The sequence below is a fragment of the Papio anubis genome, chromosome 12 (assembly GCF_008728515.1).
Source record: "Papio anubis isolate 15944 chromosome 12, Panubis1.0, whole genome shotgun sequence".
In the NCBI taxonomy this organism is placed as follows: domain Eukaryota; kingdom Metazoa; phylum Chordata; class Mammalia; order Primates; family Cercopithecidae; genus Papio; species Papio anubis.
In genome coordinates, this window is record NC_044987.1 from 114,448,476 (window position 1) to 114,514,333 (window position 65,858).

The 65,858-nt window shown below is 53.3% G+C and overlaps 6 protein-coding genes across 18 annotated transcripts; 3 read left to right on the forward strand and 3 right to left on the reverse strand.

Annotated features, from left to right (window-relative positions):
• Positions 1 to 589: 589 nt before the first annotated feature.
• SNX15 (sorting nexin 15) lies at positions 590 to 14,427 on the forward strand. Of its 4 annotated transcripts, none has more exons than XR_002516904.2 (8): positions 590 to 1,143; positions 6,103 to 6,138; positions 6,367 to 6,487; positions 9,102 to 9,217; positions 9,314 to 9,461; positions 9,772 to 9,915; positions 11,350 to 11,773; positions 12,313 to 12,422. XR_002516904.2 is itself a non-coding variant. In NM_001169007.1 (8 exons), exons 1-8 carry the CDS (start codon positions 1,045 to 1,047, stop codon positions 13,644 to 13,646), a joined length of 1,029 nt encoding a protein of 342 aa, NP_001162478.1. The 4 variants fall into 4 exon arrangements, 2 of the variants coding, with proteins under 2 accessions (NP_001162478.1, XP_009183900.1); XR_002516905.2 differs by having other exon boundaries at positions 11,350 to 11,741; NM_001169007.1 differs by lacking the exon at positions 11,350 to 11,773 and adding an exon at positions 13,540 to 13,646 and having other exon boundaries at positions 1,045 to 1,143; positions 12,313 to 12,570.
• Positions 14,428 to 14,549: 122 nt separating this feature from the next.
• Positions 14,550 to 18,975, forward strand: SAC3D1 (SAC3 domain containing 1). Of its 2 annotated transcripts, XM_009185671.4 has the most exons (3): positions 14,550 to 14,960; positions 15,134 to 15,713; positions 18,372 to 18,975. In XM_009185671.4, exons 1-3 carry the CDS (start codon positions 14,865 to 14,867, stop codon positions 18,872 to 18,874), a joined length of 1,179 nt encoding a protein of 392 aa, XP_009183935.1. In that variant the 5' UTR covers positions 14,550 to 14,864; the 3' UTR covers positions 18,875 to 18,975. The 2 variants fall into 2 exon arrangements, with proteins under 2 accessions (XP_009183935.1, XP_031509537.1); XM_031653677.1 differs by lacking the exon at positions 14,550 to 14,960 and having other exon boundaries at positions 15,120 to 15,775.
• NAALADL1 (N-acetylated alpha-linked acidic dipeptidase like 1) lies at positions 18,970 to 30,671 on the reverse strand. Its single transcript, XM_009185672.4, has 18 exons — positions 30,452 to 30,671; positions 30,193 to 30,365; positions 29,981 to 30,102; positions 29,477 to 29,599; positions 26,756 to 27,039; positions 26,550 to 26,654; positions 25,819 to 25,904; positions 25,551 to 25,670; positions 22,847 to 22,932; positions 22,699 to 22,762; positions 22,528 to 22,595; positions 22,188 to 22,279; positions 22,016 to 22,106; positions 20,696 to 20,777; positions 20,440 to 20,613; positions 20,279 to 20,366; positions 20,076 to 20,168; positions 18,970 to 19,721 (listed from the first exon to the last, which is right to left on the reverse strand). Exons 1-18 carry the CDS (start codon positions 30,649 to 30,651, stop codon positions 19,535 to 19,537), a joined length of 2,238 nt encoding a protein of 745 aa, XP_009183936.1. The 5' UTR covers positions 30,652 to 30,671; the 3' UTR covers positions 18,970 to 19,534.
• Positions 30,672 to 37,095: 6,424 nt separating this feature from the next.
• Positions 37,096 to 56,665, reverse strand: CDCA5 (cell division cycle associated 5). 4 transcript variants are annotated; one of them, XM_009185673.4, is made up of 12 exons: positions 56,447 to 56,620; positions 56,144 to 56,238; positions 56,000 to 56,065; positions 55,879 to 55,914; positions 51,883 to 52,317; positions 51,296 to 51,717; positions 39,374 to 39,487; positions 38,914 to 39,005; positions 38,544 to 38,642; positions 37,609 to 37,675; positions 37,348 to 37,475; positions 37,096 to 37,269 (listed from the first exon to the last, which is right to left on the reverse strand). In XM_009185673.4, the coding sequence occupies exons 6-12, from the start codon at positions 51,638 to 51,640 to the stop codon at positions 37,122 to 37,124; spliced, it is 993 nt and encodes a 330-aa protein (XP_009183937.2). In that variant the 5' UTR covers positions 51,641 to 51,717; positions 51,883 to 52,317; positions 55,879 to 55,914; positions 56,000 to 56,065; positions 56,144 to 56,238; positions 56,447 to 56,620; the 3' UTR covers positions 37,096 to 37,121. The 4 variants fall into 4 exon arrangements, with proteins under 4 accessions (XP_009183937.2, XP_003909643.2, XP_009183938.2 ...); XM_003909594.5 differs by lacking the exon at positions 51,296 to 51,717 and having other exon boundaries at positions 56,447 to 56,665; XM_009185674.4 differs by lacking the exons at positions 51,296 to 51,717; positions 51,883 to 52,317.
• On the forward strand, positions 56,666 to 60,900 carry ZFPL1 (zinc finger protein like 1). Of its 3 annotated transcripts, none has more exons than XM_031653678.1 (8): positions 56,666 to 56,890; positions 57,202 to 57,311; positions 57,622 to 57,733; positions 58,914 to 59,107; positions 59,216 to 59,288; positions 59,424 to 59,570; positions 59,819 to 59,936; positions 60,428 to 60,900. In XM_031653678.1, exons 2-8 carry the CDS (start codon positions 57,210 to 57,212, stop codon positions 60,612 to 60,614), a joined length of 933 nt encoding a protein of 310 aa, XP_031509538.1. In that variant the 5' UTR covers positions 56,666 to 56,890; positions 57,202 to 57,209; the 3' UTR covers positions 60,615 to 60,900. The 3 variants fall into 3 exon arrangements, with proteins under 3 accessions (XP_031509538.1, XP_031509540.1, XP_031509539.1); XM_031653680.1 differs by having other exon boundaries at positions 56,717 to 56,890; positions 57,622 to 57,821; XM_031653679.1 differs by having other exon boundaries at positions 56,733 to 56,890; positions 57,189 to 57,311.
• Positions 60,872 to 62,547, reverse strand: TMEM262 (transmembrane protein 262). 4 transcript variants are annotated; one of them, XM_009185679.4, is made up of 5 exons: positions 62,140 to 62,547; positions 61,955 to 62,030; positions 61,358 to 61,488; positions 61,151 to 61,262; positions 60,872 to 61,031 (listed from the first exon to the last, which is right to left on the reverse strand). In XM_009185679.4, exons 1-5 carry the CDS (start codon positions 62,140 to 62,142, stop codon positions 60,955 to 60,957), a joined length of 399 nt encoding a protein of 132 aa, XP_009183943.1. In that variant the 5' UTR covers positions 62,143 to 62,547; the 3' UTR covers positions 60,872 to 60,954. The 4 variants fall into 4 exon arrangements, with proteins under 4 accessions (XP_009183943.1, XP_017803773.1, XP_009183944.1 ...); XM_017948284.3 differs by adding an exon at positions 61,808 to 61,865 and having other exon boundaries at positions 61,955 to 62,547; XM_009185680.4 differs by having other exon boundaries at positions 61,151 to 61,250; positions 62,140 to 62,546.
• Between the last annotated feature and the right edge of the window lie 3,311 nt (positions 62,548 to 65,858).

Below are 65,858 nucleotides of genomic sequence, written 5' to 3' on the forward strand. Positions count from 1 at the left end.
CTTGTAAATCAGATAGCCAGTAGTGGTGGACTTGCCCAAATCAGATGACGATGTTGAGCTGAGTCTTTTCCTTCCCCTGCACCCTTTCTTTTGAGATGGAGTCTCACTCTGTTGCTCAGGCTGGAGTGCAGTGGTGCGATTGCAGATCACCGCAGCCTCAACTTCCTGAGCTAAAGCCATCGGCCAGTTCCACCTCTGGAGTAGCTGGAATTACAGGTGTGCGCCACCACGCCCAGCTAATTTTTGTATTTTTAGTAGAAATGGGGTTTCACCATGTTGGACAGGCAGGTCTTGAACTCCTGACCTCAAGTGATCCACCTGCCTCCACCGCCCAAAATGCTGGGATTACAGGTGTGAGCCACGGCGCCAAACCCCAATTTTGGCTTTGATTTAATGGTGATTTTCACGACACCTGTGTTCTGGCAGCAAGTCCATTGCAAGAAAGCTCCACTGACCTACATAGATTCTATTATAAACATCTCCGTTCTACAGATGAGAAACTGAGGCTGAGTAGTTATGGGAAACTCCTACAGCTAGTAAGAGTCGTGACTCAGAGCCCATGACACCATCCTGCTTCTCCAGCGTTCTTTGCTTCCTCTACTTTCCAGAAAACATGAATTAGGGAATCCTGACAGGGAAATAATTTGACGTTGTCCTGCACATACTGGGCACAATAGGAGTTGGGTGGATGAATGAAAGCAGGGATTTGGGAAGCAGGGGAGAAGTCCTTTGGAGGACTGTGACAAGGGTTTACGCTTGGATAGGGTGGGCTTGATCACCCGGCAGAAATGAGACGAGTGATCACAACCTCCCCGACCAATCTTTCCAATGACTTGGGTTTACGCTTCACCACAGAGAAGGAACTTTTCAGACGCTCCCTTGGCCGCGCAGCCGGGATCGGAACAGCGCTGTCACTTGCGATAAAATCCCTGGGCCGGAGGAAGAAGGGCGCAGGCCCAGGCGAGGCGGCGGCGGTCGGAGGCCGGGCCGGAGGGGTGGGGACAGCGAGGGACGGAGTCCGGCGCTCCGCTCCAGCTCGGTTTCATGTCCCGCCAGGCGAAGGATGACTTCCTGCGGCACTACACAGTGTCGGACCCCAGGACGCACCCCAAGGGCTACACCGAGTACAAAGTAACCGCGCAGGTGAGGTGGGACTCAGCGCGTACTTTACCCTTTTAACTAGAGGGGCGCCGAGTTTTACCTTAAGGAAAGGCGCTGCAGCCACCACTCCCTTTTCAGACGACAGAAATGGGTTTCCCCTTTAAGCGGCGGTTGCAGTACAAGGGTTCGTTTACTTCTTTAACCATCAGCGGGGCGGGGCCCTGAGTGGGCGCTGTCTTTTTTTAAAAGGGCGTGGATGGCCGTTCCCGGACAAGCAAGGCGTGTATGCCCACGCCCGGCGTGTAGTGTCTGGGCATCAGACTGTGAATTTCTGTAAATTAACATGAAAACTGGTTTAACCCAATTATTAGTACTCCAATCTCGTAGAGTAAGTTTTGTTTATTGGTTTGATCTTACATAAAATCTCTTTAACGAGTTTAACCGTTTTTAATTTTTCAGAAAATAATACTGGTCAATGGTTGAAAAAAATTCATGCAGTTCGGAAGGACTTAAGGAGTAAGTCGCCATATCAAGGTCACAGCAGGTAGATAGGCTACAGTTGATATATGAAGCGATAGCAACATCATAAGCACAATTTATAGAGAGACATGGAGGAAACCATGAAAGTAATTAAAAATAGTAAAACAGGACACCTGTAGAATGATATACAAGAACGGGTAACAAGAAGGTCCCCAGGGAGAAGAACTGTGTCACTGGGGACAGAAGTTGGGGAAGACTTTTTACTGTAAGTTTTTTGTACTTTTAGAATTTTCAACTAGGCGACTATTAAGCTGGTGCATTAGTTAACTATAAAAGCAAAGCAGGCACGTAAGGACACTTATAAAGTGTCTAAGTGCAGAATCTTAGCTATTTAAAATATGCTTTCCCCAAATCGTTTGTCTTTTCCATGCCTAAAAATAAATGCAAATAAGGCCGGGCTCAGTGGCTCATGCGTGTAAATCCCAGCACTTTGGGAGGCTGAGGGAGCAGATTGCTTGAGCTCAGGAGTTCAAGATGAGCCTGGGCAACACAGTGAGACCCCAGCTCAATATTAAAATGCACACACACACATACACACACACCCCTTTTAAAAAATGCAAATAAAAACGTTGTCCCTGGGAAGATAGACTGGAGGTGGGGTTGGGGTAGGAAGGATGTGGCAAGGAACTGTAACCTTTTATTATAAGTCTTCCCAGTGGCTTTTTTGTGTTGTTGTTTGTTTGTTTATTTTTTTGAGATGGAGTCTGCACTGTCGCCCAGGCTGGAGTGCAGTGGCACGATCTCGGCTCACTGCAAGCTCCGCTTCCTGGGTTCACACCATTCTCCTGCCTCAGTCTCCCCAGTAGCTGGGACTACAGGCGCCCACCACCGTGCCCAGCTAATATTTGTATTTTCTGGTAGAGATGGGGTTTCACCTTGTTAGCCAGGCTAGTCTGGAACTCCTGACCTCAAGTAATCCACCGGCCTCACCCTCCCAAAGTGCTGGGATTACAGGTGTGAGCCACCACACCCGGCCTCCCATTGGCTTTTTAAACCAAGCAACATGCATTACTTTGATATATTTTTGTACATATTATATATACAATGTATTATATATAATAAATATATAAAATGTAAAGCACATTCTCTCACTCTCTCTCCCTCTGTCTCTCTCTCTCTCTCTCTATGTATATATGTGTGTGTGTATATTTTTTGAGACAGAGTCTTGCTCTGTTGCCCAGGCTGAAGTACAGTGGTACTGTCTCAGCTCACTGCAGCCTCCACCTCCTGGGTTCATGCAGTTCTCCTGCTTCAGCCTCCTGAGTAGCTGGGATTATAGGCGTGTGCCATCACACCCGGCTACTTTTTGTGTTTTTAGTAGAGACGGGATTTCACTGTGTTGGCCAGGTTGGTCTCCAACTCCTGACCTCAAGTGATCCTCCCACCTCGGTCTCCCCAAGTGCTGGAATTACAGGCATGAGCCACCTCACCTGGCCTATATTTTTATTTTATTTTATTTTATTTTATTTTATTTTATTTTATTTGCGACAGAGTCTTGCTCTGTCACTTGGGCTGGTGTGCAGTGGCACGATTCGCGTCTTACTGCAGCCTCAAGTTCCTGGATTCAATCCGTCCTCCTGCCTCAGCCTCCTGAGTAGCTAGGACTGCAGGCATGTGCCACCATGCCTAGCTTAATTTTTTTTTTTTTTTTTTTTTTTTTTGTGAGACTGAGTCTGGCTCTGTCGCCCAGGCTGGAGTGCGGTGGCCGGATCTCAGCTCACTGCAAGCTCCGCCTCGCGGGTTCACGCCATTCTCCTGCCTCAGCCTCCCGAGTAGCTGGGACCACAGGCGCCCGCCACTTCGCCCGGCTAGTTTTTTTTTTGTATTTTTTAGTAGAGACGGGGTTTCACCTTGTTAGCCAGGATGGTCTCGATCTCCTGACCTCGTGATCCGCCCGTCTCGGCCTCCCAAAGTGCTGGGATTACAGGCTTGAGCCACCGCGCCCGGCCGCTTAATTTTAAATTTTTTTGTAGAGACACAGTTTTGCCATGTTGCCCAGGCTGGTCTCAAACTCCTGGCCTCAAGCAATCCTCTCATTTTGGCCTTCCAAAGTGTTAGGATTACAGGCCCCACCGTACCTAGCTTCCTGTGGCACTACACAGTGTCAGACCCTAGGTCCGACTGGCTAACACGGTGAAACCCCGTCTCTACTAAAAATACAAAAAAAAAAAAAATTATAGAATTTTTTTTTTTTTTTTTTTTTTTAGATAGAGTCTCGCTGTGTTGCCAGGCTGGAGTTGAGTGGCGTGATCTCAGCTCACTGCAACGTCTGCCTCCTGTATTCAAGTGATTCTCCTGCCTCAGCCTCCTGAGTAGTTGGGACTACAGGTGCCTGCCACCACGCCTGGCTAATTTTTGTATTTTTAGTAGAGACAGGATTTCACCATGTTGGCCAGGCTGGTCTTGAACTCCTGACCTCAAGTGATTCACCCACCTCGGCCTCCCAAAGTGCTGGGATTACAGGCATGAGCCGCCACACCTGACCACTCAATGGTTTTTAAATAGTTTCTTTTACCAGAATATTTTAGGCAAGTCTCTGTTGTCAAAAGCCAAGTCCAGGCCGGGCGCGGTGGCTCAAGCCTGTAATCCCAGCACTTTGGGAGGCCGAGACGGGCGGATCACGAGGTCAGGAGATCGAGACCATCCTGGCTAACACAGTGAAACCCCGTCTCTACTAAAAATACAAAAACTTAGCCGGGCGAGGTGGCGGGCGCCTGTAGTCCCAGCTACTCGGGAGGCTGAGGCAGGAGAATGGCGTAAACCCGGGAGGCGGAGCTTGCAGTGAGCTGAGATCCGGCCACTGCACTCCAGCCTGGGTGACAGAGCGAGACTCCGTCTCAAAAAAAAAAAAAAAAAAAAAAAAAAAAGCCAAGTCCAAGGTTTTAGTTCCAGCAATCTTTCTTACCTAGTGTGTGATCTTCTATGGCCACACCTCTCAAAGCCTCCATTTCCTTATCTCTTAAATGGGCATGTTAATTATGTCTGCCTCAGTGGGATCTAGGATAAGGAATAGATGTTTTTATTTATTTATTTAGTGTGTAAGAGACAGGGTTTCACTCTCTGCAGTCTGGAGTGCAGTGGTATGATCTCAGCTCATTGCAACCTCTGCTTCCCATGCTCAAGTGATCCTCCCACCTCAGCCTTCCAAGTAGCTGGGACTACAGGTGTGCCACATCACCACACCCAGCTTATTTTGTGTATTTTTTGCCGCTATTGGGTGTCACTATGTTGCCCAGGCTGGTCTCAAACTCCTGGACTCAAGTGATCTGCCCACCTGGGTCCCCTAAAGTGCTGGCATTACAGGCTTGAGCCACCGTGCCTGGCATAGGAGATGTTATTAAACTGTCAAGTACCCTAAACCATAGGGCATTATTTTAAAATTATTATGAACATAACATGATGAAAACTGAATCTTGTTTTTGCTTCAGACCCAAGTCTGCCCTTCCAGGGACCTCAGCTCCAGCGATGGTTTCTTCTGTGTCCAGGGCGCTGAAGCACAGGACCTTCTCCCTCAGGGAAGGAGGTTCCTGAGGCAGAACCTCCCTTCTTTGGAGACTTGGGGTTCTTTGGTTTCAGAAGGAGATGCAGGGCCATCGCCTGTTCAAGGAACTGGGATAAAAATTGTGCTGATGGCCGGGCGTGGTGGCTCAGCCTGTAATCCCAGCACTTTGGGAGGCCGAGACGGGCGGATCACGAGGTCAGGAGATCGAGACCATCCTGGCTAACACGGTGAAACCCCGTCTCTACTAAAAAAAATACAAAAAACTAGCCGGGCGAGGTGGTGGGCGCCTGTAGTCCCAGCTACTCGGGAGGCTGAGGCAGGAGAATGGCGTAAACCCGGGAGGCGGAGCTTGCAGTGAGCTGAGATCCGGCCACTGCACTCCAGCCTGGGCGACAGAGCGAGACTCCGTCTCAAAAAAAAAAATTGTGCTGATGGCCGGGTGCTCACGCCTGTAAGCGTGAGGCCGAGGTGGGCGGATCACTTGAGGTCACGAGTCCAGACCAGCTTGGCCAACATGGTGAAACCCCATCTCTACTAAAAATACAAACATTAGCAGGCGTGGTGGTGCATGTCTGTAATCCCGGCTTCTTGGGAGGCTGAGGCAGGAGAATCACTTGAACCTTGAAGGCAGAGGTGGTAGTGAGCTGAGAGTGCACCACTGCACTTTAGCCTGGGCGACAGAGCAAGACTCCATCTCAAAAAAAAAAAGTTGGGCTGAGGTTGGAGCAGTCCAGACGGGCCTTTAGAGGTCCTTCTATTTGACAGATGGAGAAACTGAGGTACATAGTAGGAAAAGTTTCTAAAATTATACGGAAAGGCTTAAAGCCAGGATGCCTTGATGCCAGAGGCCAAAGGCCATTGCCCCATGAGGGGGACTAGGAGGCACCTGGGGCAAACGGAGTGAGAGGGTGTCAGATGGCGGTCTCTGGTCTCAACCAGCTCTTGCCTTTCTTTCTCAGTTCATCTCAAAGAAGGACCCAGAGGATGTCAAAGAGGTGAGGCTCCTGGGAGGAAGAGGGCCCATTCTGCAGTTCCAGATCTGGAAACTGTCAAGGGGCAGCTGGTAACTCTGCTTGGACACCGGCCCTCCTTCCTCCCTGTCCCTGGGCGAGGGGCTGCTGCAGCTGCATCCTGATCCTCACCCACCCTGGGGGCAGGCTGGGCACCGGGGGCGGCTGCCTCCCACCATTGCCGGTTCTGGGCAAGTCTCATGTCCCTCGTAGGTGGTGGTCTGGAAGCGGTACAGCGACTTCCGCAAGCTGCATGGAGACCTGGCCTACACCCACCGCAACCTCTTCCGCCGCCTTGAGGAGTTCCCTGCGTTCCCCCGGGCCCAGGTGTTCGGTGAGTGTTAGATCGGGGCACTCAGGCCAAAGATGAAGGGAGCGTTGGACAAAAGGGGACCTCTGCCAGTGGGGGCTGGATAGAGAGGGCCTGAAACTCTGGGCAGAGACATGTTTGGAAGGGCTTTTAGAGATGACCTCATTTGACAGATGGGGGAACTGAGGCTCAGAGCAGCCTAACACTTACTGTGTATTGCACCTTTTAACATTCCTGTTGGGGGCCGGGCGCGGTGGCTCAAGCCTGTAATCCCAGCACTTTGGGAGGCCGAGACGGGCGGATCACGAGGTCAGGAGTTCAAGACCATCCTGGCTAACACGGTGAAACCCCGTCTCTACTAAAAAATACAAAAAACTAGCCGGGCGAGGTGGCGGGCGCCTGTAGTCCCGGCTACTCGGGAGGCTGAGGCAGGAGAATGGCGTAAAAACCCGGGAGGCGGAGCTTGCAGTGAGCTGAGATCCGGCCACTGCACTCCACCCTGGGCGACACAGCGGGACTCCGTCTCAAAAAAAAAAAAAAAAAACATTCCTGTTGGGCCGGGCGTGGTGGCTCACACCTGTAATCCTAGCACTTTGGGAGGCCGGGGTGAAACTCCATCTCAAAAAAAAAACAACAAAAATCCCGTCTTTATTAGCTCTATTTTATTTTCCTTTTTTTTCAATTTTTTTGTTGTTGTTGACAGCCTCACTTTGTCACCCAGGCTGGAGTGTAGTGGTGTTATCTTGGCTCACTGCAACCTCTGCCTTCCAGGTTCAAAGGATTCTCCTGCATCAGTCTCCTGAGTAGCTGGGATTACAGGTGCACACCACCATACCTGGCTAATTTTTGTATTCTTAGTAGAGACAGAGTTTCATCACATTGGCCAGGCTGGTCTTGAACTCCTGACCTCAGCTGCTCTGCCCGCCTTGGCCTCCCAAAGTGCTGGGATTACACGCCTGAGATACTGCACCCAGCCTCTCTCAATACTTACTATATTGATTACATGTTGCAGTGAGAATATTTGGGATATATTGGGTTAAATAAAATATTAAAATTAACTTGTGGCTGGGCGTGATGGCTCACACCTGTAATCCCAGCACTTTGGGAGGCTGAGGCAAATGAATCACGAGATCAGGAGTTCGAGACCAGCCTGGCCAACTTGGTGAAACCCTGTCTCTACTAAAAATACAAAAAATTAGCTGGGTGTAGTGGCGGGCGCTTATAAACTCAGCTACTCAGGAGGCTGAGGCAGGAGAATCGCTTGAACCTGGGAGGCCGAGATTGTGTCATTGCAGTCTAGCCCGGGCGACAGAGTGAGACTCCGTCTCAAAAAAAAAAAAAAAAAAGTTGTTTCTTTTTTCCTTTTATTTAACGTAGCTGCTAGAAAATGTAAAATTGCATATGTAGCTCATATCTGTATTAGACAGTGCTGAATAGTTGCTTGCGTCTGCGTACTCACGTGAGGTGTTCTTTGTTGTTGCTGGTTTTTGTTTTTGTTTTTTGAGACAGAGTCTTACTCTGTCGCCCAGGCTGGAGTCCTGTGGCATGATATCAGCTCACTGCAAACTCTGCCCTCCCAGGTTTGAGTGATTCTCCTGCCTCAGCCTCCCACGTAGCCAAGTAGCCTCCCAAGTAGTGTGCGCCACCACACCTAATTTTTTTACTTTTAGTAGAGACGGGGTTTCACCATGTTGGCCAGGCTGGTCTTGAACTCCTAACCTCAAGTGATCCACCTGCCTTGGCCTCCCAAAATGCTGGGATTATAGGTGTGAGCCACCACGCCAGGCCAAGATGTTCTTTTGTTCTTTTGAAGCAAGGTGAAGGATTGCTGTTGTCAGGTTATGCCAGGCCAGTGGGGAAGTACCACAGAATGGCCACACAGTAACTGGACCAGAGTTAGCCTGCACTGCATAATACCTAGGACAGAGCAGTGAAACTGTGACTCGCACCTGTGATCTCAGCACTTTGGGAAGCCAAGGCAAGGTAATCACTTGAGCTCAGGAGTTCAAGACCAGCCTGGGCAACATGGTAAAACCCCATCTCTACAAAAAATACAAAAATTAGCCAGGCATGGTGGTGTGCACCTATAGTCCCAGCTACTTGGGAGGCTGAGGCAGGAGGGCGGCTTGATCCCAGGTGGCAGAGGTTACAGTGAGCTGAGATTGTGCCACTGCACACCAGCCTAGATAACAGAGCCAGGCCTTGTCTCAAAAAACAAATGGGGGCTACTTGCTGTGTGACCTTGGGCAAGTCAGTTTCCCTCTCTGAGCCTTACTTTTCTCCTCATCAGATCAAAGCCATCAGAAATATTTTTGTTTCTTGTTAACTACCTAGATCCCCCTGTGTAGGATGTGATATTCACAAGGGCAGAGACTTGTTCCTCCCCTGTTCACCTTCTGAGTCTAGCATATAGTAGGTGCTCAGTAAACATCTGGCAAATGAATGAATAAGGAAATTGATCCGTCCTGGAAGCCCCTCCCTCACCCCAGGAGGAGCCAGAGAAGATTGCTGGGAGAAGGGGTAGGAGGGCAGTGAGTTGCTCAGAGCATCTCAGGCAGGACCAGGAAAAGTGGCCTTGGGGCAGAAGCCCCTATAAGTCACCACCACTCTCCCCTGTTCCTTGTCCTGGGGGCTGTAGGCCGATTTGAAGCCTCAGTGATCGAGGAGCGGCGAAAGGGGGCAGAGGACCTGCTTCGCTTCACCGTGCACATACCTGCGCTCAACAACAGCCCCCAGCTCAAGGAGTTCTTCAGGGTATGTGCACCTTCCACCTTACCAGAACTTGGGCCACTTACCCACCCGCCAGATTGCACCCCATGACTCCCCATGGCTGATCTTTCTGTCCTGCAGGGTGGGGAGGTGACTCGACCCTCGGAGATGTCCAGGGACCTGCACATCCTGCCACCCCCTCTGATCCCCACCCCGCCCCCTGATGACCCCCGGCTACCCCAGCCGCTCCCTGCAGAAAGGAGGGGCCTTGAGGAATTGGAGGTGCCAGGTACATCAGGGTGGGAGGAGGGAACCAAGGCTGGAGGGTACAGAGTGGGGAGGGGGCCACACTCACTCCTCAGTGGTCTTAGTGAGAAATGGGCATGTGTCCAGGTCTATCACTGACTGGCTGAGGAACTTTGGGCAGGTCCTTTTCCTTCTCTGCACTACAGTTTCTTAATCTGTAAAATGGGCATAAACCCTAATAACGGGCTTGTCTATGCCCATGGTTGCTGCAAGGGTTTAGAGAGAGAGTAATTCCATTTTGAAAGCTGAGAAATAAATGCGGGTATTCATGACCCCAATTATCCCTTCCTCAGTGGACCCCCCACCATCCAGCCCTGCCCAGGAGGCCCTGGATCTTCTCTTTAACTGTGAGAGCACCGAGGAAGCGTCTGGTTCCCCTGCCCGAGGCCCCCTCACCGAGGCTGAGCTGGCCCTCTTCGACCCCTTCTCCAAAGAAGGTAATGAGCTGGGTCAGCCGGGAAGGAGCCAGGGCAGGACATCCTTAGGACAGGGAGGAGGGCAGAGCCCCACTAGCCTGCTCAGTGCCTGCGCAGATCTGGGAAAGACGTCCCCTCAGTAGTGCTGCCCTGTGGACCAAGAGCAGCTTCAGTGAGAATTAGCAGCCCTGTGCCGGGGCGCGTGGTGTGGTGTGCTGGATGCACCTGTGCAACAAGTAGCCATGAGGAAGGAAAGGAGGCACTTCCCACGTTGGGGCCATGTCACTGAGAAGGCTTTGGAAAGAGCCGGGCCACGCTGCTCTGGGACATTTTAGTTCCTTCGCTGTAAGCTCGTGGTGGGATTTCCTGGCTGGCCAGGGTCTGGCTGCAGATCCTGAAGGCAAGAAGCCTGCTGGTCAATGGAAGTGAGTTCTGAGCTCAAAGAGCAGCTGCAAAGGGAAACCCCTCTGGGGGCCTGGAGCCACTGGCATTTGGGGATGCCGGAGATGGAAGGGCCCCCTGATGGAGGTTAGGGTCCTGGGCACCTTCTTGCTGTGAGATCCTGGGACTCGACAGTCCCAAGCTCTGAGGCACTGGAGTTTTTCATTCTAAAATTCGCCAAGGCCTGGCACATTGGCTCACACCTGTAATCTCAACACTTTGGGAGGCTGAGGCAGGGAGATCCCAGGAATTCAAGACCAGCCTGGACAATATAGCGAGAGCCCATGTCTGTTATTCTTTTTTTTTTTTTTTTCTGAGACAGAGTCTCACTCTGTTGTCCATTCTGGAGTGCAGTGGCGCAATCTCTGCTCACTGCAACCTCCCGGGTTCAAGCGATTCTCCGGCCTCAGCTTCCCGAGTAGCTGGGACTACAGGCACACGCCACGGTGCCTGGCTAATTTTGTATTTTTAGTTGAGATGAGATTTCTTCATGTTGGTCAGACTGGTCTCAAAACTCCTGACCCTCAAGTGATCCACCCTCCTCGGCCTCCCAGAGTGCTGAGATTACAGGTATGAGCCAAAGTGCCCTGCCTCTCACTTTTCTCGTTCTGCTTCCTCCTGTTCCTGCTACTGCCTCTCCAGGGTTGGGGAGTGGGAAGAAGGAATGGGAGGGAAAGGCAGTGTTGGTGTCACAGGGCTGTTGTGTCTGGCCTCTGGGTGGCAGGCATCCAAGTGCTCTGTCCTTGTGCCAGCTGAGCGCCTGCCTGGGCAGGAGCTTTTCTATTTTCTCTTTTTTTTTTTCCTTTCTTTTTTTTCTTTTTCTTTTTCTTTTTCTTTTTTTTTGAGATAGGGTCTAGCTCTGTCACCAGGCTAGAGGGCAGTGGTGTGATCGTGGCTCATTGCAGCCTCTACCTCCTAGGCCCAAGCGATCCCCCCACCTCCGCCTCCCGAATAGCTGGGACAGAACCACAGGCATGCACCATCACGCCCAGCTAAGTTTTTGATTTTTTCTAGAGACAAGCTCTCACTATGTTGCCCAGGCTGGTCTCAAGCTCCTGCACTCAAGTAGTCCTCCCACCTCGGCCTCCTGAAGCGCTGGATTATAGGCATGAGCAACTGTCCAACCAGGATCTTTTCAAGACCCTTCACAGGCAGCTCCAGTGAGACTCACTCAGCCCATGGGGAGAGTCCCCAGAGCCTGGAGCTGCAAGGCTTCAGAAAACCCCTGAGATTCTCGAAGTCTCCTATTCTAAGATTATTCCAAGGCTTGGAGCATTTCTACCCTCAGCCTGGTGTCGTTGGCCTAGCATCCTTCAGGGAAACTTTCTGGAGGGGATTTTTGGATTTCTAGGTCAACTGGAGTCAAGAGGGAAATAGGACCAGTGACCCAGAGCTCACAAACTAAAGTGAGTGTGTACCTAATGAAATAATTAGGAAGGTAAGGCTGTGTTTTTTTTGTTGTTGTTGTTGTTTCTTTTTTTTTTTGAGATGGAGTCTCACTCTGCCGCCCAGGCTGGAGTACAGTGACGCGATCTCAGCTCACTGCAAGCTCCGCCTCCCGGGTTCACGCCATTCTCCTGCCTCAGCCTCCTGAGTAGCTGGGATCACAGGTGCCCGCCACCACGCCCGGCTAATTTTTGTATTTTTAGTAGAGACGGGGTTTCACCATGTTAGTCAGGATGGTCTCGATTCCTGACCTCGTGATCCGCCCACCTTGGCCTCCCAAAATACTGGGATTACAGGCGTGAGCCACCGCACCCGGGGGTAAGGCTGTTTTTACAGAAGCACATGAACCCTATCTATCAAATACATCATGGCCAGTTTTTGATCCACAGACGACTTCTGGATTGCTCTGGCATTGGTCCCCTCTACTGGGGACAGGCTGATACCCTGATGAACAAAAGAGGTCTTGGGTTGGGCAGAGGGCCTGAGAAAGGAAGGGCTAGTCTGGTCTGAGTCCTCCCTTTCTAATTGCAGAAGGCGCAGCCCCCAGCCCCACCCATGTGGCTGAGCTGGCAACGATGGAGATGGAGTCGGCAAGGCTGGACCAGGAACCCTGGGAGCCAGGAGGGCAGGAGGAGGAAGAGGACGGGGAAGGAGGGCCCACCCCTGCCTATCTAAGCCAGGCCACAGATCTCATCACCCGGGCCCTGCGGGATGAGAAGGCAGGCGCTTATGCTGCCGCGCTCCAGGGCTACCGAGATGGTGTACATGTCTTGCTTCAGGGAGTCCCCAGTGAGTAGGGACTGAGGGTGGAGGGTCAGGCCTGGGTCCCAGGTGGGGCAGTGATGAAGGGAGCAAAAAGCAAGCAATTCACAGAGCAGGAGCCCTTTTGATCCTCACTGACCAGCTGTGTAACCTGGGCAGATTTTTGTTTCTGTCTTTGTTGTTTGTTTGTTTGTTTGTTTTGAGACAGAGTCTTGCTCTGTCGCCCAGGCTGGAGTACAGTGGCACAATCTTGGCTCACTGCAAACTCCGCCTCCCGGGTTCACGCCATTCTCCTGCCTCAGCCTCCCGTGTAGCTGGGACTACAGGTGCCCGCCACTGCACCCGGCTAATTTTTTGTATTTTTAGTAGAGACGGGGTTTCACCGTGTTAGCCAGGATGGTCTCGATCTCCTGACCTCGTGATCCTCCCGTCTCGGCCTCCCAAAGTGCTGGGATTACACGCGTGAGCCACTGCGCCCAGCTTGTTTGTTTGTTTTAACACCTCTTGTGGCCTCAGTTTTCTTTTTTTTTTTTTCTTTCTTTCTTTTTTTTTTTTGAGAGTCTTGCTCTTGTCACAAGCTGGAGTGCAGTGGCACAATCTCGGCTCACTGCAACCTCCGCCTCCCAGGTTCAAGAGATTCTCCTGCCTCAGCCTCCTGAGTAGCTGGGATTACAGATGCCCACCACCATGCCTGGCTAATTTTTGAATTTTTAGTAGAGACGGGGTTTTGTGATGTTGGCCAGGCTGGTCTCGAACTCCTGATCTCAAGTAATCTGCCTGCCTCGGCCTCCCAAAGTGCTGGGATTACAGCCGTGAGCCACTGCACCCGGCATGGCCTCAGTTTTCTTGTTTGTAGAATGGGAAGAATGGACGCTGGGCCCCAGAGAAGAGGGAAAAGCACATGGTGATACTCTGTGAATTGTAAAGGACCAGACCAAGGGTTCCGACTAGACCAGTGGTGCCCAGGTGCCTCAGCTGAGCAGTCTCTCTCCACAGGTGACCCGTTGCCTGCCCGCCAGGAAGGTGTGAAGAAGAAGGCAGCTGAGTACCTGAAGCGGGCAGAGGAGATCCTGCACCTGCACCTGTCTCAACTCCCACCCTAACAGGGAGTGGGCCCTTCCCTGGGACTCTCGCTCCTGCACTGCCAGCCCCTTCTCCTCTCCCCAGGGCCTAGCCCCACCTCCTGGTCTTGTAATCGCAGGGGCCATTTCTGTAGGTAACTGGACCAAGCATGAGAAAAATAATGAATTCTCAGTTCCCTGATTACACTTGCCACCTTGGAATCAAGGACTCACACTTCTGACCCTGCCTGTCTTTTTGTGTTTTTCTTGAGATGGAGTCTCACTCAGTCTCCCAGGCTGGAGTGCAGTGGTGTGATCGCGGCTCACTGCAGCCTCCGCCTCCCAGGTTCAAACGATTCTCCTGTCTCAGTCTCCCTAGTAGCTGGGATTACAGGCACATGCCACCATATCCAGCTAATATTTTGTATTTTTAGCAGGGACGGGGTTACACCATGTTGGCCAGGCTGGTCTCAAACTCCTGACCTCAAGTGATCCACCTGCCTCAGCCTCCCAAAGTGCTGAGATTACAGGCATGAGTCACTATGCCCGGCCCCTGCCTGTCTGTCTTGATGTGTGAGCAGCAGCTGTGGTCATTAAACCATTAGTTTACCCCTCTAGAAGTGGGGTTTGCAAACTCCCACCTGCAGCCAAATCTGGCCCACCCCCTTTTTAATGTAAGGCCTGTGAGCTAGTGGTTTTTACATTTTTTTAATGATTAAAAAAATCAAAATAATATTCTGTGACAGAAAGATGAAATTTATATGTAACAGGTGAAAATTATATGAAATTTAAGAGTCTATAAATAAAATTTGTTGGAACACAACCAGGCTAATTCATTCAGTATTGTGATGGCTGCGTTCGCGCTACACCGGCTGTTGAACAGTTGCAGAGTTGAGTCTTTGCCGCCTGCAAATCCCAAAACATTTACAACCTGGCCCTTTGCAGAAAACATTTGCTGAGCCCTGAGCTAGAAAATAGCACAGTCTCCAGGGAAATAGAGAATGACAAGACGATGAAGCCGGTCTATTGGGTGGAAGGGACGAAGGAGAGGAACCCAAAGCAGGGGTACCTGTCTCCGAGGCCCCAAAGTCAAATCCTGATTGCTCAGCGGGCTGGAAGGCGTGGCCTCAGTCCCGCCCTGCCCCTCCTCGCCACAAAGCGGTTGGTGGCGGCAGGGACTACACCGGTGTATCATGGGAGCGGCCCAGGCTACCCGTTAAAAACACTAAGGGGAGCGCGCAAAGCTGAACCTGGCGCTCGATGGGGGCCGTTAGCCGCCCCAGAGCGCGCGGAGCCGCAGAGGCGTCGCTGGACTACAACGCAGTGCATCTTGGGAGGCCAACTCCACAGCACCGGGTGAGAGGACAGAGGCGGCCCGATGGGCGGCCCGGAGGCCGGGGATCATGGCGGGCAGGCGGGCCCAGCCAGGTTCAGCCCCGCCCCACTGCTCCCTACCCCCAGCCGGCCTCGCTTGCCTTCCCGCAGCACCGCTGTCCCCGGGATGCTGAGCGCCCACCGTCTCCCCGCAGCCCCTCATGCTCGGCTACGAGCTGCCCGTGGGCACCTGCCCGGACATGTGCCCGGCCGCCGAGCGCGCCCAGCGCGAAAGGGAGCGCCGCCTACACCGCTTGGAAGTGGTGCAGGGGTGCCGCCAGGACCCGCCCCGCGCCGATCCGCAGCGCGCGGTGAAGGAGTACAGCCGACCCGCCGCCGGCAAGCCCCGGCCCCCACCCAGCCAGTTGCGTCCGCCCTCCGTGCTGCTGGCCACGGTACGCTACCTGGCCGGTGAGGTGGCGGAAAGCGCCGACGCTGCCCGCGCCGAGGTGGCCAGCTTCGTGGCAGACCGCTTGCGAGCTGTGCGCCTGGACCTGGCCCTGCAGGGCGCGGGCGACGCCGAGGCAGCGGTGGTGCTGGAGGCGGCGCTGGCCACGCTGCTGGCCGTGGTGGCGCGGCTCGGGCCCGACGCGGCGCGGGGACCTGCGGACCCGGTGCTGCTGCAGGCCCAGGTGCAAGAGGGCTTCGGCTCGCTGCGGCGCTGCTACGCGCGAGGCGCGGGACCACACCCCCGCCAGCCAGCCTTCCAGGGCCTCTTTCTGCTCTATAACCTGGGTGAGTCGGGGTCCTGGCGGCTGGGCAGAGCGTGGGGACAGGAGCCCACCATGACAGTGGAGGTAGGGAAAAGAAAGATTAGCTTTAACATCTCACCATTAGGCGCCTCCCAGGACAGCACAAGATCCACCAATCCCCGACATGGGACCTCGGGCCCATCTCGGGGTCTTAGTTGTCTCAGGAATAAAAGTGGAGGGGCAAGGGTGGAACGGGAGAGTTGGCCTAAACAGTGATTTTAAAACTTTTTTTTGTTTTTTTTTTTTTGAGTCTGACTGTCGCCTAGGTTGGAGTGCAGTGGCTCCATCTCGGCTCACTGCAACCTCCACCTCCCTGGTTCAAGGGATTCTCCTGCCTCAGCCTCCTGAGTAACTGGGATCAGAGGCGTGCCACCACACCTGACTAATTTTTTTTTTTTTTTTTTTTTTGAGACGGAGTCTCGCTCTGCTGCCCAGGCTGGAGTGCAGTGGCCGGATCTCAGCTCACTGCAAGCTCCACCTCCCGGGTTTACGCCATTCTCCTGCCTCAGCCTCCCGAGTAGCTGGGACTACAGGCGCCCGCCAACCTGCCCGGCTAGTTTTTTGTATTTTTTTAGTAGAGACGGGGTTTCACCGTGTTAGCCAGGATGGTCTCGATCTCCCGACCTCGTGATCCGCCCGTCTCGGGATTACAGGCTTGAGCCACCGCGCCCGGCCCGACTAATTTTTGTATTTAGTAGAGAGGGGGGTGTTTCACCATGTTGGTCAGGCTGGTCTTGAACTTCTGACCTCGTGATCCGCCCACCTTGGCCTCACGAAGTGCTAGGATTGCAGGTGTGAGCCACCGCGCCCGGCAGATTTTCAAACTTTTTTTAACCTCCCCGCCCAGTCAGGGTTACAAAGCAAACAAGAACACATATGCCCACGAATATACCTGAGACAGAAGTTTAAGGCATTAGAGATACTTTCTATGGGTGATGCATTCTAATAAACTCTATTATTTGTTACTTTGTTTTTGAGACAGAGTCTAGCTGTCTAGAGACAGACTCTAGGCTGGAGTGCAGTGGCATGATCTTGGCTCACTGCAACCTCTGCCTCCCAGGTTCAGGCTATTCACCTGCATCAGCCTCCTGAAGAGCTGGGACTACAGGTGTGCGCCACCACGCCTGGCTAATTTTTGGATTTTTAGTAGAGACAGGCCAACACCATGTTGGCCATGCTGGTCTCGAACTCCTGACCTCCAATGATCCGCTCACCTCTGCCTCCCAAAGTGCTGGGATTACAGGCGTGAGCCACTGCACATGGCCTGTTTTCTTATTTGTAGAATGTGTTTTTTGAGACAGGGTCTTACTCTGTTGCCCAGGCTGAAGTACAGTGGCTTGATCATAGTTCACTGCAGCCTCAACCTCCTGGGCTCAAGGGATCCTCCTGCCTCAGCCTTCTGAGTAGCTGGGACCACAGATGTGTGCAATCACACCTGGCTAACTTAAAACAAATTTTTTTTGTAGAGATGGGGTCTCGCATGTTGCCACTTGAATTCCTGGGCTCAAGTGATCCTCCTGCCCCACCCTCCCAAGTAGCTGGGTGCCTGCCATCATGCCCAGTTAATTGTTTATTTTTGTCCACACTGCTCTTGCGAAGAAGGCATAGTAATTATCCCTGCTCTAGTGGGGGAAGAAATCGAAGCCCTGGGTGGTGAGGTGACTTGCCTGTTGACTCAGCACTGGTTAACAGTAGCAGAGGTATGACCCTGATTTTCTTTTAATTTTTAAAAATTTATGTTTTATGTAGGGATTGGAGTCTTGCCATGTTGACCAAGCTGGTTTCAAACTCCTGGGCTAAAGTGATTCTACCGCTTTGGCCTCCCAAAGTGCTGGGATTACAGGCATGAGCCACTGTGCCCAAACAAGCTCTGTTCTGGCTGGGCTGTCTCTACTAAAAATGCAGAAACTAGCTGGTTGTGGTGGCGCATGCCTGTAATCCCAGCTACTCAGGAGGCTGATGCAGGAGAATCACTTGAACCTGGGAGGTGGTGGAGGTTGCAGTGAGCTGGGAGGCACTATACTGCAGCCTGGATGACAAAGCAAATCTGTCTCAAAAAAAAAAGGCCCTGTCCTATACAATTTTAACAAAATGCTGTTGACTTCACAACCTACTAATTGGTCAGAAGCCCTAGTTTACAAATGAGGCCCAAAGTTCCAGTGTCTGAGACTCTTCTGGAAGGGAAGCAGGGGCAGAGTCTCCTGAAGGAAGGGGCCTTCCCAGGTGTTCAAGGGAAGGTGGGGCAGAGTTGGCTCCCAAAACCATGGGTGCAGGGAAGCCAGGGTAGTGGGAAATCCAAGTCAGAAAACTTGGACTGGGGTCAGGCTCAACTACATACCCACCCTAGGACACTCTCAGGCGAATCATTAAATTATCTGGGCCCGCTTCCCAAATCCGGAAACCCTGCCCACTTCAGTGCTGTAAGGATCTGGACTGCAGGAAGTCAAGAGCCTGAGGCAATTCATTCAAATATGGGTCAGGGAAGGAGCCAAAGGCTGGCCCTTAGAGGGGAAAGGGAAGTTGGGCTAGGCCTAGAGAAGGGGCGTGGTCGAGAAGAGAGGAAGGACAAGGTGTTGGGAGGGGAGATGGGCCTGATCCTGTAAGGACCAGGCGTCCTCATTCTGGCTTCCCGCTCTCACAGGCTCGGTGGAAGCCCTGCGTGAGGTTCTACAGCTGCCCGCTGCCCTGCGCACCTGCCCGCCCCTCCGCAAGGCCTTAGCGGTAGATGCTGCCTTCCGAGAGGGCAATGCTGCCCGCCTGTTCCGCCTGCTCCAGACCCTGCCCTACCTGGCAAGTTGCGCTGTGCAGTGCCATGTGGGCCATGCCCGCCGGGAAGCCCTGGCCCGCCTCGCTCGTGCCTTTAGCACCCCCAAGGGCCAGACCTTGCCTCTGGGCTTCATGGTCAACCTCCTGGCCCTGGATGGACTCAGGGAGGCACGGGACCTGTGCCAGGCCCATGGGCTGCCCTTGGACGGAGAGGAGAGAGTCGTGTTCCTGAGGGGTCGCTATGTGGAGGAAGGGCTACCGCCTGCCGGTACGTGCAAGGTGTTAGTGGAGAGCAAACTTCGAGGACGTACCCTGGAGGAGGTGGTCATGGCAGAGGAGGAAGATGAGGGTGCGGACAGACCTGGGTCCCCAGCCTGAGGAGGGAGCGTGAGCCTCCCAGAGCCCCAGGACTGGGCCAGAGCACTTAGGTTTCTTTTTCTATGGTTCCCAGATAATAAAAGGAACTTGTTTTGTTGGTACCAGTCACTAGATGTGATTTATTTGAGGGGCTGTTGTAGGGAGTTAGGATACACAGCATGTAGGGAGAGGAACGCAGACTAGGCAAGGCCTAAGGCACCCCATGCCTCACTTTCGCCACTGGTCTTTGGCCTTGATGATCTGAGTTGGCATCTGAAGTTGGCATTATGCATCCCATCTTCACCTACCCACCACCAAGAGCAGCTGGTGGTTTTGCCATCCCATCCCTGTCCCCTGCTGCCCACCCTCTGCCACCTAAGCACCAGGATGAGGGTGAGTTGCATTAGGGATTGCCACTCCCCTCACAGACCTCAAGCTATTGCCTGAGAAGCTTGAGAGGGTCCTGTGGTAGTGCCCCCTCCTGGCACCAGGGAAGACCAGGACATCTCAGGAAAGCAGGCAGGAGAGGGTTGGGGTAAAGGGAGGGCCTAAGAAAGAGGGCTGGGGTCAGAGGTCAGCCACAGGCAGAAGGAAGAGGGCTGGGGTCAGAGGTCAGCCACAGGCAGACGGAAGAGGGCTGGGGTCAGAGGTCAGCCACAGGCAGAAGGAAGAGGGCTGGGGTCAGAGGTCCGCCACAGGCCTCAGGGTGGCTGCCGCACCCTCCAGGGCTGTCACCACAATGCTGAGCTGTCTCTGCACCTCAGCCCAAGCTTCAGATCCAGAGGCTGTGTCCCTGGCCCTGGAGCAGGCATTGGATAGGCCCGGGAATGTGGCTACGGAGCCTGTGCGAGTTGCCCAGAGCACATGGCTGACAGGAGAAATGGGACAGGATCAGGGTCAGTCAGCGGCCAGGAAAGAGAAACCTGGACCTAGAACTGGCTTAGCTCCTGTACGCAGCTAGGCAGAAGAGCACCCCTCTCCACCTGTCTCTGAAGGCCGGGGGCTCTTACAGCAGTGGCGGTTGGGGGAGGAAATGTAGGTTCCAGCCCTAGCTCCCAGAGGGACCCTGAAGCAACTTCCCTCCCTGAGCCTCACATTCCCACCTTCTTCAGGGGCTGGGTTGCGCTCTAAAGGGCAGAGAAGCGGAGCACCTCATCTCAGGTCGGGGGCCATTGCCCGGCCCCACCTGGCGGCACCTCCCAGGACTCTGGGACAGACTCACCTGTAGTAGCGTTCCTCTGGGAAGGCTCGAGGGTTCAGAAAGGTCCGTTCCAAGAGCATCAACTGGTCATTGAGCATCCGGACCTGCAGGGGACTGGTGGAGGCAGGACCTGCCGGTCACCCTGGAGCCAGCAGCCCAGCTACCAGCCTGGTATCCTGCCCTGGATGCTGCTCTCCCAACCCCTGCCCGCTGCCCTTGCTCACTCGGGGCTGTCCTTCTGCAGCGCTGATATGCGTTGGCCCAAGGCTGCAGCTGCTGCCTCAAATTTCTCCACTGCAGTCACCAGAGGCCCTGTGAGGAACAAGCAGTGGCTTAGTCCTGGGGGTGCAGGGCTCCCCATGCCTCAGGGTCAGGCTGTGCATACCCAGGCTGATGCTGTGCTGCTCCAGCAGGGCCCCGAGGTCTTGCTGGGCTGCCTGCAGGAAGCTGCGGAGTGTCTCACTGTAGTCACTGACTTTGAGGGGCAGGAAGAAGCTGTCACTGAGCCGGAGAATAATACTCCCCGCTGTCCGGGCCACAGCCTGATGGCTGCTGAAGCCTGCGGCAAGGTCACAAGGCCAGGACTCAGTCTTCAGCCTCTCCTGTCCTGTTCTCAGGATGCCCTTTGTCTCCCTCCTCACCTGGGTCCAAAAACTTGTCCACATAGTCAAAGGTGTCAAAGGCTGTGTGGTAGGTGGGGTAGATCCTGGCTGAAGTCTTGCTCTGGGGGAACAAAGCCCAGAGGTGACAGGCTTGGGATGGGAAGGGGGAGAAGGTGTACCTCCAGTGAGCTACAAAATGTGGGCATATCTCCATTGAATCTTGGCCATGTCTGTGAGGTGGGTTCTAGAACTCCCACAGAAAAGGAAACGGAGGCTCAGAGAGGTTAACCTGCTGACATCACACAGCTAATTAGTGGAAGAGCTGGGTCTGGTGCCAGTTTCCAGTTTCACAGGAAGGAGAAGAACCTGGGGCTTTGGAGTCAGAGAGATTCAAATCCCAGCTCTGCTACGGAGAATTGCTGTGGCTGTGAGGTAGAGAACGTACTTTTTGGAGCATCAAACAGGGAGGTGCCAGCTGGGCACTCTGCAACCCTTGCTTTACCTTCATGCCAACGCTCACACCAATGATCTGAGTTAATCAATGCTGAGATTAACCTTTTTCCCCGTTACATTTTAAGATCTTTGGGCCGGGCGCGGTGGCTCAAGCCTGTAATCCCAGCACTTTGGGAGGCCGAGACGGGCGGATCACGAGGTCAGGAGATCGAGACCATCCTGGCTAACACGGTGAAACCCCGTCTCTACTAAAAAATACAAAAAACTAGCCGGGCGAGGTGGCGGGCGCCTGTAGTCCCAGCTACACGGGAGGCTGAGGCAGGAGAATGGCGTGAACCCGGGAGGCGGAGCTTGCAGTGAGCTGAGATCCGGCCACTGCACTCCAGCCTGGGCGGCAGAGCGAGACTCCGTCTCAAAAAAAAAAAAAAAAAAAAAGATCTTTGGAAACAGAATGCTTCTTACAGGCAATGTCATCTTAAAACTGGTTGGAAGCGGTGGGTTTTTTGCGGTGGGTTTTTTTCCCTTCCTGAATCACATCTTATAATCAGTAGTATCTTACATTTGATAAAATAACAGATGAGCATAAAGAGGTGCTTGAAAAGGTTAAACTTGGCAGAGCCCTGGCACCAAGGCTCACACCTGTAATCCCAGCACTTTAGGAGGCTGAGGTGGGAGGATGGTCTGAGCTTAGGAGTTCAAGACCAGCCTGGCAACAAAGCAAGACTCCGTCTATATAAAACGCGCGCACGCGTGGGGGGGTGTGTGTGTGTGTGTATTTTTAAGAAACTTGGCAGAGGTAGCAGTGAGTAAACGAGCAGGGTTCAGTCTGGGCGAGAACAGCTCCAAAGAGAGGAGGGGGCGCATGCAGCAAGGTACCGAGGCAGGGACGGAGGGGCGCCTGCTCACCCGGTCATAGGTGTAGGCGATGTCCATGGAGGAGATGCCCAGGAAGTGAATGAAGGGTGCATAGTCGCTGCCAGCACCCAGAGAACCCAAGCTGCGGGAAGGAAGGGGGCCAGGATAAAGAGCGCTGGGCCGGACCGCCTCGCTCCGGGCCCCCTTCTATCCCTGGGCTCACCTGGGGACCAGGCCGTACACTGGGCTGCTGCGATTGAAGTACCGGATCCAGTTGTCGTAGATGCTCAGGTCGCCAGGGCCTGGTGAGCGGATCTGGCCGGAAGGAGAATTTAGTCTCGGTGCGGGGCCCTCCCCAGCCCCAACAACAGGGCGGGTCCTCCACCGTCTCCTGCCCACCCACAGTCCAGTCCTTCTTAAAAAGCTCGCCCCAGCCTCAGTCTGGCCCCAGCAGATCTGGAGAGTACCACTCCCCAGTCCCGCCCACCCATGCAGCACACGGCCAGCCCACCGCACTGCCCCGCCCCCGCCAGTTCAGCCCCGCCCGGCCCGCCCCCTTCCACCTCTTTGGTTGCAGAGAAGACGACACTCTGGACAGGGGGCGTCCCCTGCACCCTAAGGGTAGCGTTGGCTGTGGGAGGAGGGGAGAAAGACTATTTGGGCCCCAGCCCCTTCTTTTACCCACCCCGTCGTCAGGCCGTCCCCTCCCCTTTCCCTCCCCGCCACCTCCATACCAAACACCGCGATGTCCACATTGATGTAGGCCACAGTGCGCTCCTGCAGCTTGTTGAAAAACTCCTGCGGGTGCCAGGGGCGACGTCAGCCCGGCGCTGTTCTGCCTCGGGAACCCCTTTTGATCCCCTACCCTGTAGGGACACTCACTTCTGTGAATTCCGTGGAGCCAATGAGCCCGAACTCCTCAGCCCCCCAGCTGGCAAACACGATTGATCTGCGAGGCCGCCAGGTGCCTGGGAATGGAGGACAGAGGGTTGGAGGACAGGGTCCTCCTGATCCTAGGGTGCCTTAGGAGAAAGGCTGAGGACGTGAGGAGGAGGGGAGAGCTGGAAAAGGCGGGGCAGCTGGTGACAGGAGGTCCTGGCACTCTGCAGCCAGGTCTTCCAGGAGGCTCCCGCACCAAACACTGAACACAACTCCAAGCCTCCTGAAGGGTCGGGTGGGCCCTTCTACCAGAATGCTCGCTGCCCCTCTCTCTGTGGGCATGATCTGGGAAGACTTCTGACCTGCCACCCTCAACCCCGCCTCCAGGCCAAACTCCATAGCCATCTTCACTTGGTGATAACACATGAACATTTCCTGTTAGGGCGTTAACCACATTGAACCAATCCCTACAACAATGCCTTGAGGGAGATACTATTATTATTTCCATTCACAGTTGAAGAAACAGAGAAGCTAAATGACTTTCCAGGGTCCCAAGGCTGGTAGGCAGCAGAGCCAGTTTCAAATCCAGATATTTGGCTCCACACTGTGGGTATAGGGACTGGAGGTGGAAGCCAGGCTGCAGGATGCTCCGCCTCCCGGGTTCAGGCAGAAGAATTGCTTGAGCCTGGGAGGTAGAGGTTGCAGTGAGCTGAGATTGTGCCACGGCATCCAGCCTGGGTGACCTAGTGTCACTCTATGGCCCAGGCTGGAGTGCAGTGGTGCAATCTCGGCTCACTGCAGCCGCAACTTCCTGGGGTCTAGCGATCCTCTCACCTTAACCTCCCAAGTAGCTGGGACCACAGGCACACACCACCGCACCTGGCTGATTACTGTATTTTTGGTAGAGATGGGGTTTCTCCATGTTGCCCAGGCCAGTCTTGAACTCCTGAGCTCAAGCGATCCACCCATTTCACCTCCCAAAGTGCTGGGATTACAGGTATAAGCCACCACAACCAGCAAATGAATTTTTCAGTGTGATGTGATCACATGCTTGCAATTACACATTTTTACACTTTTTTTCTGCCAAAAATATATAATCTAAATTAAATGAGACAAATCCAAATTGAGGGTTATTTGACAAAATAATAGGACAATAATCGCAGAATCATGAAACACAAAGAACAGCTAAACAATTATTATAGCCGGGCGCGGTGGCTCACGCCTGTAATCCCAGCACTTTGGGAGGCTGAGGCGGGCGGATCACAAGGTCAGGAGATCGAGACCACGGTGAAACCCTGTCTCTACTAAAAATACAAAAAATTAGCCAGGCGCAGTGGCGGGCGCCTGTAGTCCCAGCTACTCAGGAGGCTGAGGCAGGAGAATGGCGTGAACCCGGGAGGCGGAGCTTGCAGTGAGCCGAGATCGCGCTACTGCACTCCAGCCTGGGCGACAGAGCGAGACTCTGTCTCAAAAAAAAAAAAAAAAAAATTATTATAGATTAAAGGAAACTAGTGACCAGATCACTAGTGTGATCCTGGATTGGAGCTTGGGCCAAAAAATTATTTTGCTATCAAGGTCATTATCACATCCCAACACTTTGGGAGGCTGAGGCGACGAGGATCACTTAAGCCCAAGAGTTCGAGACCAGCCTGAGTAACACAGCAAGACCTTGTCTCTACAAAAAGTAAAAAATTATCAGAGCTTGGTGGCACACACATGTAGTCCCAGCTAATCAGGAGGCTGAGGCAGGAGGATCGCTTGAGCCCAGGAGGTCAAGGGTGCAGTGAGCTGTGATTGTACCACTCCACTCCAGGCTGGGCAACAGAGTGAGACCCTGTCTCAAAAAATTTTTTTTCTTTTTTTCTTTTCTTTTTTTGAGACAGAGTTTCACTCTCATCAACTAGGTTGGAGTACAGTGGCGCAATCAGCTCACTGCAACCTCTGCCCCCCAGGTTCAAGTGATTCTCCTGCCTCAGCCTCCCGAGTAGCTGGGATTACAGCCACCACCACGCCCGGCTAATTTTTGTATTTTCAGTAGAGATGGGGTTTTACTGTGTTGGCCAGGCTGGTGTCGAACTCCTGATCTCAGGTGATCCACCCGCTCCGGCCTTCCAAAGTGTTGGGATTACAGGCATAAGCCACCATGCCCAGCCTTCACCAGCTTCCCACAACCCTTGGACTGAACTCCAAACTCCCAGCCTGGCCTGGCCCTGCCTGCTCTGTCACCTCACCCAGCCCTGCCCACCTCCTTTCCAGCTGCCACCTCCTTGCCCTCCTCCCCTTCCCTGAAGCACTGAAACATTGAAGTGCTGCCTCCACTGAGAGACTTGTCCCAACCTGGCCTGGCACATCAAAGGCACATGAGATACTAAGAGACATCAGAGTTAGCAATCGGCTGCCATCCCTGACCCAGCTGAACTAAAGCTCCCAGAGGGCAGAGCCTGGGCGCTGCCTGCTTCACAGCAGCATCGGGCCTCGCTCCTTCCAGGCACACCGGAGGCACTTGGAAGCTGCACACGAATCAACCCACAGTCTGTTCCCTGTACCGCACTGGGCTGCTGCAGGCCAAGGCTGGTGTCATGCATTTCTGCCCCCAGGGCCCTCAGGCATGGCACAGGGAGCACTGCAGTGTGAGGGAGAGGAGGTGGAACAGGAAGGGGACCTCTGGGGGCGAAGGTCCCTGGTCCAGGGGAGGGGGCCGCCTCACCCTTCTTCAGCAGGGTCCCCAGGACGCGGGAGAGCTCCAGGAGGACGGCAGTGCCACTGCTGGGGTCCACAGCCCCATGCACCCAGCTGTCTCGGTGGTTCCCATATAGCACATAGCGATCTGACCAGAGGAAAAGGGGCAGAGAACCAGAGGAGAGGGAGAGGTGGGCACGGGGAGCTGGGCTGGGTGGTGACACAGTAGCAGTGGCACCCAGAGCACCCAGAGCACATCAGGGGCCTGGGAAACAGTCAGCAAGAGGAGGGCTCACCAGGCTCCACAGCCCCGCGGATGATGCCCAGGACGTTGGAAGAGTTCCTCAGCTCCAGGCGGTTGTAGACGCTCACATTCACCTGGCTGGGGAGGGTGAAGGGTGTGAGGAGACTCTTGGCCTTGCCCACTGCCCCCAATCCAATGCAGGAGACACCGAGGCCCGGAGCCAGAAAGTGACGTGGCAAGGTCATTGGCCCAGAAGTACCAAGAGAGGCAGCAAGGCTGGAGCCAGGCGCTCCTGCTCACTCACTGGGGAGTTGCTTATTGGGTGCTCAGTCCCTGACTAGGCTCTGGGCAATGACTGCGACAGATGCGGACCTGGTGCTCATGAGGCCTCCCTCTCCCGAGTGAGACAGACCACGAGGACAGGAACAGCTGGGTGAAGGGGCCTGGGAGGAGAGGGCACCTGGAGGCCAGGGGGTGCTGCAGGGAGGGAGGCTGGTGCATGTCAGGAGTGGCAGTGGCCCTGATTTGGGAAGGAGCTTGGCATCTTCAAGAGAGGGAGTCGTGGGGTGCAGACCTCGAGATGAGGTGGGAGGGGCAGGGGAATCCCGGGGCTTCCCCAAAGACAAGACAGATATTTTGGGGTCAGGAGAGGGTCTGAGAGAGAGAAGAAAGGGAAAAAGGTCAGGCTTTGAAGTGGAAAGAGGGAACATAATCACGAGGGAAGGGGAGAGGCAAGTTGGGGGAGAGGGCAACTGAGGGAGAACTGGTCTGGCTGCATCTCACCTGTCTGCTGAGAAGTTTCCATCAGGCCGGAAGCCGGGACCCAGCATGTAGGGGCAGCCCAGTGCTCCCTGCCAGGTGGCTGGGGCCAAAGTTCCGTTGAGGTTACTGGGGAGGAGGAAGAGACCCCTCAGGGTAAATGTGAGTGTGGGGCTTGAAGTCTGGAGGCCCCTGGGGGCTGGGCAGGACATCCCAGGGAACAAACTCACCAGAGCAGGTCTCTTGCATCCTGGAAGCCAATGGGCTGTGTAGGAATTGGGGGAAATCCAGAGACATTGGCAAGGTCCAGGCGGAAGGAAGAGGGGATGGCTGGAAGGTAGGGAGTCAGAGGGTCCCCAAAATACTTGTAGTAGGAGCCTCGCTCCACTCCTGAGGGTGGCAGGTACCAGGAGTAGGGAAAGGTTTCGTTGGGCAAGCTCAGCCCATCATTGATGTCGGCAGGGTCTGTGTACACCAGCACCCCGGCCACCCCGTGCTTGGCAGCATTCACAGCCTGCAGCGGGCAGAGGAGGCTGTGTGTAAGGGAGGGACTGGACCGGATGTGTCCTGTTCCTCTTCCTCCTTCCTCAACTATGGAAGCCAGGATAGACCAATCTTCCCATAGGCAAGATGATGTTTGCACAAGTCATTTATGGCAGTGCCTCTTGCAACAGCAAAGGTCATTTCAGCACAGCCAAGTCAGTGCCTATCAGTGGAGTCTGGCTGAATAACGGGGACATCCTACAGTGGAATACCATGAAGCTGCATAAAATAACATGGTTGTGTACTCGCGTCCACAGCAACGTTATCCTCAGCGGCCAAGAGGAGGAAATAGCCCAAGTGTCTATCAACAGATGAATGGCTAAACCAAATGTGGGCTGTAACATACAGTGAAGGCCAGGTGTGGTGGCTCATGCCTGTAATCCCAACACTTTGGGAGGCCGAGGCAGGCAGGTCACCTGAGATCAAGACCGGCCTGGCGAACATGGTGAAACCTTGTCTCTACTAAAAATACAAAAATTAGCCAGGTGTGGCTACACCTGTAGTCCCAGCTACTTGGGAGGCTGAGGCATGAGAATCGCCTGAACCAAGGAGGCAGAGGTTGCAGTGAGCTGAGATCATGCCACTGCATTCCAGCCTGGGTGATAGAGCAAGACACTGTCTCAAAAAAACTCCAAAAAACAAAAAACAAACAAACAAAAATAATGGAATATTATTCAGCCTAAAAAGAAATAAAGTTATGATACGTCAATGAGTCTTGAAGATGTTATATTAAGTGAAATAAGCCAGACACAAAAAGACAAGTATCTTATACTTTCACTTATGTGAAGTCCCTAGAATAGGCAAATTCATAGAGACAGAAAGTAGAATTGAGGTTACAGAAGATAGAATAGGGGCTGGGGCAGGGACCTGGGGAGTTATTGTTAAATAAAGTATCTGTTCGAAATGATGAAAAGGTTCTGGAAATGGGTAGTGGTGATGGTTAATAATCTGTGTATTTCTACACTACTTGTTCCCTTTTCTTTTTCTTTTCCTTTTTTCCCTTTCTTTTCTTCCTTCCTTTCCACCTTCCTTCTTTCTTTCTCTTTTCCCAGCTCTTATTATAGACACTTTTTTTTTTTTGAGATGAAGTCCTGCTCTTGTCCCCCAGGCTGGAGTGCAATGGGTACGGTCTCGGCTCACCGCAACCTCTGCCTCCTGGGTTCAAGCAATTCTCCTGCCTCAGCCTCCTGAGTAGCTGGGATTACAGGCGCCCACCACCATGACCGGCTAATTTTTGTATTTTTAGTAGAGACGGGGTTTCACCATGTTGGCCAGGCTGGTCTCGAACTCCTGACCTCAGGTAATGAGCCTGCCTTGGCCTCCCAAAGTTCTGGGATTACAGGCGTAAGCCACCGTGCCCGACCCACTTTTTTAAAAATTGTGGTAAAATACACATAACATAAACTTAGCATGTGGAGTGTGCAGTTCAGTGGCATGAAGTACCTCCATATTGTTCAATCATCACCACCATTCATCTCTAGAACTCTTTTCATCTGACAAATCCGAAACTTTGTCCCCATTACATACCAACTCTCCCTTCCCCTCTTTCATTCTACTTTTTTTATATTAATTTTTTTTTTTTTTTTTTTTTTTTTTCTAGAGATGGAGTCTCGCTCTGTCACCCAGGCTGGAGTGAGGTGGTGCAATCTTGGCTCACTGCAACCTCCACCTCCTGAGTTCAAGCAATTCTCCTGCCTCAGCCTCCTGAGCAGCTAGGACTACAGGTGCATGCTGCCGTGCCTAGCTAATTTTTTTTTTTTTTTTTTTTGATCAGAGTCTCGCTGTCTCCCAGGCTGGAGAGTGCCGTGGTGCAGTCTCAGCTCACTACCATCTCTGGCTCCCGGGTTCAAGCAGTTCATCTGCCTGAGCCTCCCCAGTAGCTGGAATTGCAGGCATGCACCACCACGCGTGGCTAATTTTGCCTTTTTAGTAGAAATGGAGTTTCGCCATGTTGGCCAGGCTGGTCTTGATCTCCTGACCTCAGGTGATCTGCCCACCTTGGCCTCCCAAAGGGCTGGGATTACAGGCGTAAGCCACTGCGCCCGGCCCCTAGTCAGAATTTTTGATGGAAAAGAAATGGCAGGGACAAGGAGACGGCCAACAGGAGGGACTTAAGCTGAATATTCAGAACTACTTCACAGGAGGACTTAGACTTCGGGAATACCAAACCTGAAAATTGTACTCAGCCCCTTTATTTCCTATAGCTCAGAGAGGGTCAGGTAGGCATCCGAGGCCACACAGCCCCTTGGTGGGACAACCTGAAAACACCTCACCTTTCCTGCCCCACCCCAGGGCTTGGGTCCCCACTCAACACTGCCCCTTCTCCTTCCCTTTCCCCTCACTTCCTCCAGTCCACTGCCCGGCCCCTTCCTCACCCAGGCCTCGTGCACTGGGGGGCTGCCACTCACCTTGGCCCCACGCCCTACACCCCCATAGCGAGTCAGGGCGATGGTGCCTTCGAGTTTGATGCCTTGAGTCTGTAGCTCCTTAAAGTCTTCTTCCGTGCCGCGGTTGGCATAGACGAGGAGGCCCTAGTCCCAAGAGGGGGTGATCCTTAGAGCTGGGCCCAGCGAAGGGCGGGTGGGGAAGGGATGGGGGAAGGCTGGATGGCAGGAGGGAGAATTTAGACTCTGTTCCTCCACCTCACCCAGAGCCCGTAAGCTACCCAAGGACAGTCACCCCTGGTTTCCTCCATGTCTGGGTGCCCTGTAACAGGCCTGGCCTTAAGCAGAGCCACTAGTGTTTGTTGAATGACTGATGGAGGAAAGGAGCAGCGATGGAGTGTCCAGGTGAGTAAATTCGGGAGGGGGCGCTGTGCCCCAGTTGAGGCATGTTCCCTGGGTCAGGGTGGGGAGAACCTTAGGTGGAAACAAGGGAGCTGGGCCAGGGCAGTAGGGGGGTTCCGGGCCCACCTGTGGGGTTCCAGAAGGAGCATAGGCGGCATAGGGTTGTACCACATCTGGCCCCCCTTGCTCCCCGGTCACATTCTCCTCGGTCCGGTGGCAGGAGTGGATGATGTCCCCGGTGGGGCCCACTGTTGGAGGGGGTGGCAGTGTCATGGCTGGGCCCAGCAGCTCCCCCCCACCAACCCTCTGGGCATTCCCAAGGCTGGGCAGGACCTCACCAATGTCCACGACGTTGGGCTGCTCCTGGCTAGGGAAGGACAGCAGCACCTCGTACGTGAAGGCCTCGGCCGAGTCCAGGCCTGACTCTGGGTCCTTCCAGCGCTGTAGCAGCAGCTGCACCAGATCCTCATCCCGAGGGCTGGAGGCCAGGTGTGGCTCCCTGGAGAGTTCTCTGCAGGGTGGGCAGAGGGAGAGGCAGGACCAGCATCAGGGAGGGGGCCTCTGGCAAATGGAGGAGCAGACGGCCCTGCCTCTCACCTGAGGTTCTCCCGGATCCTGTGGGCATCCAGCTGCCCCATGACGGTCTCCAGGATCTCCAGGTCCAGGTCCTGGGGGGCTGAGACGCTGGGGGCAGGTGAGTTGGCTTTTTTGGGAATGGCAAAGTGGCCCAGGATGATCCCCAGCCCCAAGAGGGCAGCAGCCCCCAGCCCCAGCCCCAGCACCTTCGTCCACTGCATCCTGCAGACTCTTGGCCAGCTGGTGTGGGACTGGTCTATAGGTTATTCCCTATAGTGGGGGTGTCGGGCCTGGTTAACCATTACCCCATGGGTGGCACTGCCCTTTGACCCCCAGCTGGCAGGGAGAGTGAGGGAACATCCCGCAGTGAGAGCCAGGAGCCATCCACATCCACCACATTCTGCATCATTTACCTGGAATGGCCCTCCAAGGGCAACAAGGTCGCCCAGGGACACAGGCCCAGAGGGAAGGGTCTCATCCGGGGTATCCCAGGAAAACAGAGGCCAAGCCAGGGCTGGAACTCAGAGCTCCTGTGTTCACAGCAGGGCCGTGCCCACTGGCCACCCTCACTGCCTCTGCCTCCCTCCAAGGCGGCTAATCTGCAGCACACCCAGCCCTGCCTGCCTGAGCAGATTTTGAGTTGAGATCCCCTCTTTGCTGGACGTAAGCTGTGTGACCTTGGGCAATTCACTCAGCTTCTCTACGCCTGTTTTCTTTTCTTTCTTTTTTTTTTTTTTTAGACTGCGTCTTGCACTGTCACCCAGGCTGGAGTGCAATGGCGTGATCTCGGTTCACTACAACCTCTGCCTCCCAGGTTCAAGCAATTCTCCTGCCTCAGCCTCCCAAGTAGCCGGGATTACAGGTGCCCACCACCATGCCCGGCTAATTTTTTGTATTTTTAGTAGAGATGGGGTTTCACTATGTTGGCCAAGCTGGTTCTCGAACTGCTGACCTTGTGATCTGCCCACTTCGGCCTCCCAAAGTGTTGGGATTACAGGCGTGAGCCACTACGCTTGGCTGCTCCTGTTTTCTTAGCTGCACAGTGGGAATAATAAAACCTGCTTCACAACCCTCTGGTGTCATTTTTTTTTTCTTCTTCGTCTTTTTTTTTTTTTTTTTTTTTGGTCAGGGTCTCACTCTGTTGCCCAGGCTGGAGTCTAGTGGTGCGATCTCAGCTCACTGTAACCTCCACCTCCTGGGCTCAAGAGATTCTCCCACGTCAGCCTCCCAAGTAGCTGGGATTATGGTATGCATCACCATGCCTGGCTATTTTTTGTATTTTTACAAAAAGGAGTGAGCCACCGCACTCAGTTATGGTTTGTCATTTTCGTTAAACAAGATGGCATCTGTAGAAATAGCTAGTGCAGGCTGGGCGTGGTGGCTCAAGCCTGTAATCCCAGCACTTTGGGAGGCCGAGACAGGCGGATCACGAGGTCAGAAGATCGAGACCATCCTGGCTAACATGGTGAAACCCCGTCTCTACTAAAAATACAAAAAACTAGCCGGGCGAGGTGGTGGGCGCCTGTAGTCCCAGCTACTCGGGAGGCTGAGGCAGGAGAATGGCGTAAACCCAGGAGGCGGAGCTTGCAGTGAGCTGAGATCGCGCCACTGCACTCCAGCCTGGGCGACAGAGCGAGACTCCGTCTCAAAAAAAAAGAAAAAAGAAAAAAGAAATAGCTAGTGCAGTGTCTGACATGTAGTGGGAGCTCATTAATTTTAACTACTCATCCCTTATCTGACCATCAAAAACAGAAGGCCTAGAGCTAAAGGAAGGAGGAGGACCCAGAAGAATTCCCCGCATCTATCCTGAAGGGAGCCCAGCAATGCGAGGAGTGGGAGTCCTGGGAAGGGAGGCTGTCCCAGAGGACGCAGCAGGGGAAGCCCATGCCTCCCTGGTGAGGTGATTTCCTCTTCTATTCCCTGGCTCTGCCTGGACTCCGTCATCCACCCTCCTATTTATGCATCCACCTATCCCTCCATTCACTTATTCATTCCTTCCCTTGTACATGCAAGCACTGATCATTCTGCACTGTGCTAGAGCCATGCAAGGCCATGGGGAAGCAAAGTCCAGCAGGCGAGGCAGACAGGCTTCGGGTTCAGCCATGTGGAAAGTGCCCTGTAGAGGGAGGACCACCATGCTCCCAGTGAGAGAGCGAGGGGTTCTGTCTAGGAGGGAACATCTGTGGGGGTCCTCTAAGGCTGAGAAGGTGTTCCAGCATGTGCAAGGGCTGAGAGGGAAGTGACACTTCAAGTACGCCATACACATAGTGAGCCTCTCTTCCAGACCTCACGGAGAGCCAGGCGGGGCTGCGGGGGTCCCTAGGGACTTGAGCTGGGACTTCTCCCACCCTCCCATGGCCTCTCCTGCCTTAACTCTGCCTCGCAGTTTGCAGCCCATGGATGGGCTCAAAGATGCCTGCAGAGCTTGGGGGCTGGGTCAGGGCAGTGTGTGTGTGTGCGTGTGTGTGTGTGTGAGATTTCACAGACCCCTCTCAGAGCAGCCTCCTTCCTGCTCACAACCCCATTTTGTGGACACCACCATCTGTTGTGCTGCTGGTGAGGAGGGTCAGCATGAGAGGACTAGGGGTGTCTGGGAGGGGATGTGGTGTGATCAGTGACTTCAGGGAGGTGCACCAGGAAGCCACAGTTCTTGGCAAGGTGATTATCGATGCCCAGAATATGACCTTGGATCTTATCAGAAACCCATCAGTGCAGGGAGCATACACCTTCCTTATGAAGACACAGGACAGTGACCACCAGGTGGGGAGTGGGACGCCAAGGTCAGCTGATAAGTTGAGGGACTGAGGCAGCAGCCACATGGTCCTACCCCACCCACTCCTGGAAGGATTTAACCCCTCGATCATGTGAAGTCACAAACAGGACGCCTGGACAGTGTGTGACATCTGAGTGATGACTCCTGGGAATGTGGTTTGTGTCGGAGAGTGTGCAAACAGCTGTGTGTGTGACACCCAAGAGATTCACTCAGGCTGTTGGAATCCACTGGTGTCTACATGGCTGTAGGCACCAGACATTAACTTGGTCAATTTTCCTTCCTCCATCTTTGCTGGGTGGGTAGTATGGCCCCTCCCAGAACATTCTGGACTGTGGGAGTTCCTGGAAATCACTTAAGGTAGTTAGAGCACATGAACACCTTTCATTTTCCTGCCTTATTCTCCCAATGGCTCTGGCTCCAAGGGGTCTTCAATCCTCCAGGACCAGCAATGCACTGCTGCTGGCTCCCTCCCCACTCTCCACCTGCCCCACACGCTCGCCTCCGTCGCACTCTCCTTCACCTCCCACGTGTACTCACCTTGCCCAGTTTGAGGCCCTGGAAGCCCTCTCAACCCCCAATCCTCTCTGCTTTGGTCACATCCACTGCGAAAACCCCATTCTGGTTACATCTGACTCACTCTCTGCTTCCTCTGCGCCTGCACCCTTGCCCCTGGATGTGCCTGCAGAGTCATGTGGCCTCCCGGACGCCATATTGTGAGGACACTCAAGCAGCCCTGTGGACAGGCCTCATGGTGAGGCGCTAAAGCCTCCTGCCAACACTCAGCACTAACTTGCCAGCCCTGTGAATAAGCCACGTTGGAAATGGTTCTTCCAGCACCAGTCAAGCTGTCAGAATACAGCAGCCCCTGCTGCCAGAGTCTTGACTGCAGCCTCACGAGAGTCCTTCAGCCAGTACCACCCAACAAAGCCACTTTCAAATTCTTAACCTGTGGACACTGTGTGAGATAATACATGTTTATGGTTTTAGGCTGCTAGGTTTTGGAGTAATTCGTAACAGCAAAATAGAGAACTAATACAAATGACCAAATATAGACCAGAAACCCACAAGTAAATGTCTCCAGTCTAACCTATCCCCTGAACTCTTGTATTTTCAGCTGCCTAATATTTTTTTTTTTTTTTTTTTTTTAGACAGAGTTTTGCTTTTGTTGCCCAGGCTGGAGTGCAATGGCGCAATCTCGGCTCACCACAACCTCTACCTCCCAGGTTCAAGTGATTCTCCTGCCTCAGCCTCCTGAGTAGCTGGGATTACAGGCATACGCCACCACGCCCAGCTAATTTTGTGTTTTTAGTAGAGTTTTTAGCTTCTCCATGTTGGTCAGGCTAGTCTCAAACTCCCAACCTCAGGTGATCTGCCCACCTCAGCCTCCCCAAGTGCTGGGATTACAGGCGTGAGCCACCATGCCCAGCCTGCAGTAGCCTCTTAACTGGCCTCTCTGATTGTATTCTTGTCTCCTCCAGTTTTTTCCTCTACATAGCAGTCAGACTCAGCTTTGTGAAACCCAGGTTGGCCATGTCACGACTGTGCTCACAGCCCTCCAAGTCTCCCTTCACACTCAGAGTGACAGTCATGACAGTGACCATAGAGCCCTTCATGTCTCAGACCTGGTCCCCTCCCTGTCCTCCTCACTCACGGCTCCTGCAGCTCTGGCCTGCTGCTGTCCCCTGAGCCTACCAGGCATGCTCCTGACTCAGTGCCTTTGTGTTGGCAGCTCCGGCTCCCTAGAACCCTGCTCCCCAGTTGTCCACAGGCTCCTTCCCTCAGGTCCTTTGTGTCTTTGCTCAAATGTCACTTCTCAATGAGATCTTCCCTGACCGCTCTATTTAAAATTGCATTCCTGACCGGGTGCAGTGGCTCATACCTATAATCCCAACACTTTGGGAGGCTGAGGCAGGAAGATTGCTTGAGTCCAGGAGTTCAAGACCAGCCTGGGCAACATAGTGAGAATCCATGTTTAAAAATACATAAATAGGCCGGGCGCGGTGGCTCAAGCCTGTAATCCCAGCACTTTGGGAGGCCGAGACGGGTGGATCACGTGATCCCGGGAGGCGGAGCTTGCAGTGAGCCTAGATCACGCCACTGCACTCCAGCCTGGGAGCACAGCGAGACTCCGTCTCAAAAAAAAAATAAAAAAATAAAAAAAAAATAAAAATACATAAATAGGCTGGGCGCAGTGGCTCACGCCTGTAATCTCAGCACTTTGGGAGGCCGAGGCAGGCGGATCATGAGGTCAGGAGATCGAGACCATCCTGGCTAACACAGTGAAACCCCATCTTTACTAAAAATACAAAAAAAAGTAGCCGGGCGTGGTGGTGGGCGCCTGTAGTCCCAGCTACTCGGGAGGCTGAGGCAGGAGAATGGCGCGAACCCGGGAGGTGGAGCTTGCAGTGAGCCGAGGTTGCACCACTGCACTCCAGCCTGGGCGACAGAGCAAGACTCAGTCTGGAAAAAAAAAAAAAAAAAAGAAGAAAAGAGATGTTAGCTCAGCTCAACTCAGCCTGAGGCTGGGGCAGAATTAAATGGTCACTAATCAAGCGCTTCATCAGTTACTTTGCCCAGGCCTGATCCCTAGGAGTCTGGTGTAAGTCAAACCAGGCCTGGGGAGGAGCCACAAACCTGAATTTCCATCCTCTTGGCTGTGGTCTCCCTACGGTGAACATAAGGCAAAATGATCATCCTTAGCCCCTTCTGTGTCACACGAGGATTAACGAAGGGATTCTGCTTGATCTTTCACCATCGATTAGGCCTAGATGCTGTAAAATTAGAGGTTACTTTACAGAAAACTGATTAAGATGCAAATGATTTCTGCCCAGTGAATAATACAAGCCTTAGGGTTATGAGACCTTTTATTTTACTTTAAATTTTTAAATTCTTTTTTTTGAGACAGTGTCTCACTCTGTCGTCCAGGCTGGAGTGCAGTGGTGCCATCTTGGTACGCTGAAACCTCAGCCTCCCAGGTTCAAGTGATTCTCGTGCCTCAGCCTCCCAAGTAGCTGGGATTACAGGCATGCGCCACCACACCTGGCTACTTTTTATATTTTTAGTAGAGACCGGGTTTTTCCATGTTGGCCACTCTGGTCGCAAACTCCTGACCTCAGGTGATCTGCCCACCCCGGGCTCCCAACGTGCTGGGATTACAGGCGTGAGCCACTGTGCCCAGCCCAGGTTATGGGATTTTAAAAATAAATGCCCTATAGAATATTAACCAATTTTGTATGTAATTTAGCAATCTTCTATCATTATCCCTTCCTTTCTCCGCCTTGACTATATATGTGTCAGATTTTTGTATTCTTTTCTGCAACCCCATTGGTGGAGGAGGGTTGGGGGCTCCCAGAAGGCCCTGGGCCACAGGGCTCCTGGGTTGGGGGTGAAACTAAAAATCGATACGTATCTCCAATCCTGAGGGGTGTAGGATGCAGGCCCTTGGGGAGTTGCCACCACCTCTCTCTGCCCCCCAACCCCATGACTTATGAAGGGGAAGGGTCTTTTCCAAGGTCACCAGATGGTTAGTGGCTTTTCCCCTATCCCTCCCCCACCCACACCCCAGTATCCTTCTGCACTTTGGAGTTACAGCAGGTACCCGGATCATCTGGGGAGGAACTGCGGCCCCTTTCCAGCCCCACCCCAGTGCTTATCTTGGGAACATCGCCCTTGAGCTGTCATCTCAAGGCTGACAACAACCAGGTCTGGAACCTTCTGTAAGGGGCGGGGGGAGGGCAGGGCCATGTCGGGGAGGGGTAGATCCAGGATGGGTGAACTGAGGGAGTGGGGGTGATGTCAGAGGGTGGCTGAGGGGCTGAGCTCAGTGTGGACATGGTGACCTCCTGCTCCCCACCTGAGCCCGGGGCCCACAGACACTTGGCGGAGCTGAAGCTCAGCTTCTAAGTTTATTTCCGGGATCTAGGGAGAAGCTGGCTGATGGAGTGGCCTCCCGAGGAGGTGTCCGACCTCTGACCTGGGGCCCAGCCAGGCCTGACCCTGGTCTCTGTGGCTGTGGGGCAGGTCAGGCAGCATGAAGAGGAGACCTGCCTTCCGGGGGTTTGGGTCACTGCAGGCAGAGACAGCTAGAGTGAGCAGTGTGGGGCAACCGCCTCTTCCCTCCCCGCCGCCACGGCTGCCCGCACACCTGAGCAGAGCCACCTCCAGCAGGGCCTGGGTTTCCTCCTGCAGGGCCTTCACTTCATCCTGGATGGCCTGGGCCTCCTCCTGGATGGCCTGGGCTCCCTCCCTCAGGCTCTTATACAACAAGGTGGGCTGGACAAAGGGTTGCAGGGCCCGAGGTGGGTAGCCCGCTGTGCAGGCCAACCCGAGGCCCCTCTAGGAGAGCTGGGCTGGGAGGCAGGGAGAAGGCAAGACAAAGAAAGGGGGTCCTGGCTCAGGGTCTCACCAGGTTTTGCAGCTTCTCCCCCAGGGCCAGGTTGTGCACTTGGGTGGTGTTCAGTGACTCCCGAAGCCTAGGGTTGAAAAACAGACCCCTCCCACCTCAGCCCCTAGGCTTTTGTTCCAGGCAGCACCCCTCCCCCCACCTCCTGCATCAACCACCTGGTCCTACAGCCACCTGGAACCAGTGTTTCACTAAGAGCCCAGTCTTCCTGTCCCAGCAAAACCACAGGTGGGACGAGAATTGTTCTCCCTGAGTGACTGGTAGCAGGGGACCCAGAGAAAAACTAAGTATGACCACCTGGGACAGTGTTTCACTAAAACCCAGTCTTCTGTCCCCTTAAAACCTGGAGTGGGGCCGGGTATTCTCCTGAGTGACCCAGCAGGGGACCCAGAGAGAAAACTAAGTATGCTTTTTGCCTTCCTTTGCAAGAGCAGGGCAGGCTGCTTCTGGGTGAGCTAGAAACCCTCTGAGGCTCCCCTTGGAAGGGGTGGGTGGTAGAGGGCTAGCCGCTCCTTTGGGCTGTAGGCAGGGTTGCCACAGGATTCTCTGTGGCTCCAGGCCAGTGACAGGATCAATGCTGGAACAAGCCTGCCGAGGTGTATGAATGGGAGGGCTGATCACTCAGGTCTATGGCCTGGACATGCAATGTCTGCACTTCCGCCTCAGGACCTCTGCTGACAGATGGGGCTCTGACCCCAGCATTACCCGAGAGGGGTGAGCGGCCATGGGATTGTGCAGGCCCCAGCTCCAGAGCCCGACATCTGGGGAACAAGCCCCTCCCCGAGACTGAACGCTCCTCAAGTTCTTGGACAATTAAAGGTGGGGGTTCCTGAATGCCCGCTCACCAGGCATGTGGGCCCTGACCTGAAAGCCAGACCTGGCCTCGGTTGGGGGCAGCCCTGTCACCCTACCTGCCCCCATCTGCCCGCCCAGCTCACCTCATGCAGTCATTCTGCAACCGCCTGATCTCCTTTGAGGTCCGCTGGGGGCCCCAGTCTTCCTGATCTAGGAACCGGTACTCCTGGACCTCCGAGTCCCTGGAGCAAGTGGGCAGTGAAGGTCAGGCCAGAGGGTCTAGGGGATGAGGGAGGTGGGTGGGCAGTGTGGGGGTGCCCAGCCACAGGCCCAGGTTCCAGCAGGCCTCTTTGGGCCTCCTCTCTGCACGGGCCAGGGCTGAGTCCTGGCCCAGGTTTGAATGTTTCTGGGTATGGGGTGGGGAGAAACACCATCCGCCTCCCCCAGTTTTGCGCATGCCTGCATGCTCCTGCACGTGCACACACACTCTCTCTCTCTCTCATGCAGCCTTACGATTCAGGGTCTTTGGGCTCAGTGGGCTCAGACGTGTTCAGGAGCGTAAACAGGAACGTGACGGTGGGTTCCAGTTGTTCTGAGGAAGGTGGCTTTGTAGAGAAGGTGCCAAGGTGACTGGAGAGGGTCGAGGCTGCTCACCCAACAGCCCGGGTCCTCCCACGCCCCCCATCCTTGCCATCTCCCTGCCTTTCAGGGGCCCCATCTTCTGTATCCCCCACCCTGTAGAGAAAGTGTGGTAGGAGGTGTGAATGGGACCTGTCCAGGAGGCCCTCCAGCGCTGAACTCCCCTGCACCCATTCCTCAGCCCTGAACCCAGGAGCTGGGCCTGGACGCCCTGACAGCTGGAGGTTGGGTGTGACGACGGAGGTTCAGGCCTCCATTCAGACACAGGAAGAATTTCTCCAGCTGTCCTGCCTTCCCTGCCCGCCGCCTTGGGAGGCGCTGGGGTTTCCGTCACCTCCGAGTTCCGCTCCTCGGAAGCCTGAGTGTCCTTGGGTTCCTGCTCCTCAACAGGCTGTGCCACTCGCTCGTTGGCCAGCTTAGAGTGGGCTTTTTGTCTGCTCCTAAGAGACTGAGAGAGACAGAAGCCTGCTAGTCACCCACACCTCCCATCCCCCCACGCCATTTCTAGCCTGGTCTGGTTTTAGTGGGGCAGCTTCCAGCCTGGGGAGCGTCTATCACCAGCTTTATCCAGCATGCCAGACCCCCCTCAAAGTGAAAGTTGCCAGATTTAGCAAATACAATACAGGCTACCCAGTGAAATCTGAATTTCAGCTGAAAATGGAGACTTTTTCAGTATCTGTCTCACATAATGTTTGGGATATACTTAACACTAAAACACGATTCACTGTTCATTTGAAACTCAAATTTAACTAGGTGTCCTGTATTTTATCTGTCAGTCCTACCAAACTACATGCTAAAAATATTTTGAGGCTGAGTGCAGTGGCTCACGCCTGTAATCCCAGCACTTTCAGAGGCCAAGGCAGGAGGATCGCTTGAGCCCAGGAGTTAGAGACCAACCTGGGCAACATAGCAAGACCCCATCTCTACAAACAATTAAAAAATTGGCTGGGCATGGTGGTGTGTGCCTGTAGCCTCAGCTACTTGGGAGGCTGAGGTGGGAGAATCACTTGAGCCTGGGAGGTCGAGGCTACACTCAGGTGTGTTTGCATCACTGCACTCCAGCCTGGGCTTCAGAGCGAGACTCTCAGAAAAAAAAAAAAAAAGGCTGAAGTTAATAGAATTGTGGCTATTCTTTACCCTGGTATTTTTCAGAATCCTGTGCATCTACTGGCCAAGTAACCACAGACATGGTCCATCTTCACACTGAGTCCACCTGCACCTCTAGATCCCCATGGACTTGCGGCAGGGGGCTTGTGGCTGCCCCTGTTATACTGTTATATTGTACCTTTCTAGGCAGCCTAAAATTACACAATTCCTGACCATGTGATATAAACCGACAGCTCTGCAGAGGGCCCCGTAACCCTGGAAAGTCCCTGAGCTCCAGCGTGGTATGGCTGCTGAAGAATAGGCAACTCTGTCACCAGGGGAACCTGGCTGCGTATAACAAGATCCACAGAATGATGGAGAGTCGTGCCTCTGAGAACCTCACTTTGGAAACGGCTTAAAGAAACAACTCCAAATAAAAGTAATTCACACGGACGACCACAGTAGCTGATTTACACCATGAAGAAAAACTGGAAGGGGCCTAAAAGGCCCAAATATAAGAAGTGGTAAGGAAACAAAGACTTCTTCACATGGTAGGACACAATTCACTCATGTGCTTACTGGTCTCCTGTAAACATTGCCTGTGGCATAGGCCTTGGGAACACATAGATGGACACAACCTGGTTCTGCCCAGGAGAAGTTCTAGAGGATGAGGGAGGCCCCAGGTTTGCAGCTGACAGTGCGGGGGGATTAGCCACACAGAGGTCTGTACAGAGAGCCCTGGCTGCAAGAGGAAGGAGCCATGCACTCTGCTTCGGAGCTCCAGAAAGACTGCACACAGGATGTGCCGCCTGGCCTCAAACAAGGATGCAGGGGAAAGCAGAAGAGGGAATGGTGTAAGCAAGAGCGGTGGGGTCCTGCAAAGGGCCCATGGCAGGGCCTGGGCTATAGCCCACAGGGGACGAGGAGGCATGGGGATCTTTGTGTGTCTGTCTATGTGGGCTATTTGGCATAGTTCAGAGGATAGGTGGAAGGAGTAGACACTGGGGGCAGGATGCCAAGGGCCTTGGAAATGAAGAAGAGAGACAAGCCACTAACTGCTGCATGTGACAAGTGTCTAAACTATGTTAATCCTGGAGAAGGTGTGCATGAGACCCTGTCACATCACAAAAGTGGATCTTACGGTGGTATGAGCTGTGTACCAGTGTACCCACATAGGGTTGCCAAATAAAACACAGAATGCCAGGTTAAATTGAGATCTCATTGAGACCATCCTGGCTAACACGGTGAAACCCGTCTCTATAAAAAATACAAAAAAACTAGCTGGGCAAGTTGGCGGGCGCCTGTAGTCCCAGCTACTTGGGAGGCTGAGGTAGGAGAACGGCGTGAACCCGAGAGGCGGAGCTTGCAGTGAGCTGAGATCCGGCCACTGCACTCCAGCCCGGGCGACAGAGCGAGACTCTAAAAAAATAAAAATAAGGCCGGGCGCGGTGGCTCAAGCCTGTAATCCCAGCACTTTAGGAGGCGGCCGGTGGATCCCGAGGTCAGGAGATCGAGACCATCCTGGCTAACATGGGTGAAACCCCGTCTCTACTAAAAATACAAAAAACTAGCCGAGGCGTGGTGGCGAGGCGACTGTAGTCCCAGCTACTCGGGGCTGAGGCAGAATGGCGTGAACTGGAGGCGGGCTTACGGTGAGCGGGGGCCAGCACTGCACTCAGCCTGGGTGACACAGTAGCGAGGACTCAGATCTCAAAAAAATAAATAAATAAAAAATAAAAATAAAAAATAAAAAAATAAAAATAAAAATAAAATAAATTTGATCTCAGATAGTAGGTGAATTTTTGAGACTTTATTATTTATTTTGAGACAGAGGTCTCCTCTATGTAGGTTGGAGTGCAGTGGCATCCTCATGGCTCACTGCAGCCTTGACTTCCCAGGCTCAGATGATTCTCCCACCTCAGCCTCCCGAGTAGCTGGGAGCACAGGCCTGCCACCACACCCAGCTAATTTGTGCCTTTGTGAGAGACAGGAGTTTCACCATATTTGCCCAGACTGGTCTTGAACTCCTGGGCACAAGTGATCCTCATGCCTTGGCATCCCAAAGTGCTGGGATTACAGGTATAAGCCACTACACCCAGCCAGATTGAGAATTTCTTCTCCAAAATGCCTATCTAGAAGTGTCTTGGGGCCGAGTAGCTGGTGGCTCCGAAGCCTGTAATCCCAGCACTTTGAGCAGGCTTGGCGAGATCCGCGAGTCAGAGATGAGACCATCCTAACTAATCGCGGTGAAACCCGTCTCACAAAACTCCTGAAACTTCAGCAGTGTGATTGGCTGAGCCTGTAGTCCCAACTACTCGGGAGGCTGGGCTGAAATAAGTGAACAGGCGGGCTTACAGTGAGCGAGATCTGGCCACTGCACTCAGCCTGAGCAGCAAGCCGAACTCCGTCTCAAAAAAAAAGAGGGTATGTATTTAGTTTCCAGATTTCTTGAAGTTTTAGATATTAGCATTATCTGAAAATCCAGAATCCAAAATGCTACAGTGAATCATCAGGGCAGTGCTCACAGTTTGGGATTTTGGATTTTCTTTCTTTTTTTTTTTGAGAGGGAGTCTCGCTCTGTAAGCCCAGGCTGGAGTGTAGTGGTGCAGTCTCAGCTCACTGCAGAGTTCCATCTCCCAGATTCACAATTCTAGTGCCTCAGCCTCCTTGGCGCTGGGACTACAGGTGCCATGCACCACAGCTAATTTCTTGTATTTTTTAGTAGAGGCGAGGGGTTTCATCATGTCCAGCCGGGATGATCTCGATCTCCTGACCTCATGATCCGCCGCTTCGGCCTCCCAAAGGGTGTAGGGTTAGTGAGAAACCCTGCATTCAGCCAGGATTTAGAAGTTTTCAACCCACATATTTATACCCCATATGTGGCATGAGACATAGTTGTACTAGAAAACTATTATTTCTCTGATTTAGAGCAGCTTATCTTTTTTTTTTTTTTGAGACGGAGTCTAAGCTTTCTTCACACCCCAAGGCTGGAGTGTGAGTGAGCGCGTCAGCTCACTGCAACCTCCTGTCAGGGTTCAAGCGGTCCTCTCCAGCCTTCTGTCAACTAATTTTTTGTATTTTTCTTTTTATTTTTATTTTTTATTTTTGGTAGGTCTGGCTCCACATCGCCCAGGCTGCCCGGAGTGCAGTGGCCGATCTCGGCTACTGCAAGCTCCGCCTCGGAGTTCCCTGCCATTCTCCTGCCTCAGCCTCCCGAGTAGCTGGGACTACAGAAGCCACCACCGCGCCGGCTAGTTTTGTATTTTTTTTTTTAGTAGAGCGAGGTTTCACTGTGTTAGCCAGGATGGTCTCGATCTCCTGGCCTCGTGATCCGCCCGTCTACCGGCCTCCCAAAGTGCTGGGATTACAGGCTTGAGCACGCCCGGCCAATTTTGTATTTTTCTTAGAGGCGGGGTTTCACCATGTTGGTCAGGCTGGTCTCAAACTCATGACCTCGTGATCTGCCTGCGTTGGCCTCCCAAAGTGCTGGGATTGAGGCAGGGTCATGCTTATTCTTAAAAAATTGTGTTGTTTATCTAAGATTCAGGCTTAAGTGGGCATCTTGTATTTTTTGCTAAATCTAGCAACTCTTTAACACCACGGCCACATGTTGGTGCCCATCAGAGGACACTGGGAGGCATGAAAAGCTCCATGATTACCAGTTGGTACGTGAGGAAGATGAGCAGATAGACAGACAGGACTGGGGTCCTCTCGGGGTCCCACCAGCCAAGCACAGACAGGTGCTTAATTCAGACTTGGACAGAAGATAGCTCAGGACCCGGATTTGAGTCCTACTCTGCTGCTCATAGGTGGGGCAGCTGCAGGAACTCAGGCTCAGCTTCCCAGCCTGTGAAATGGGTATTCAACTCCACAAATATTGATTGAGCCCTAACTTTGTGCAAGGCCCTACCCTCAATGCTGAAAGGGTACAAAAATGAATCTCCTCCTTTGAGGGTTAATCACAGGCTGCGTAAAATGCTACTACCCATCAGTGATGAGGAACTCTACTGGTTGCTTTGCATATGACATCAACCTTGAAAACAACCTCCCGACCAATTCCGTTAGAGAGATGGAATTGGCCCCACTTTTCTTTTTTCTTTTTTTTTTTTTTTGAGACAGAGTCTCACTGTGTCTCCCAGACCGGAGTGCAGTGGCGCGATCTCGGCTCACTGCAAGCTCCGCCCCCCGGGTTCACGCCATTCTCCCGCCTCAGCCTCCCAAGTAGCTGGGACTACAGGCGCCCGCTACCGCGCCCGGCTAGTTTTTTGTATTTTTAGTAGAGACGGGGTTTCACCATGTTAGCCAGGATAGTCTCGATCTCCTGACCTTGTGATCCACCCGCCTCGGCTTCCCAAAGTGCTGGGATTACAGGCTTGAGCCACCGCGCCCGGCCCTGGCCCCACTTTTCAAAAGAGAAAACCAGGGCTCGAGAAGAGTCACAGATGGGGGTGTACTGATCCCCAAGCAGGTGGCTATCAGGGAGCCTGCCAACCTGTCAGCCACACTGTGGAGAGGGGAAGGCAGCCTGGTCTAGGCCCACATGTTGGGAGAACCACTAGGCCTGAGCCAAAGCCTCATCTCAAGGGGTGGTGGGCCACCGGGCTGAGGACCTAGGCGAGGAGGCAGGGGTCCGTAGGCTGTGTGGGGAACTGCCCTGTGGAGAGGGAGGGTGAAGTTCATTCTCCAAGAAATAGGGACAGGTGTGAGCCAGGGGTTCAGACCTCATATGCACGTTAGTGGGACTAGAATTTTGGTGTGGGAGGCTCATGCCTGAGGCAGGGTGCCAGGCGCCATCACTCCTGACTCCACCGGTGCCCCTCCTACCGGGCACTCAGAGGCTCTCTGAAGCCCCTGTCCCCAGCTCCCACTGGAGGGGCACACCTGCCTGGGCTGGTGAGAAACCACCACACCCACTTACTCCATGACCTGTCTGGACACTGGGAGAACAGAGACAAATAGGACCCTGCCTCCAGCCTGAGCTGGAGTTGACACAGCTACTGTGTAAACGTGTGTGCAGAGCAGACAGAATGGAGCTTGAAGGTGCTATGATGGAGGTCTGTGTGGACTTCTGGGATTTCTGGGACTCAAAAAGGGAGGGAATGGTCAGTTCTACTTGAAAATTGTTCATTGAGCACTCACCATGCACTAAGTGCTTTACTTGTATTATCTCATTGTTTTTTTTTTTTTTTTTGAGATGGAGTCTCGCTCTTTCACCCAGGCTGGGGTGCAGTGGCACGATCTCGGCTTACTGCAACCTCCAGCTCGCGGGGTTCAAGTGATTCTTCTGCCTCAGCCTCCCGAGTAGCTGGGATTACAGGTGCCCACTACCACGCCCAGCTAATTTTTGTATTTCTAGTAGAGACAGGGTTTCATAATCTTGGCCAGGCTGGTCTTGAACTCCTGACCTCAAGCAATCCACCCATCTCAGCTTTCCAAAGTGCTGGGATTACAGGTGTGAGCCACCGCACCCAGCCGGCCATCTCATTTTTAAACACTGTGGCACAGGTATTATTATTGTCCTCATTTTACAGATAAGTAAACTGAGGCACAGCAGAGTCTAATTATTATGTTTTGCCTGGGGTCATACAGCTAGAAGCTGGCAGAGCCAGGATTCAAACCAGGTTGGATTGCAGAACCTGTGCTCTTTGCTTTCACCGGGTGGGGCAGGTGGGGAGGAAAGGCTGAGCAGGTGTGGCGTGTGAGCCAGACTTAATGACGCGGGGCTACCCAGGTGACGCAGGAGTGGGAAAAGACACAAGAGGCAGAGAGCAAAGGTTCAGAGGCAGGGACTTCCAAGCAACTCGCAGCCTGCGTTGGGTCTATGGGCTGAAGCCTGGACACCAGCCTTGGCCTGGAGTCCTCATGAGCCCCGCTAAGGTGTCAGGAGCCCCCTAGACCAGCCAGGGTTCTGGGGTGCAAACAGGAAACAATGCTGGCTGATTTGAGCAAAAAGGAGTTTATTGGGAGGATGCTGGGGAGTCCCAGAACTCATGGAAAGAAGAGACTTCAAAGGGCAAGCACTGTAGGGCGCCGACTGCCAGAACCAGGACGGGGGAGGGCCTGCAGACGAGCAAACACACATTCCCCCCACCAGACACTGCTGGACAGGCGGTGCCTTCATCCCTCCTCACACCCATTGCTCAAGGTGGGGAATCTGATCAGCTTAGGTCCTGGTTGCGGGGATCCACCAGCGACCATCCATTCTACCGCAGCACGGAGCATGGGAAGTCAGCAGAGCTTTCTGTTTTGGCTGGAGAGCAGTGGCACAATATTGGCTCATCACAACTTCCACCTCCTGGGTTCAAGCCATTCTCCTGCCTCAGCCACCCAAGTAGCTGGGATTACAGGCACCCGCCACCAGGGCCAGCTAATTTTTCTATTGTTAGTAGAGACGGAGTTTCACCATGTTGGCCAAGCTGGTCTTGAACTCCTGACCTCAAGTGATCCGCCAGTCTTGGCCTCCCAAAATGCTGGGATTACAGGTGTGAGCCACTGCGCCTGGCCCAATTTCCTTCTTTTTAAGGCTGAATAATATTCCACTGTATCGATAGGTCACACTTTATCCATTCAGGTGCTGGTAGACATTTGTGTTTCCAGCTGTTTGGTTATTGTTGAATAATGCTGCTAGGAACATGGGTGTACAAATCTATTCCAATCCCTGCTTTTAACTTTCTCTGGTCTTATTACACTCAGATGTGAAATTGTATTAAAAGGTTTTTTTTTTTTTTTTTTTTTGAGACGGAGTCTCGCTGTGTCTCCCAGGCTGGAGTGCAGTGGCGCGATCTCGGCTCACTGCAAGCTCCGCCCCCTGGGTTCACGCCATTCTCCCGCCTCAGCCTCCCAAGTAGCTGGGACTACAGGCGCCCGCTACCATGCCCGGCTAATTTTTTGTATTTTTAGTAGAGACGGGGTTTCACCGTGTTAGCCAGGATAGTCTCGATCTCCTGACCTCGTGATCCACCCGCCTCGGCCTCCCAAAGTGCTGGGATTACAGGCTTGAGCCACCGCGCCCGGCATTAAAAGGTTTTAAAGGTCAGGCATGGTGGCACATGCCTGTAGTCTCAGCTACTCAGGCGGCTGAGGTGGGAGGATGGCTTGAGTCTGGGAGGTGGAGGTTGCAGTGAGCCCAGATCACAATACTGCAGTCCAGCCTGGGCGACAGAGCCAGACCCTGTCTCAAAAAAAAAACGAAACAAACAAACAAACAAAGGCAGGGGTTTTGGCTGGGCATGGTGGCTCACACCTGTAATCCCAGCACTTTAGGAGGCCGAGGATGGTGGATCACCTGACCAACATGGAGAAACCCAGTCTCTACTAAAACTACAAATTAGCTGAGTGTGGTGGCACATGCCTGCAATCCCAGCTACTCAGGGGCTGAGGGAGGAGAATCGCTTGAACTCGGGAGGCGGAGGCTGTGGTGTGCCGAGATTGTGCCATTGCACTCCAGCCTGGGTGACAAGAGTGAAACTCAGTCCCTCTCCCCCCCAAAAAAAAAAAAAAAAAAGAAAGGGTTTTAAGGAGAGGAGAAATAGGCCCAGCACGCCAGCCATGGTGATTCACACCTATAACCCCAGCATTTTGGGAGGCCGAGTTGGGCGGATCACCTGAGGTCAGGAGTTCGAGACTAGCCTGGCCAACATAATGAAATCCCGTCTCTACTAAAAATAGAAAAATTAGCCAGGCATGGTGGCGGGCACCTGTAATCCTAACTACTCGGGAGGCTGAGGCAGGAGAATTGCTTGAACCCAGGAGGTGGAGGTTGCAGTTAGCCAATTGTGCCACCACACCCTAGCCTGGGCAACAAAAGTGAAACTCCACCTCAAAATTAAAAAATTAAGGAGGGAAGAGACAGGATCATATTGTGTGTTTTAGGAAATATGTTCTAGCTGCAGTGCAGACAGTGTGGAGACACAGCAGCCAAAGGAAAGCACCCACAGGAGGCTAGTGCAATTGTCTGGTGACTGTGGAGTGGGGGGATGTTGAGGGGGATGGGGCTGGCCAGATGGGGTGAAGGAAGGAGCTGGTCCTGGGTTCCTGGCCTGCGTGACTGTGTCAGCTGGTGGCTCTGCTAATGGCACAGAGAACACAGGAGTAAGCAAGCTGCTGGATGAGCACAGCTTCAGATGACTTCCTGAAAGGCAGTTCTAGATTCTGATTTGTAGCTCAGGACAGTTTTAGGTTGGAGATAAAGATGGCCAAGTCTTGAGCAAGGAGGCAGTTCAGAGAACCTAAGGCTACCTGGCAAGAGCAGGCAGGTGGGAAAGAGGGTCCAGGACTGAGGCCTGGTATGCAGACATTTCAGGAAAAGCCAAGAAAAAGGAGCTGGCAGTGCCATAGCCCCAAAGAGGGTGTGCTGGCAGAGTCCTGAGCTTGGAATACTGGACATTAGGACATCACTGGTTACCTTTGAGCTGTAAAGAGAGTGATGAGGGCATTGGGAATAAATTCAAAGAAAGTAAACAGCAACTTGGAACGTTCCTTCAAGCTTAAAAGGAGGGAGTAATGGTGGTAGCTGACGACAGATGCTGGTCAACTTTTTGTTGTTTTTGTCTTTTGAGACAGGGTCTATATTCTGTCACCCAGACTGGAGTGCAATGGCGTCATCATGGCTCACTGTAGCCCCGACCTCCCAGGCTCAGGTGATCCTCCCACCTCAGCCTCCTGAGTGGCTAGGACTACAGATGTGCGCCACCACACCCATTTTTTTTTTTTACATTTTTTTGTAGAGTCAGGGTCTCCCTATGTTGCCCAGACTGGTCTTGAACTCCTGAGCTCAAGTGATCCTCCTGCCTCGGCTTCCCAAATTGCTAGGATTACAGGTGTGAGCCACTGTGCCCAGCCTGGTTGTCATTTTTTAACAACAAAGCAAATAAAAGCCATTTAGGACTTGGCAGAAAGAGGAAGGTTTCAGAGACAAGATAATTGGATCAAAAGCCAAGGTGGAAAGGTTAGCCTTGAATAAGGGACCCGTGTCCTCTGGGTCAGAAAAGGAGGTCAAAGTGAATTAAGTCTGCGGAAAACTTAATGGCCTTGATTTGTTTGGATGACTAGGAGGCAAGTACGAGTATGGAGGATGGGATGGGAGGCTGGTCTGTGCCACCTACATGTAGGGTCCTAGCCTTACCTAAGGCCAAGTGGGAGAATTTCCAGGCATCAGCATCTTTGAGTAGCTCCCCAGGGGTCCCACAGCACCAGCTGCTACACAGCGTCCAGTCTGGACCATGGAGTGAGCAACTCAGGCTCCTTCAAAGGAGGCTGAAAGGGAATGGGGAACAAGGGCTGGACTTGGGAGGATGTTTACTTCCCAGGCATCTCCTGTGGGCACTGGGGGAGCTCTCAGCACCCTCACCCCAGACCCAACTTTCTTCCTCCTGGAAGAGGAGCGGATTAGGGACTGGACAGAAATAAACAAGACAAAGGGCAGGACAGGCCGGGCGTGGTGGCTCACGCCTGTAATCCCAGCACTTTGGGAGGCCAAGGAGGGCAGATCACTTGAGGTCAGAGTTCGAGACCAGCCTGGCCAACATGGTGAAACCCCATCTCTAATAAAAATATTAAAATTAGCTGGGCTTGGTGGCGGGCGCCTGTAACCCCAGCTACTGGGGAGGCTGAGGCAGGAGAAACGCTTGAACCCGGGAGGTGGAGGTTGCAGTGAGCTGAGAGCACGCCAGTGGACTCCAACCTAGGCGACACAGTGAGACTCCGCCTCAAGAAAAAAAAAAAAGTGAGGCAGGACAGTAATCTACCATGGGGCGAATGGGGGTGAGCGGGGCTGGGAGCGCCCGGACAAAGGGACAACTCCAGTGATGCAGCCCACAGGAGGCCTGGCCTTACCCTCGGCTCTGCCTTTGACTCAATAAAAGAAACAGTCCATGGACAGGCAGAAAATCTTTAATCAGGATTTTTTTCCAACTATAAAACAAAATCCCATTTTTTTCCTTAAATTTAGTTCCTCAGGAACAGAGAAGTTTGCAGTGATGATCTCAACTCCGCATCATCTGGTGACCCCTGATTCTGCAGGACTAAGACATTTCCCAAGAGTTCTGCCACATCAGCCAGTGAGGACAAGAGTTCTTCAGTGCGGTTCAGCTCAAGGACACCTAGGCCTCCCCCACAAGGGGGCTTGCTTGCAAGTCTGACAAAGCACAGAGCATTGAGCAGATGGCCTGGGACTCCCAGGCCTGGCAGAGGGTTTTATTAGGGCCTGCCTGGCCTGCAACGTTTCTTCCAAGTACCCTGACCCAGCACTCATCTTCACTGGCATTCTCTGTTATCCACTAGCTCCTCTGCACACCTCAGCGTCTACTTCCATGAACTTATAAACATCAAAAGGTACAACGGACTGGGGTGCGGTGGGAGAGTCGGGGCAGGGCAGCCTTCAAATCCACACTATTGAATCCTCAGTATTCAAAGAAGAGAAAGATGGGGAAATTCTCCAGAAATCATGAGATGCATCCAGGCAGTGTTCTCATGTGAGAGGATAGGGAGGCCAAAAACTAAAATTGCTCTCAGCCCCCGCCGCTGTCTGGTACACAAGGAGTTTCCGAGGACTTTACAGGCATAGTCACAAAATGCTAGTAAGACTGGCACTCTTCAACTTTTTCTTCTAGGGCCAAGTAGACTCTGTGTAACTTATTTTGTAAGAAATGGGTGTGGGTGACAAGAGGGGCCACCTTCCACCCCTGCAGCAGAGTGGTAAGACTCCAGCGTGGGCCCTGCGCAAGGCACCAGCCCAGAGGCCGTGAGCCACAGAAACCCACAGCACCTGGTGGCCCCTTTGCTCCAAGCAGCCAGTGCTCTATCAACCTGGCATTTACCAAACATCTCAACAGCAGACCAGAACTAGAAAACACAGCTTGTGTGTAGTACACACTTATGGTCTGAGACCCAACTAAGGCTCCCCACATCCTTCAAAACTCAGACTTCACAGGCTGAATGTCCAGCTTCTTCCTCCAAGATAGAATTGCCCTCAGCCCACAAATTCTCTCTGGGACTATTTACAGAATTGGAAGGAAAACCCACGGAACCGAAAACTTCTTTACGCAGATGGGTTCAGGAAGAAAGCCACCAACAGAAGGCAACTCAGGATGGAAAGGCCGAGGCTGGCAGAACCCCTGGGCCTATTTCCAAGGAGCCACCCTTCCCAGCAAGAGCAGAAGGTGCCCCTCACCTCAACCCTCAGCCCTTTAACTTCTGGCTGGGCCAGTGATTCTCCTCCACAGTCTATGGCCCATCTGGAAACTGGCTGTGGTACTTTGGAGAGATAGGAAGGACAGGACGACAAGAGACAGGACACCAGTGAGTGGCTGGGCCAGGCAGCCCCATTTCCTAAAACCAAGATGGCTGCCACTGCTGCCCAAGCCCTCAAAGGCAGACAGGCTTCATGCGCAGCACCAGCACACACACAGGTAACAAGACCAGGGGAGGGGACCCTAAGTGTCCCCTCCACAGGGAGGGGGCTATGTACAGGACAGGAGGGAGAGTCTGGCCAGGTGCACCCCCCACTGCATCTCATTCAACCAGGAGATCAAACTGCTCAGCAGCTTCAAACTCCGCGTTCATGGCCGCCGCCCACTCATCCAGCTCCGTTTTCTGAGGGAAGAGAAATGGGGAGCAGGTGAGTGAGAAGGGAACATGGTGGCTGGAGCATCTCACCCACACCCTACAGGTGCTGCCTATCCCCCAAAAGAGCCAGAGCCCCAGCCGTGCATGTCTGCCAGAGCACACGGCAGAGAAAAACCCCTGCCTCTCACTCACCAAGATCTCTGGCATCTTCTTCTTCTTACGTTTCTGTTTCTCGGGTGGTGGGGAGATTCCAGGGAGAGTCATGTCTGGGGCCCAGGGCTTTGCACAGACTCTGGGGACCTCAGTGAATTTGGAGCACACCACTGGTGAGACTCCGGACAAGTCTTCTGCCCCCAGCAGCCCCTCGAAGCCAAAGCAGGACCGGCGGCCTGGGGTGGAGGTGGAGGCAGAGCCCAGGGTCTCCAGCCGGCTGTAGGAACGCCTGACTTTCTTAGACATTTCCAAGTCTCTGGCATCCAGCTCTCCTTCCGTGGAGCTGGACTCGGCATCAGGGTTGGGCACAGGAGTGGTGGTGGGGGTGGCAGGGATGCTGTGTGTCTTGAAAAGGTCCTCTTTAGTAAGCTCCCTGCCAGGGGGCTCGTTTTCTTTCTCCAAGAAAAAGGCAATCTGTACCAGGACAGAAGAGAGGATGCCCCCAATACTTAGTTGGACTGCTTACTTCCAGAAAAGCCTGAGAAGATTCAGCGTGGAAAGAAAGACCCACAGGACACACACTTTTTTAAGGAAGAGACAAATCAGACCCTGAAAGAGACGAGGGGAGAAGAAAACCCACCATTGCTTCCGAGGAGTCTGCTTTTGTGACACGAGTGGACTTGCCCCCATCTGCTGATGCTGTCGCTTGCTTCCAAAATGTGCCCAGCATCCAGCCTCCCCTCTGACCAACTCAAGCCCTCATCAGGTGTCTTCTAGACCAGCTGAGCAACCTTTTTTTGTTTGTTTTGTTTCCGGATATAGGGTCTTAACTCTGTTGCCCAGGCTGGAGTGCAGTGGCACGATCATGGCTCACTGCAGCCTCAGCCTCCAGGGCTCATGCAATCATTCTACCTCAGCCTCTGAGTAGCCGGGACTACAGGCATGTGCCACTCTGGCTGATTTTTTTTGTTTCTTTGTAGAACAGGGGGATCTCCCTATGTTGCCCAGGCTGGTCCCAGTGACCTTCTGATTTCTCTCCACATTTCCGCCCTTGCCTTCTGTGGTCCATCTGCCACACAGCTGATGAGGATTGTCCTAAAATGTCCACTCAATCCATAAGTATTTATCAGTCACCTGTTCTGTGCCAGGAACTGGGAATACAGCAGGGAATAAAACAGAGAAAACCCCTGCCCCATTCTAAGGGAAAAACAGATAAGAAAATTCAGTATTATGTGAGCAGTATCAAGCACTACAGGAAAACACAGAACAGGACAGAGTGCTTGGGGTAGGTTAGAATTGCAAAGAGATAAAGGTCAATACAGGCCTCACTGAGGTGACATTCTAGCTACAACTTGAAGGAGGTGTGGGAGTGACTCGTGGCCAAGTGTTCTAGGCCGTGGGAACAGAAGGTGCAAAAATCCTGAGGCCACAGCGTACTAGTCAGGGTCAAAGAACAAGAGGCCAGCATGGCTGAAGTGAAGGAAACAGGAAAAAACTGAAGATGAAGTTCAAGAGGTAACGGGTGGCCAGACATGGTGGCTCATGCATATAATCCCAGCACTTTGGGAAGCTGAGGTGGGTGGATCACCTGAGGTCAGAAGTTCGAGACAAGTCTGGCCAACATAGTGAAACCGTCTCTACTGAAAATACAAAAAAATTAGCCAGGCGTGGTGGCAGGTGCCTGTAATCCCAGCTACTTGGGAGGCTGAGGCAGGAGAATCAACTGAACGTGGGAGGTGGAGGTTGTAGTGAGCCAAGATTGCGCCACTGTGCTCCAGCCTGGGTGACAGTGCAAGACTCCAACTCAAAAAAAAAAAAAAAAAAAAAAAAAGCCCGGGCACTGTAATTCCAGCACTTTGGGAGGCCGAGGCGGGCGGATCACGAGGTCAGGAGATCGAGACCATCCTGGCTAACATGATGAAACCCCGTCTCCACTAAAAATACAAAAAAATTAGCTGGGCCTGGTGGCGGGCACCTGTAGTCCCAGCTACTTGGGAGGCTGAGGCAGGAGAATGGCGTGAACCCAGGAGGCGGAGCTTGCAGTGAGCCAAGATTGCGCCACTACACTCCAGCCTGGGCGACAGAGTGAGACTCCGTCTCAAAAAAACAAAAAACAGGGAAGCTGAATAAATTGGTGGTCACCACTGACTACCACTTCCTCATCCTCTGTAGCCAAGCAGTCACCCAGGTCCTGGCAACTTTATCCTGTTTGATGTACCATGAATCTCAGTCAGTCAACAAGAATGAGTGGCTACTAGGAAAGGCAGAAGTCCCTACCCTCAAGGTGCCTATGTTCTTAGAGAGGAGAGAAAGACATCAAACATGCAAGAAAATACACTATAAGAACTGGAAGGATCAGGCACAGTGGCTCATGCCTATAATCCCAACACTTTAGGAGGCCAAGGTGGGAGGATCACTTAAGTCCAGGAGTTCAAGACCAGCCTGGGCAACATAGTGAACCCTCATCTCTACAAAAAAAAATTAGAGAAAACATAAAAAAATTAGCCAGGCATGGTGGTGTGCGACTGTAGTCCCAGCTACTTGAGAGGCTGAGGAGGGAGGATCTGCAGTGAGTCAGAATCTCACCACTGTGCTCCAGCCTGGGTGGCAGAGCAAGACCTTGTCTTTAGAACTGGTAAGGCCTAAGAGAATTACGTAGAGAAATGTGCCAGCAATAGGATAAGGGTGATCAGGGAAGGCCTCTGGGGAGGGATTCCCTCTGAACCTAGTACTGTGTGTCATCCTGGCTTTAGCTCACGCCCTTGGCTTCATGCTTCAGAATTCCTGGACTTCACGTCATTCCACTGGTCTTGGAGCCCCAACGTAGCGCTTCTCCAAACCATTCTCCCCACAGCTCCCAGAAGGGTCTTTCTTAAAACATTCAAACTTGACTCAGTCACTACCTTACCCAGAACTCTCCAAAGGCTGCCCACAGACCCAAGAATGAAGCCCAAGTCATGAGTGTGGCTTTTGTGCCTCATCGGGCTCTGCTCTGCCTTAGGGTGCCCCCTCCCCTGCTGAGGTCTGCTGCAGACACTAAACAAATTGCTATTCCCCAAACCTTGTGATTTTTCTTTAAATTCCCAATCTCTGCAAACATGGCTTCTTCTTTGGCCTGGAAACCCCCCCCCCCTTTTTTTTTTTTTTTTTTTGAGATGGAGTCTCGTTTTGTCACCCAGGCTGGAGTGCAGGGGTGCGATCTTGGCCCACTGCAACTTCCGCCTCCTGGGTTCAAGCGATTCTCCTGCCTCAGCCTCTTAAGTAGCTGGGACTACAGGCATGTGCCACCATGCCTGGCTAATTTTTGTATTTTTAGTAGAGACAGGGTTTCATCATGTTGGCCAGGCTAGTCTTAAACTCTTGACCCAAGTGATCTGCCCACCTCGGCCTCCCAAAGTGTTAGGATTACAGGTGTGAGCCACTGCACCCACCCTCTACTTGTCTTTAAAGACTCAGTTTAAATGTTTCTTCTTCCATGAAACATTCGCTGAGCCACGTGGTCTGGGTTAGCCACCATCATAGCATCTAGTATTCCTTATTGCAGTCCCAGTACACAACGCTGCCATCAATGGTCATTTGTCTTTCTCCCTAGTTGACTCTAAGCCCTATCAGCTCTTCAAAGGAGTTCACATTTCTCATTCATTATGTCTTCAGATTGTCTATTAATGAAACATCCTTTGATAATAGCTTGTGCTCAAACTGTAAAAATGTCATACACATGACTTATCTTAGAACACCCATAAATGAAAGCTAAAGGCAAAACGGATTAGAAAGGCAGTATGTGGAGTTAAGACATCGCTCAGTTTTTACATGAAGTTCCAGGAAAATGGTAGAAATACACAAGGCATAAAAAGTTAAGTGTATTAAGTTTTCAGGGAGTACTCAAGACTGGCAATGCATGCAGGTGCCCAAAGGCAAACTGTTTTTGTAGTACTGCAAAACAGCTCCCTGGGCAGATGTGAGCAGCCAATGTGTGCTGTCCACCTCTAGAGTGACCCAGATTCCACTTAATTAAGTAGATGAAAGTGAACTCACCCTAGGGCTCCTGCGAGGTGACTGGACAGCTGGGACCTGCGGGGTACAATACCAATTGATCTCATAGCTGGCTCCCAGTTTCGCCCGCCTACTCACCCACAACACCCTCCTTAGCCTTTACCTCTACAGCATGGGCCACGATCCTCTTTAAAACGATGGGCTTTCTGATTGCAGCCGCACTGGGTGTCTGGAGAAGAGGGATGAACGTGAGCTCAACATTAGGTGAGGGGCCACAAGGGGAGGAGGTGAGAAACCTGGGGCTCACCTTCGGCCAGATTTCAGGGAGGATGCTCGGGAGTTCAGAGCCTGATTTCCGCTGGGACCTCCGCAGAGGCTTAGTAGGAGATGGGGCCCTTGGCCCTGGAAAGAGAAAAAAGTTAAGCGGTAGAGGAGGACTCTAGACCTTAGAGTCCAGAGAACAGGTTCTAGAGACAGCGAGAAAATTCCCAAACAAGCCCTTCTAAGGGCTCCTCCTCTGGAGGCAGCAGCGGGAGGGAAGGGCAATCTTTCACAGGACTGCGTCCCCCAAACGGCTCGACCTCACGTCTCCCGCGCGCCCTCCGCTCACCGGAGCGCTGAGCGGCTCCTCCGGACCGCGTTCGCCTCCCAGACATAACTAAGCTCGGTCTCGAGCTCCTCCAGCGCCGCCGCCCCGGGCGCGCGCCAACGGGGAAGGCCACTCGCTGCAAAAAACTTTCGAATTACCCGCCCTGCGGAGAAGGAAGCGGAAGTGACGTAGGGAGAGAGGTCCGCGGCGTTCGGGCCCCCTCTCTTTTCCACCGGTCTTCACGTTTAGCGTCAGCGGAGGCGTGGCCCAGGGGTGCGATGGCGTCATCAGGGCGCGCCGCACCCGGAAGAGACGTGGCAGCGGAGGGATAATCGGGGCGGCCGGGGCTGAAGGGAGCGGACCAAGATCCTTGGAGAGCGTGGTCCCTGCCCTTCCTCGCCTCGAAGCATCGCTGCCGCCCTTCGGAACCGGTGCAGCGGCCGATCAGTAAACACAGAGACTGGGGTCTGTAGAGAAGGGGCGGGGCTTGGAGGGGGTGGGGCTCAGGGGAGGCCTTGGGGGCGGGGCCGGTGGTATCGGGGAGTCGCTGATGGAGGGGCCTGGCCGGGGGCGGGATCCAGAAGGATTGAGGGGTCGCCGGAGGTGGGATTTATGCAGGGGGTGTTTCCCCGCATAAGGAGGAACAGTGGGCAGAAATCTTGGGTCGGGGCGAATAAGAGAGTGTCTGGGGGAGTTAAGAGTGGAAACTGGGCTGGTGAGAGCATAGTGGTGGCCACCAGAACCTGGCTTCCTACCAACTCAGGCCCCTTTCCCAGGATCGATCATGGGGCTTTGTAAGTGCCCCAAGAGAAAGGTGACCAACCTGTTCTGCTTCGAACACCGGGTCAACGTCTGCGAGCACTGCCTGGTAGCCAATCACGCCAAGGTGGGGCCTTCAGGGGAGCGACTGAGCAGGGCACTGGGTGGGCAAGGCGGTATTGGCTTCCTCCAAATCCATGAGGGACCCCGCGCTAGAATGTAAGCCCCACAAGGGCAAGGACTTGGTTTATTTTGTTCACTGATATATCCCCCGCCCCCAAGAGAGAGTCTGGCGCACAGTATGTGCTCAATAAATATTGATTAAACAAACAAAAGGATGAGTCTCCTCTGTGACTAGAGAAAAAGAGACTGTCAGACCTTGGGGTGATAGGCCGAGCAGCCCCAGCACCAGTTGTGACATCTCTCTCCCACTCCAGTGCATCGTCCAGTCCTACCTGCAATGGCTCCAAGATAGCGACTACAACCCCAATTGCCGCCTGTGCAACATACCCCTGGCCAGCCGAGAGACGACCCGCCTTGTCTGCTATGGTGAGGCCTTGGCACCTCGGGGGGATCAGGCCAGCCTCAGGGGCCAGCTTGGTGACTGGTTTCCAGGCCCTCCTCAAGCAGCAGGACAGTGAGTCCCCCAAGTCTCAGAACCCAGATTCTAGTCATATTAAAGTTCCTTACCTGCTCTGTAAGTTCAGGCAAGTTATTCTTCCTTTCTAGGCCTCACTGTCTTTCCTAAAAATTAAAGCTCCTAGTTCCTCTTTCCTAAAAATTCAGCCCTGCCAATCTGGAGGTTTGAGTGAGAGCCAGTCAAGCTTATGTGTATGCTGGTGGCCGTGACTATCAGCTAGCCAGACCGGCATGTCGCTTTCAGATATTCAGGATCCACCACTGATTCCAAGTCTAAACAGAGAGGAAGTGAGTTTCCCACATTAAAGTTAGCTAAAAAAAGTCAGCAGACATATGTGTCATGACTTTGACCTGAATCTGGAGTAAGAGCCTTAGCTCCAGTTTTTGAAGGAGCTCATGCAAGAGGCAGCTCCATATGTGTTTCTCCTTGTGAGTGCGTGTGTGTACTTGCAGGCACTTAATGTACACTGTGTGTTTAAATGAGTGTTAGTGTGTTGATTAGTACTTGGGGGTGAATGAATGGGTAAATGTATGTATGTAAACATATGAACACAGGTGTGTTGTGGGAGTACAAGAGAATGCATGGTTGAATGTGCCTGAGTGTTAGCAAACCTGTGAGTGTATAGATGTGTATGTGTGAGGGCTCCTGTGCCCATAGTGTAGATATAGTGAATGCTACTTGTGTTTGATTACGTGCTTATAAGCACATGTACATGTGTGCCCAGGGATGTGTACATGCATATGTGTGCCTGTGTGTATATCAAGGAACCTTTTCTGAAACTGTTCATTATTAGCCATTAGCCCAAAGAGTATGATGAGTGCAGGCCCAGAGAGGACTCACTGAAAGGAGAGGTGGCGTTTCTTCCCACCCAAACTTACCCCTGTGAGCTGGACAGCTTGGTAGCACTGCCTGGACTTAGATGGTGATAGCCAAGAAGACTGATGTTTTAGGGAACAGGACGGGGAGGAGAAGGCTCTGGCACACACGTGTGTCCATATGTCCTGCAATGGTTTGGGGGCTATTGCTAGGCTAGGAGCCCTAAGTGTCTTCTTCCTCATGTCTCTTCTCCCCTGTCTCATGGGCCCTAAGATCTCTTTCACTGGGCCTGCCTCAATGAACGTGCTGCCCAGCTACCCCGAAACACGGCACCTGCCGGCTACCAGTGCCCCAGCTGCAATGGCCCCATCTTCCCCCCAACCAACCTGGCTGGCCCTGTGGCCTCCGCACTGAGAGAGAAGCTGGCCACGGTCAACTGGGCCCGGGCAGGACTGGGCCTCCCTCTGGTGAGAGTCCCTCTGTCTGTCTGACCATCCATCTGCCCTGGGCCCCACCTGAGCCAGATGGGTGGGGACAGTACTAGGCAGCCTGGTGACCCAGATTCCTTCCTCCAGATCGATGAGGTGGTGAGCCCAGAGCCCGAGCCCCTCAACACGTCTGACTTCTCTGACTGGTCTAGCTTTAATGGTAAGTGGTGGCTTCCACCTACTGTCTGGGCTTTAGCCTCCCTGCTCTGCTGACAGCTCCCTTGGTCTACAGTCACATGCTCTACCCCTGAGCTCTACCCACTACTTCTGCTGATGGCTCTCTTTCCGCCCACAGCCAGCAGTACCCCTGGACCAGAGGAGGTAGACAGCGCCTCTGCTGCCCCAGCCTTCTACAGCCAGGCCCCCCGGCCCCCGGCTTCCCCAGGCCGGCCCGAGCAGCACACAGTGATCCACATGGGCAATCCTGAGCCCTTGACTCATGGTGAGCCTGGGAGTGACCCAGGCCGCAGAAGGATAGAAAGAGGGTGGTGGAGTGGTTTGTGTACGGGGAGCTTGAGGATCCAGAGAGAGACCCACCTGGAGGAACCTGTCCTCAATCCAGGCACAGCCATTACCTCCGCACGATTCTGAGATGCTCTGTCAGACTGAGGAGGGCAGGTGATCCCCCTAGCCCTCCCCAAAGCAGCCAGTTTTCCTGAGTCTATTGGTGCTAGTGGCTCCGCCCTGTAGCCCCTAGGAAGGTGTATGATACGCGGGATGATGACCGGACACCAGGCCTCCATGGAGACTGTGACGATGACAAGTACCGACGCCGGCCTGCCTTGGGTTGGCTGGCCCAGCTGCTAAGGTACACAGGGTCAGGCGGGCGGAATGCCGGGAAGGGGTGGAGAGGGAGTGGGAACCAGAGGCCCTGGGAGGGACAGCTTCATGACCAAAGGGGCTCGTTCTGGGGAGTGACAGTACCTGGTGCTGGGGTGTGCAGAGGCCTTGGCTGTGCAGCAGAAGCTGTGGTTTGCTTCTCTCTGGGGCTGTCTCAGTGCCTCCTACACAGGAGGTTTGGACTCAGGCTCTTTGAGGCCCCTTCCTGAACTGACACCCCCTAATCTTTGTAACTCTCCCCGACGCCTGACACGTTGTAGTTTCCAGAACACAGTCGTGTGCCTCAGCTGGTCTGAGCTGCACAATAAGGCCCTATGGTGGCAAGTGCAGGAGTGATCATCTCTGAGGCACAGACGAGGAGATGGAGGTTCAGGAATGGGTGGTGACCGGGGCTTCTCTCTAGGCCGTGGGGGCCACCAGGGACTGGGGCCTGATCTGATTTTCCCCTCATCCCCCCAGGAGCCGGGCCGGGTCTCGGAAGCGACCGCTGACCCTGCTCCAGCGGGCAGGGCTGCTGCTACTCCTGGGACTGCTGGGCTTTCTGGCCCTCCTTGCTCTCATGTCTCGCCTAGGCCGGGCCGCAGCGGACAGCGACCCCAACCTGGACCCACTCATGAACCCTCACATCCGCGTGGGCCCCTCCTGAGCCCCCTTGCTTATGGCTAGGCCAGCCTAGGACTTGGGTCCTGTGGAGGAGAGGCGGGGTAATGGGGAGGCTGGGGGCACCTCTTCACTGCCCCTCTCCGTCAAGCCTAAGACACTAAGACCCCGGACCCAAAGCCGAGTCCACCAGAGTGGTTGCAGGCCGGGCCTGGAGTCCCCGCGGGTCAAGCATTTGTCTTGACTTGCTTTCCTCTCGGGTCTCCAGCCTCCCACCCCTTGCCCCATGAAGGAGCTGGCAGGTGGAAATAAACAACAACTTTATTAAAACACCCGAGGCAGCCTTTTCGTTCAGCCTCCTCAGCCCTGTTCCAACTCCCCAGGCCTCAGTGGTTCTCCTCCCGGTACTCGATGGCCAGAAACTCCAAGGACAGGCGGTTGAAGAACATGGCTCCGTTGAGCACTGGGTGGAGGAGAGAGCCCCCCATGAGCCCCAGTACCCTTCCCTGGCTACTCCTTGCCATATCTCAGGGTTCCAAAGCTCCCCGCTCCGCCTTGCACCCTCCCCCTCCCGCCACTCACTCAGGATGGTCAGGGCAGAGCAGCGGATGTACTTGTTTTCTGTCATCTCAGCATAGAGTGACCCCATGGCGGCCCAGCAGATGCTGATCACCTGGGAGAACTGTAGGCCCATCTAGTGGGAGAGTGGCCCCCTGACACAACAGTGGGGTTTCCATCAGCCCCCCGGGCCTCCCGCAGCCAGCCCTTGCGTCCCTGCCCCGAGCCTACCATCAGGACGACCGTGTAATGAAAGCTCATGCGTTCGTAGTGGTGGGTGATGCAGAAGTTGTGCACGTCGCTGATGAAGATGCCCAGGTGTAAGAAGAAGAGCATCAGTGCAGCCGTGGTGAGCATCATGCCTTTTGGGAAGAAGAATGTGGCGATGCGGTCTCGCAGCCGCATCTTGCCCACAGCGTAGATGCAAGTCAGACTTGAGAGCTGGAGCAAGCAGGCCCTGCCCAGGAAAAGCAGCAGTCTCTCGTTCTAGAGTGCCTGGTATGGAATAGCAGTGGGATTCTAGAACCAGGAGGACAGTGGAGGGGACAAGATTCTAGAACACAGGCTCCTGATTCCAGCCAACACAGGACTGCCTCACAGGTGGTAGGGGTGCTCTGAATTGTGAGATCAGTGGGGGCCCATAAGGCGAAGGGGCAGCAGCCCTAGTTGTCCCATACTCACTCTAGTCACTTTTGTGCACATCTCAATTTTCCCACAACGGAGGCAGCGTGAACACAGTCTACAGATGAAGAACTGGGGCTCAGAAAAGTTGAGGGGTGTGGTCTAGATTCACAGCAAGTCTTAGGCAGATGAGAGATTAGGACCCACCTGCATAGCTGGAAGGCATTCCCAGGTGAGGGGAGGCCTGGGGTGAATCCCAGGTTCCAAGTATTTGCTCTACCCTCTGGTGGAAAGGAATTACGAGAAGGAAAGATATCAACAGATTCTTCAGAGCTGTCCCGGGATCTTCCCCGTGCCCTTCCCAGTGTGGTCCAGAGGGCACCTGGCTTTACCATTCTCTCCCCAGATGTTCTTACAGGACCCAATGCTGGTCAGCTTTCCTCTCTGCCACCTTCAGGTGCTTGGAGCATTTTCACCTCCATCAGTCCAAGAGTCCCATGAGACAGCTGGGGCTGGTGGCATAAATCCTGTTTGACAATTGAGTCTGAGGCAGAAAGGATGGTCTTCCTCAAGTTGTCATAGCCAGTAAGGGAGGGAGTCAGTACTGAAACTAAGATCTGATACTACCTGAGACTGTGCTGAGTGAGCAGGGTCAGATGCAAGCCAGAAGGAAAACATTTCCTCCATGCATGTAAGAGATGAGAACTAGGCTGGGTGTGGTAGCTCATACCTGCAACCCCAGCACTTTCAGAGGCCCAGGTGGGAGGATTGCCTTGGGCCAGGAGTTCAAGACCAGCTTGGGAGACAGCAAGACCCCATCTCTCTCTCTCTTTTTTTTTTTTTTTGAGACAGAGTTTCACTCTTGTTGCCCAGGCTGGAGGGCAATGGCGCGATCTCAGCTCCCCGCAACCTCTGCCTCCTGGATTCAAGTGATTCTCCTGCCTCAGCCTCCCGAGTAGCTGGGATTATAGGCATGCACCACCAAGCCCAGCTAATTTTGTATTTTTAGTAGAAACAGGGTTTCTCCATGTTGGTCAGGCTGATCTCGAACTCCCAGCCTCAGGTGATCTGCCTGCCTTGGCCTACCAAAGTGCTGGGATTACAGGAGTGAGCCACCACTCCTGTCCAGCAAGACCCCATCTCTTAAAAAAAAAAAAATTGCTGAGTGTGCTGGTGCGTGTCTTTAGTCCCAGCTACTCAGGAGGCTGAGATGGGAGGATTGCTGGAGCCCAGGAGTCCCAGGCTGCAGTGAACTATGATCATGCCACTGTACTCCAATCTGGGTGACACAGAAAAAAAGAAAGGAAAAGAAAAAAAACAAAGGTGAGCACTCCAAGGCCGTCAACAAAATATGCCAGAAAAACAGCCAGAAATGGTATGGAGTGAGATGACAGCTCCCAGGGATTGAAGCAGGAGAAGAGGAGGGAGGAGTACAGGACTTGATGTTGAACTCAGCCACCCCACTGCCTCCTGCCCAACTGTTTGCCCCAAAAGTTAGGTCCCAGGTCAGCCCAAGACCCACAGGCTGCCTCCCAGCAGCGGGATTAGAGCCTGCACCCGCCGCCTGTGCTTGCTGGCTAGTCTCCAGACAAGCACAATAGTTCTTCAGAGCCCCATCCTAACCACATAAAAGGGGTGATGCCCCAAGGCCCAGCTGTGGTCCCACTGTTGAAACAATTGTTTGTGCCTTAGTCCTTATTTGAATACAAATGAACTTTTGTACATAAAAGTTCCTAGCTCCTAATTCTATTTTATTTTTGAGACAGAGTCTCACTCTTATCGCCCGGACTGGAGTGCAGTGGCGGGATCTCAGCTCACTGCAACCTCCGCCTCCCGGGTTCAAATCATTCTCCTGCCTCAGCCTCCTGAGTAGCTGGGATTATAGGCATGTGCCACCATGCCCAGCTAATATATATATATTTTTTAAGACGCAGCTTCGCTCTTGTTGCCCAGGCTAGAGTGCAATAGCGCCATCTCAGCTCATAGCAACCTCTGCCTCCCGGGTTCAAGCAATTCTCCTGCCTCAGCCTCCCAAGTAGCTGGGACTACAGGCATGTGCCACCAAGCCCAGCTAATTTTGTATTTTTAGTAGAGATGGGGTTTCTCTATGGTGGTGAGGCTGGTCTCGAACTCCTGACCTCAGGTGATATGCCCACTCTGGCCTCCCAAAATGCTGGCATTACACACGTGAGCCACCACGACCTGCCTGGATGATTTTTCTTAACACTATTCTCCAACTTTTAAAAACGCTTATAGACTTCGAGTAGGCCTCAATCTATACCCTTTTTCATGTTCTTAAGATTATAGTTTCATAGGCTGAAATCAAGTATTTTAAATGGTTTCTAGACATCCCATTGATTCAGAGGTCAGCAAACTTTTTCTGTAAAATAGTAAATATTTTAGGTTTGGAGGACCATGCAGTCTCTGTGGTAGCTACTCAACTCTGCTCTATTTTTTTGTTTTTTGGTTTTTTTGAGATGGAGTTTTGCTCTTGTCACCCAGGCTGGACTCACTGCAACCTCCGCCTCCTGGGTTGAAGCGAGTCTCCCACCTCAGCCTTCCGAGTAGCTGGGACTACAGGCGAGCTCTTCACCTTTGTGCACAGCTGCACTTTTGTCCAAGTCAGAACCCTGGGAGAGCAGCTCAGGAGGCTGAGGTGGGAGGGGAGGTCAAGGCTGCAGTGAGCCGAAGACAGCACCACTGCGCTCCAGCCTGGATGACAGAGCAAAACCCTGTCTCAAAAAAAAAAAAAAAAAAAAGGAAAAGAGAACCCTGAGAGTTATCCTCCACATTTCCACCCAGCCCTTCACTCAGCACATTCCATCAGTCAGTCACATAAGCTCTGCTGAGTCTGTCCTTTTTTTTTTTTTTTTAAATAATAGAGAGGGGGCGGGTCTCACTATGTTGTCCAGGCTGGTATTGACCTCCTGGGCTCAATCAGTTCTCCCACCTCCGCCTTCCAAAGTGCTGGGATTACAGGCGTGAGCCACTGTGCCCGGCCTTACGGGTTCTTAAATGTGAGTGTGTATCAGAACTACTTGAACTACTTGGGAACTTTCCAAAAAGAAGCTAGACCTGGGTGAACCCCAGAGTCTTTTTTTTTCTTCTTGCTCTGTCACCCAGGCTGGAGTGCAGTGGCACCATCAGGGCTCAAGCAATTCCCCCACCTCAGCCTCCCGAGTAGCTGGGACCACAGGCGTGCGCCATCATCCTGGCTAATTTTGGGGGTTTTTTTGAGACAGAGTCTCGCTCTGTCATCCAGGCTGGAGTGCAGTGGTGAGATCTCGGCTCACTGCAACCTCTGCCTACCGGGTTCAAGTGATTCTTCTGCCTCAGCCTCCCGAGTAGCTGGGACTACAGGTGCGCGCCACCATGCCTGGCTAATTTTTGTATTTTTAATAGAGATGGGGTTTCACCGCAATGGCCAGGCTGATCTCGAACTCCTGATTTTGTGATCCGCCCGCCTCGGACTCCCTAAGTGCTGGGATTACAGGCGTGTGCCACCGCGCCCGGCCTGTATTTTTTTAATAGAGACGGAGTTTCGCCATTTTGCCCAGGCTGGTCTCGAACTCTTGGGCTCAAGCGATCCACCCGCCTCGGCCTCCCAAGCGCTGGGATTACGGGAGTGCCTCGCGCAGCTCAGCGCAGAGACTTATAATGCGCCACAGATAGTCCTGAAGGCAATTCTGATGCATGTCAGAGGACCAGGCCCTAAGTAGAACTGCGCTAGAGGCACGGTACAGAATAGTGTACATGCATTTAATCCTCGTAGCCCCCCTGCGAAGTATGTACCCCAATTTTAGGAATGGGATAAACTGAGCCACTGCCCAGGTCTCGAGACAGTGGCGGGATCCCAGGAACACTCTACTCTGGCCTCACGTCCCACATCCGTCCATTGTGTCTGGGCACATATTCCGTGGGCCGCTTGCCTGCGGTAGTGCAGGTTTGGGAGCCACTACCCGTCCCCGTTCTGGGAGAGCAGCAACCCCAGGCAGTCGCACAAAATGCTTCCACCTAGGAAACTGGGGGAATTCAGGACTCTCCCGGAACCTTTGCAACCGGGGAAGACAGGTGCGGGGGAACTCTAGTCTCGAAGGACCTAGGGCTGCGG

Excerpts from the sequence above, each read along its gene's own strand:
- SNX15 (NM_001169007.1), top strand. The coding sequence starts at position 1,045 with ATGTCCCGCCAGGCGAAGGATGACTTCCTGCGGCACTACACAGTGTCG. Across the intron at positions 1,144-6,102 it reads AGTACAAAGTAACCGCGCAG|TTCATCTCAAAGAAGGACCC; the intron begins GTGAGGTGGGAC and ends TTTCTTTCTCAG. Across the intron at positions 9,916-12,312 it reads CGACCCCTTCTCCAAAGAAG|AAGGCGCAGCCCCCAGCCCC; the intron begins GTAATGAGCTGG and ends TTCTAATTGCAG.
- SAC3D1 (XM_009185671.4), top strand. The coding sequence starts at position 14,865 with ATGGGGGCCGTTAGCCGCCCCAGAGCGCGCGGAGCCGCAGAGGCGTCG. Across the intron at positions 14,961-15,133 it reads GGCCAACTCCACAGCACCGG|CCCCTCATGCTCGGCTACGA; the intron begins GTGAGAGGACAG and ends GTCTCCCCGCAG. Across the intron at positions 15,714-18,371 it reads CTTTCTGCTCTATAACCTGG|GCTCGGTGGAAGCCCTGCGT; the intron begins GTGAGTCGGGGT and ends CCGCTCTCACAG.
- NAALADL1 (XM_009185672.4), bottom strand. The coding sequence starts at position 30,651 with ATGCAGTGGACGAAGGTGCTGGGGCTGGGGCTGGGGGCTGCTGCCCTC. Across the intron at positions 20,367-20,439 it reads GCAGCACAGCATCAGCCTGG|GGCCTCTGGTGACTGCAGTG; the intron begins GTATGCACAGCC and ends TGTTCCTCACAG. Across the intron at positions 19,722-20,075 it reads CCAGAGGAACGCTACTACAG|CCATGTGCTCTGGGCAACTC; the intron begins GTGAGTCTGTCC and ends TTCTCCTGTCAG.
- CDCA5 (XM_003909594.5), bottom strand. The coding sequence starts at position 56,492 with ATGTCTGGGAGGCGAACGCGGTCCGGAGGAGCCGCTCAGCGCTCCG. Across the intron at positions 56,239-56,446 it reads AGGAGCCGCTCAGCGCTCCG|GGCCAAGGGCCCCATCTCCT; the intron begins GTGAGCGGAGGG and ends TTCTCTTTCCAG. Across the intron at positions 39,488-51,882 it reads AGAAGATGCCAGAGATCTTG|TCTCTTAGGAGCAGACAAAA; the intron begins GTGAGTGAGAGG and ends TGTCTCTCTCAG.
- ZFPL1 (XM_031653678.1), top strand. The coding sequence starts at position 57,210 with ATGGGGCTTTGTAAGTGCCCCAAGAGAAAGGTGACCAACCTGTTCTGC. Across the intron at positions 59,571-59,818 it reads TCCTGAGCCCTTGACTCATG|CCCCTAGGAAGGTGTATGAT; the intron begins GTGAGCCTGGGA and ends TCCGCCCTGTAG. Across the intron at positions 59,937-60,427 it reads TGGCTGGCCCAGCTGCTAAG|GAGCCGGGCCGGGTCTCGGA; the intron begins GTACACAGGGTC and ends TCATCCCCCCAG.
- TMEM262 (XM_009185679.4), bottom strand. Across the intron at positions 61,263-61,357 it reads ATTACACGGTCGTCCTGATG|ATGGGCCTACAGTTCTCCCA; the intron begins GTAGGCTCGGGG and ends CTCTCCCACTAG. Across the intron at positions 61,032-61,150 it reads CTCTGCCCTGACCATCCTGA|TGCTCAACGGAGCCATGTTC; the intron begins GTGAGTGGCGGG and ends TCCTCCACCCAG.